At 51.3% G+C, this 60,153-nt stretch overlaps 2 protein-coding genes across 2 annotated transcripts; both read left to right on the forward strand.

Annotated features, from left to right (window-relative positions):
• Positions 1-2,435: 2,435 nt before the first annotated feature.
• Positions 2,436-13,799, forward strand: LOC116970323 (paired immunoglobulin-like type 2 receptor beta). Its single transcript, XM_033016992.1, has 5 exons — positions 2,436-2,549; positions 4,488-4,859; positions 6,181-6,414; positions 7,794-7,835; positions 13,702-13,799. The coding sequence occupies exons 1-5, from the start codon at positions 2,507-2,509 to the stop codon at positions 13,797-13,799; spliced, it is 789 nt and encodes a 262-aa protein (XP_032872883.1). The 5' UTR covers positions 2,436-2,506.
• An 18,440-nt stretch (positions 13,800-32,239) lies between these two features.
• LOC116970322 (paired immunoglobulin-like type 2 receptor beta) lies at positions 32,240-47,200 on the forward strand. Its single transcript, XM_033016991.1, has 3 exons — positions 32,240-32,349; positions 34,306-34,677; positions 46,932-47,200. The coding sequence occupies exons 1-3, from the start codon at positions 32,307-32,309 to the stop codon at positions 47,198-47,200; spliced, it is 684 nt and encodes a 227-aa protein (XP_032872882.1). The 5' UTR covers positions 32,240-32,306.
• Positions 47,201-60,153: the final 12,953 nt, after the last annotated feature.

The raw sequence follows: 60,153 nt of genomic DNA on the forward strand, positions 1-60,153 counted from the left end.
CCTGAGAAAAGAATGGAGACGAGGAAACACTGTTTCTTAGAACGGAGACGTGGAAACACTTTTTCTCACAGAGAGTTGTGAAACATATAAGATTATTAAGGATTTGGACACGCTAGAGGCAGGAAACATGTTCCCGATGTTGGGGGAAGTCCAGAACCAGGGGCGACACACAGTGTAAGAATAAGGAGTAAGCCATTTAGAACGGAGACGAGGAAACACTTTTTCTCACAGTGAGTTGTGAGTCTGTGGAATTCTCTGCCTCAGAGGGCGGTGGAGGCCGGTTCTCTGGATGCTTTCAAGAGAGAGCTAGATAGAGCTCTTCAAGATAGCGGAGTCAGGGGATATGGGGAGAAGGCAGGAACGGGGTACTGATTGGGGATGATCAGCCATGATCACATTGAATGGTGGTGCTGGCTTGAAGGGCCGAATGGCCTCTACTCCTGCACCTATTGTCTGTCTCTCTCTCCCTGTGTGTGTGTGTGTGTGTTTAGTTTAGAGATACAGTGCAGAAACCGGCCATTCACTGACACTAACATGCACACACAAGGGACAATTTACATTTTTGTACCATAGAGTGATACAGCTAGTGACAATTTACCATAGAGAGCTCTCGCTCTCTGTTTAGCCGGAGCTACAGCGGGGACACTGAGAATCCCAGAGGGGGCAGAGAAACTAGAGGTATGACGAGGTTCGGAATGATGAACGACAAACACTTTAATGTTTAACAAGGAACTGCAGATGCTGGAAAAATCGAAGGTAGACAAAAATGCTGGAGAAACTCAGCGGGTGAGGCAGCATCTATGGAGCGAAGGAATGGGCGACGTTTCGGGTTGAGACCCTTGTTCAGACTGATGTGGGGGTGAGAAGAAAGGAAGAGGCAGAGATAGTGGGCTGTGGGAGAGCTGGGGAGGTGATGGGAAGGAGGGAGAAAGCAGGGACTACCTGAAATTGGAGTATTGATTGAAATTGAATGCATAATTGTCAGGTGAAAAGTCGCGGTGGAGGTTCTTTGTTCTGCGTACACAAGGTATACAAACAGTGGCCACCTAAAGGGCACCGAGAAAGTTAACCTGTGCCAGGTGCCCCTTTGTCACCATCCCACCTCACCCCCCTCCCCCCCCCCCACTGGATACCCCTCTGTTCCCGGTGACCCAGGAAAAGGGGCGGTGGAGGGTCTGGAGGAGGGTCTCGACCCGAAACTTCACCCCCTCCCTCCTTCTCTCCAGAGATGCTGCCCGCCCCGCTGAGTTACTCCAGCACTTTGTGTGTTGTCCACCTGGGTGTCCTTGTACACCGGTCACTGAAAGTTGGCATGCAGGTACAGCAGGCAGTGAAGAAAGCTAATGGAATGGTGGCCTTCATAACAAGACTATTTCAGTATAGGAGTAAAGAGGTTCTTCTACAGTTGTACAGGGCTCTGGTGAGACCACATCTGGAGTATTGTGTACAGTTTTGGTTTCCTAATTTGAGGAAGGACATCCTTGTGATTGAGGCAGTGCAGCGTAGGTTCACCAGATTGATCCCTGGGATGGCGGGACTGTCATATGTGGAAAGATTGAAAAGACGGCTTGTATTCACTGGAGTTTTTTTGTTTTTTTTAAGATTTTATTTTATTAGAAGTAAGTAGTCATATGGCACCAAAGTGCCTAATATATATTTTCATAATACATTTTATGTACAACTTCCTTTTTTTTTTTTTGTTACATTGAAAAAAATTAGAATAAGAAAAAGAAGTTAGATAGTAAAGGATAGAAAGATGTGAAATATATAGTGTGTGAAAAAAGAAAACGAGTAAATGAAGAAAGTTGAGAGAGAAAATAGAGAAAAGAAAATAAAATAAAAAAGAAAAGGAGATCATTATTTATAATCTTAACCAACCCTCGTCCAGTCCTGAAACAGTTCTTTTACAATTGTGTTGCACCATATGATTCCAAAAACATATAAAATTATAAAAGGACTGGACAAGCTAGATGCAGGAAAAATGTTCCCAATGTTGGGCGAGTCCAGAACCTGGGGCCACACACAGTCTTAGAATAAAGGGTTGAGGTGAGACTGAGGTGAGCCTCATTTAAGACTGAGGTGAGAAAAAACTTTTTCACCCAGAGGGTTGTGAATTTGTGGAATTCCCTGCCACAGAGAGCAGTGGAGGCCAAGTCACTGGATGGATTTAAGAGAGAGTTAGATAGAGCTCTAGGGGCTGGTGGAGTCAAGGGATATGGGGAGAAGGCAGGCACGGGTTATGATTGTGGACGATCAGCCATGATCACAATGAATGGCGGTGCTGGCTCGAAGGGCCGAATGGCCTCCTCCTCTACGTATTTTCTATGTTTCTCAGGGTGCGGAGGGGAGCGGGAACTGGTGGGAGCGTTGCACAACCGGAGGCGAGGGAGGGAGGGGGAGGTGAATGAGCAAGAAAGAAAGCAGAAGAGGTGACTCAGTGGTCTAGCAAGGCACAACGTCCAGTGCAGTCGGCAGCTGCGGTGGTCAGAGACACAGAGGAGTCGCCATGACCATCACCCTCCACCTTCTACTGCTCCACCTTGCTGTGGGTGAGTCGATCTCAGCGTTACTCTCCCACTCAACTCCCCCCCCCCCTTAACGACCCACTCCCTCAATAACCAGCCCCTCCCCCCCCTCCCCCACCCCCCCCTACCCCTTCCCCCCCCCCCCCCCCCCCACACCCTCAACCAACTCTCCTGCCCCCTCTCCCCCCTCTTCAATAATCTCTGAAAAAGTGGCAGGAAACATGTTCCCGATGTTGGAGGAGTCCAGAACCAGGGGCCACACACACACACAGTTTAAGAATAAGGGGTCGACCATTTAGAACGGAGATGAGGAAACACATTTTCACACACAGAGAGTGGTGAGTCTGTGAAATTCTCTGCCTCAGAGGGCGGTGGAGGCAGGTTCTCTGAATGCTTTGAAGAGAGAGCTAGATAGGGCTCTTAAAGATAGCGGAGTCAGGGGATATGTGGAGAAGGCAGGAATGGGGTACTGATTGGGGATGATCAGCCGTGATCACATTGAACGGCAGTGCTGGCTCGAAGGGCCTATTGTCTATTAAATATAGAATATAGCTCCACTCCTTCCTGTTTGAGATCTATCAGAAGCGCAGCATCCACAGAGCCATCTCCATTATTAAGGACCCCCTATCACCCATCACACCACAGCTTCTCCATTCTGCCATCTGGGAAGAGGTACAGGGGCATCAGCTGTAGAACCAGCAGGATGCTACACAGCTTCTTCCCACAGGCAATAAGACTGGTTAACGGACTGTGTCCCCTCCCCATACATCATACACAAACACACCTAACCTCGCTCACACTTTGACAGCTAGATACCTGTCAAAGCAAAGCCACCGTCCGGTCTGAATGTCTGTTTTTAGTTCAATTTTAAAGTCTATTTTAGATAAGTTAATTTTAAAGTTGTATGTATTTATTCTGTTTATATTAACTGCACTGACAGGAACTGATGGAGAAACATTTTTTTGTTTCTTCTGTGTATGTGAGTACTCAGTGAAAATGACATTAGAGTAAATACTGAATACTAAATAACATCTCTGGAAAAGAGTTACAGACTGGGATAGAATATAATCCAGGATTTTTGGGAGGTTTATATGGAGAATAACATCCATGGGTATTTGGAAAGAACTGCAGACAGATGCTGGTTTAAACCGAAGATAAGACACAAAATGCTGGAGTAACTCAGCGGGACAGGCAGCGTCTCAGGAGAGAAGGAATGGGTGACGTTTCAGGTCAAGACCCTTCTTCAGTCTGGTTATAGATATGGGAAACGAGAGATATAGACGGTGATGTGGAGAGATAAAGAACAATGAATGAAAGATAAGCAACAAAAGTAATGATGATGTAGGAAACAGGCCGTTGTTGGCTGTTTGCTGGGTGAGAACGAGAAGCTGGTGCGACTTGGGTGGGGGAGACTGATGGCAGTCTTGACCCGAAACGTCACCCATTCCTTCTCTCCAGAGATGCTGCCTGTCCCGCTGAGTTACTCCAGCATTTTGTGTCTACGGTTTAAACCAGCATCTGCAGTTCCTTTCTACACGCGGTCACGGTGGTGCAGCGGTAGAGTTGCTGCCTTGCAACAAATGCAGCGCCGGAGACCCGTGTTCGATCCCGACTACGGGCGCTGTCTGTACGGAGTTTGCACGTTCTCCCCGTGACCTGCGTGGGTTTTCTCCGAGATCTTCGGTCTCCTCCCACACTCCAAAGACGTGCAGGTTTGTAGGTGAATTGGCTTGGTATAAAGTGTAAAAGTTGTCCCTAGTGTGTGTAGGATAGTGTTAGTGTGCGGGGATCGCTGGTCGGCACGGACCCGGAGGGCCGAAGGGCCTGTTTCCGCGCTGTATCTCTAAACTGGACTAAACTGAACTGCAGATGCTGATTTAAACAGAAGAAAGGCACAAAATGCTGGAGTAACTTAGATTCCCGTGTGACCTTTGCCCTTTACACCTTGCCCCCATCCCACAGCGTTGACCGACGGCGGCAATGGCTACCTGGTGGATCAGCCGGAACAGGTGAATGGAGTGGAAGGGGGGTCCGTCACCCTGCCCTGCTCCTTCTCGTACCCGGTCAACCTCAGGCCCCGAGGCTTTGACGTCTCTTGGAGGTTCGGGGAGTTTCACGGGCAGTTTATCTTCAACCGTTCGCAAGCCATCATTCACAGCCGCTACAAGGGCCGGATCACATTCGTGGGCTCCCCCATCCGAGACCACACCGCCTCCATCCGCTTGGACAACCTGAGAAGAAACGACTCGGGCAGGTACTTCTGTCGGGTCAAGATCCTCGGAGAACGTAACGATGTTTGCCAGAGCATTACGGGAACTCTTCTGTCAGTTGGAGGTGAGCAATTTAAATCTTTAGCCCTGAACTTGGCCTTGCACATAGAACAGGACAGCACGAGAACAGGCCCTTCGGCCCACGGTGAGTCTAGGACCAGAGGTCACAGCGGGACTGGGTCTGTACTCGCTAGAGTTTAGAAGGATGAGGGGTGAGGTTGCCAACTTTCTCACTCCCAAATTCCTTTGGGTGCTCCGGTTTCCTCCCACATCCAAAAGACCATCGGCCCGAGTGTGTGGGGAGGAACTGCAGATGCTGGTTTACATCGAAGATAGACACAAAATGATGGAGTAATTCAGCGGGACAGGCAGCATCTCCGGAGAGAAGGAATGGGTGACAAAGAATAGGCTCGCCCACTTTCCCCACTCCCAAATAAGGGACAAAAGGTCAAAATACGGGACAAATTCCCCCACGGCAATTCGTTGACTGACTCGGCCGTGGCTGGGTGAATGATGAGTTGGCCCGGGTGTTGGCTCGCACACATAGCCCAGCCGGCGGGCCAGCTGAGGAGTTTTGGCCCGGGGGGCCGCGCGCACAGTCCGGCGCTCCGTCCAACTCACGAACTGACGATCGGCCGTGAGAAGGAGGGTGGTGGTGGTGGTGTAGGCGGTCAGCGAAGGTCGGACAGCCGACACCACCACCACTGGCCGACGGGCGAGGCGCCGCTGCTGCTGCACTCTACGGGCTGCACTACATCGGGGACGGGTGAGGCGGGGTCCGACCCGACAGTCCCCTCGACCCGAGTAGTAGCGGTCAAATACGGGACAAGGGCAGTCCCGTACGGGACAAACCAATTTAACCCAAAGTTGGTAAGAAAGTGGGATAACATAGAATAGAGGGAACGGGCGATGAATGGTCAGCGTGGACAAGTGAAAGGCCTGGATAGAGTGGATGTGGAGAGGATGGTTCCACTAGTGGGAGAGTCTAGGACTAGAGGGCACAGCCTCAGAATAAAAGGACGTTCCTGTAGGAATAAGATGAGGAGGAATTTCTTTAGTCAGAGGGTGGTGATTCTTTGCCACAGACGGCTGTGGAGGCCACAAGTCAGTGGATATATTTAAGGCGGAGATAGATAGATTCTTGATTAGTGCGGATGTCAGGGGTTATGGGGAGAAGGCAGGAGAATGGGGTTAGGAGGGTGAGATAGATCGGCCATGATTGGATGGCGGAGTAGACTCGATGGGCTGAATGGCCTAATTCTGCTTCTATTACTAATGACTTTATGGGCAGTGGGCTTCAAACTATCGGGTGTTGGGTCAAGGGGGGGGGGAGGAGATGTTTGCAAGGGAGGGGCTCATTATTTCTCTGCTTCAATACCCCACAGAGAGGCCCAGCGTCCCGGTGACTGTCGAAAGCACCACCTCCACAGAGAGGCCCAACGTCACGGTGACTGTTGAACATACCACCCCCGGGGGAACTCCACCCTGGCTACCCTTCGGTGCAGGGGGCTGTGGCCTGGTGTTGCTGCTGCAGCTTATTTCTCGGACGGTGGTGTTGCTGCTGCTGCTTATCGCTGGGGTGGTCATCTGCATCCATCAGAGGGAGAGAAAGAGGAAAGGTGAGTGATGTTCTGGGAGGTCCATCACACTGGGAGGACCATCACTCTGGGAGTTCCATCACTCTGGGAGGTCCACCACACTGGGAGGTCCATCACACTGGGAGACCATCACTCTGGGAGGTCCATCACTCTGGGAGGTCCATCACTCTGGGAGGTCCCTCAGCTTGCAGCTCCAGGGACCCGGGTTCGATCCAGACTACGGGTGCTGTCTGTACGGAGTTTGCACGTTCTCCCCGTGACCTGCGTGGGTTTTCTCCGAGATCTTCGGTTTCCTCCCACACTCCAAAGTCGCACAGGTTTGTAGGCTAATTGGCTTTGGTATAAGTGTAAATTGTCCCTAGTGTGTGTGTGTGTGTGTAGGATAGTGTTAGTGTGCGGGTATCGCTGGTCGGCGCGGACACGTTGGGCCGAAGGGCCTGTTTCCGCACTGTATCTCTGAACTAAACTAAAGGCCTCACGCAAGAAGCAGCAGACACCATTGTGTGCAGACGCCAAGAAGTGTGTTCGGCTCCGGGTGGAACAACTTCTAATCTTGTGACGTTGACTGGATAAGAAGATCTCCGCAGATGGTGCAGTGGAGGTGGCATGCTATCCAGTCGGCAGAGAGACATCTCATCTTTCCAATCGAGCCGTTTACAGTGTACAGTTTAGAGAGACAGCATTGTTTACGAGAGAACTGCAGATGCTGGAAAAATCGAAGGTAGACAAAAAATGCTGGAGAAGCTCAGCGGGTGAGGCAGCATCTATGGAGCGAAGGAATAGGTGACGTTTCGGGTCGACACCCTTCTTCAACCTGACCACCCCCCCCACACATCAGTCTGAAGAAGGGTCTCGACCCGAAACATCACCAGAGGGCAGTTGGGCTTGTACACTCTGGGGTTTAGAAGGATGAGAGGATATCTTATTGAAACATATAAGATTGTTAAGGGTTTGTACACGCTAGAGGCGTGAAACATGTTCCCAATGTTGGGGGAGTCCAGAACCAGGGGCCACACAGTTTAAGAATAAGGGGTAAGCCATTAAAATGGAGACGAGGAAACAATTTTTCTCACAGAGTGGTGAGTCTGTGGAATTCTCTGCCTCAGAGGGCGGTGTGAGTCTGTATGAGTGTGTGTACGTGTTTGTGAGTGTGTGTCTTTGTTTGTGTGTATGAGTGTGTCTTTGTGTGAGTGTGTCTGTGTGAGTGTATGTGTGTGCACTCTGCTTGAAATGCTGTGAAATTGGATTTGCTGGCCTGCACTCTGCTTCACGTGCTGTGAGATTGGATTTGCAGGCCTGCACAATGATGACTTTTGAGGTAAATTCTCAGATTTTCTTTGTTAACATTTGACTGCTCAATCTCTCTACATTAAAATTGTCTTTTTTTAAAATATCAACAGCAAAGAATGTTCAAGAGGCAGTGAGCAGCGGAACACAACAAGAGAAACAAGAAAGAACTTAATAAATCTCATCTTTAACATTTAAATAGTTGTCATATTTTAAGTCATTCACATTTTAAACTTTAATAAATCCTTTTTCCACTTGCCATGCCTGCGTGTTCTTCATCACAATGGGAACCTAATAGGCAGGAATGGCTGCACCGTCGGAGAGCCACTAAGAGTGCATGGGGGGGAGGTTGAGGGGAGATGGACTGAATGTGTGGGGGGGAGGGGAATGGCAAGGAGCAGAGTGGGGGGAGTTGAAGGGTGGAGAGGTGACTGGCGAACTGCCACCACACCAGCTGTGAGTGACTGGACTGCCAGCCCACCAGCCATGAGTAAGGGAACTGCCATCCCATCAGCTGAAAGTGACTGAAGTGCCAGCCCGCCAGCCATGACTTAGTGAACTGCCAGCCCACCAGCCATGACTCACTGAACTGCAAGTCCAATAATCCATTCAGTCCACATTGTCCATACTGGCCCTCTGGAAACCAGTCCCTTCGACCCACAACACCCATACTAGTGCTCCAGAACCCCGCCCCCCTCCCCCCCCACTGGCCAGCAATATTTGAATTGGTGGAGAGGTGGAATATTGCGTTGGGGGACCAGCCCTCCCATGTGAAGTTGGGACCCAACGGGTCCCACTTAGTCTAGTATATATGGTAAACAACTGGGGTCCCAGCACCGAGCCTTGCGGCACTTCACTGGTCACTGCCTGCCAATCTGAAAAGGACCCGTTAATTCCTATTCGTTGCTTCAGTGGGCAGAAGGGCCTGTTTCAGTGCCATGTCTCAAGTCCAAAATAAAGGAGAAGAGACGGGCCCTTCAGCACCCGCAGTGCAGTGAGTGGACAGCAGAGGGCGGGCAGCGTCCGTAGTCGGGATTGAACCTGGGGTGGAGGAAGGAACTGCAGTCGCTGGTTTAAGTCGAAGATCGACGCAAAATGCTGGAGTAACTCAGCGGGTGAGGCATCGTCTATGGAGCGAAGGAATAGGTGACGTTTCGGAACGAGACCCTTCTTCAGACTGATGTGGAGGGGGGGGGGGGGCGGGAAGAAGAAAGGAAGAGGCGGAGACAGTGGGCTGTGGGGGAGCTGGGAAAGGGAGGGGAAGGAGGGAGAAAGCAGGGACTACCTGAAATTGGAGGTCAATGTTCATACCGCTGGGGTGTAAACTGCCCAAGCGGAATATGAGGTGCTGCTCCTCCAATATGCGGTGGGACTCACTCTGGCCATGGAGGAGGCCCAGGACAGAAAGGTGGGATTGGGAATGGGAATGGGAGGGGGAGTTGAAGTGCTGAGCCACCGGGAGATCAGGTTGGTTATTGCGGACCGAGCGGAAGTGTTGGGCGAAACGATGCGCTTGGTCTCACCGATGTAGAGCAGCCGACACCTAGACCAGCGATGATGATGCAATAGATGAGGTTGGAGGAGATGCAGGTGAACCTCTGCCTCACCTGGAACGACTGCTTGGGTCCTTGGATGGAGTCGAGGGGGGGGGGGGAGGTAAAGCGACAGGTGTGGCATTTCCTGCGGTTGCAAGGGGGAAAGTACCAGGGGAGGGGTTTGGGTGGGAAGGGACGAATTGGTGAGGTTTCGGGTCGAGACCCTTCTTCGGACTGAACGCGAGGGTCTCTGGCGCTGTGAGGTGGCGGCTCTACCCGCCGATCGACAGTGGTGGGCAAAGATCCTATAGCGAGCAAGATAGACCACTCGACCAACAAGACGTAGTGAGGCCATGGGCAGATTCACGGGGTAATCTTCAGCCCCATTTCCGTAACCGGCTTCCGTCTCCGCTACAAAGATCCCATAGCACGGGGAGAACGTGCAAACTCCGTGCAGACAGCGCCCGCAGTCGGGATCGAACCCGGGTCTCTGGCGCTGCGAGGCAGCAGCTCTACCCGCTGCGCCACCCTGACGTCGACCAACAAATCTGTCCAACTCCTGGTTTAATCCAGACAACTCCTCTGCCTGAAAACACTGCCAGAGGTTCATGCTGACAAGCTGCTGAATCAGTGACTGTGCTGAATAAAATGGTGTCTTCAGATCAACATGTCCTCTGTTACTCATCTCTCTCTACCCCCCCTCTCTCTCTCCCCCTCTTTTTTTCTCTTTCTCTCTCTCTCTTGCTCTCTTGGTCTCTCTCTTTCTCTTCTCTCCCTCCATCTCTCTCTCTGTGTCTGTTTCTCTTTTCAATTTCAATTCAATTTAAAACTTTATTGGCATGATAAAAATACATTGCTATATTGCCAAAGTATAAAACATGACATCCATATTTGAAATGCATCAGTATAAATACAAGTCTACAGTGCATGGATAGATATGTCCCTGTACATAAACTCACAATAGGCCTATAGCCCTTTATTGATGCTACACATTCTTGCAGCTGTAAGCAGTACAACACAATAGCAAGTTTAGCAATTCAATATTCATTTCTTAGTGTTAGTTAATGTCGATTAGTGTGTGCGTACATATGTGCATGTTGGTCATTCACCGTCTCTCAGGTTGGGGCATGCTGTTACGTATTGTGCACCAAGATGTGCTGTATTTCCTTCGCCAAGGATTATTCTTAGTTTTGATGTATCATCTAGTTCTTTAAAATCAGGGGTTGCCACACTGAGTTTGTCAAAGTATGCTTTCCTTGTTTTGTCAATTTTATTGCATTTTAGGAGGAAGTGCACCTCTGTTTCAACCTCATCTGTCAAACAGTGGCCGCATTTTCTGTTTTCTCTTGGTTGCCAGAATCTCTTCTGTCTTCCTTTTTCAACTGCCAAATAGTGGTCACTTAACCTGTATTTGGTGAGGGTCTGTCTCTGCTCTATGTCTCTAACAGTTGAGAGATAGTCTGCCAATTTATAATCTCTTTTTAGGGCACGGTAACATTCTAATCTGCTTTGGCTTTTGGTTTCTTTATCCCAATGTCCCAAGTACGTTTCTTTACATTGTTTGATAATTTGGTTCACTCTAACTGGTGATTGGGGGTCAGTATTGATCTGGGGCCGGTCAGGGTTTAACTGGATAGGGTTTAACTGAATAGGGGTAGTTAGTCTCAGTACCAACTGACACAGGGAACTCTTTTCTGGGTTCCCCTCTTGTGTTTGAAGGGCTTTAAACTGGAGGGTATCTGGGGGGCTAGATTTAAGGTGATTCCAAAAATTTAGGGCTCTGGATATTCATTATCAGTGGGTATCTGCCTAGTTCCACCCTACATGCATTTGTTGGTGTTTCCCTTTGGATACGGAGGATGTTCCGACAAAATTCCGCATGCATTGCCTCTGTTGTATGTTTTTCCCATTTACTATAACTATGGTGACTGAGCGGACCCCATACTTCGCTACCATAAAGCACAATAGGCTGGATTACACTGTCAAATATTTTAAACCAGATTTTAATTGGGATTTGGATGTTGTAGAATCTTCTCTCTCTCTCTCTTGCTCTTTTGGTCTCTTTCTCTTCTCTCTCTCTGTCTCTCTCTCTCTGTATATCTCTCTCTTTTGCTCTCTCTCTCTCTCTGTCTCTGTCTCTCTGTCTGAGAAAAGAATGGAGACGAGGAAACACTGTTTCTTAGAACGGAGACGTGGAAACACTTTTTCTCACAGAGTTGTGAAACATATAAGATTATTAAGGATTTGGACACGCTAGAGGCAGGAAACATGTTCCCGATGTTGGGGGAAGTCCAGAACCAGGGGCGACACACAGTGTAAGAATAAGGAGTAAGCCATTTAGAACGGAGACGAGGAAACACTTTTTCTCACAGTGAGTTGTGAGTCTGTGGAATTCTCTGCCTCAGAGGGCAGTGGAGGCCGGTTCTCTGGATGCTTTCAAGAGAGAGCTAGATAGGGCTCTTAAAGATAGCGGAGTCAGGGGATATGGGGAGAAGGCAGGAACGGGGTACTGATTGGGGATGATCAGCCATGATCACATTGAATGGTGGTGCTGGCTTGAAGGGCCGAATGGCCTCTACTCCTGCACCTATTGTCTGTCTCTCTCTCCCTGTGTGTGTGTGTGTGTGTTTAGTTTAGAGATACAGTGCAGAAACCGGCCATTCACTGACACTAACATGCACACACAAGGGACAATTTACATTTTTGTACCATACAGTGATACAGCTAGTGACAATTTACCATAGAGAGCTCTCGCTCTCTGTTTAGCCGGAGCTACAGCGGGGACACTGAGAATCCCAGAGGGGGCAGAGAAACTAGAGGTATGACGAGGTTCGGAACGATGAACGACAAACACTTTAATGTTTAACAAGGAACTGCAGATGCTGGAAAAATCGAAGGTAGACAAAAATGCTGGAGAAACTCAGCGGGTGAGGCAGCATCTATGGAGCGAAGGAATGGGTGACGTTTCGGGTCGAGACCCTTGTTCAGACTGATGTGGGGGTGGTGGAGGGAAGAAAGGAAGAGGCGGAGACAGTGGGCTGTGGAAGAGCTGGGGAGGTGATGGGAAGGAGGGAGAAAGTAGGGACTACCTGAAATTGGAGTATTGATTGAAATTGAATGCATAATTGTCAGGTGAAAAGTCGCGGTGGAGGTTCTTTGTTCTGCGTACACAAGGTATACAAACAGTGGCCACCTAAAGGGCACCGAGAAAGTTAACCTGTGCCAGGTGCTCCTTTGTCACCGTCCCACCCCACCCCCCTCCCCCCCCCCACTGGATACCCCTCTGTTCCCAGTGACCCAGGAAAAGGGGCGGTGGAGGGTCTGGAGGAGGGTCTCGACCCGAAACTTCACCCCCTCCCTCCTTCTCTCCAGAGATGCTGCCCGCCCCGCTGAGTTACTCCAGCACTTTGTGTGTTGTCCACCTGGGTGTCCTTGTACACCGGTCACTGAAAGTTGGCGTGCAGGTACAGCAGGCAGTGAAGAAAGCTAATGGAATGGTGGCCTTCATAACAAGAGGATTTCAGTATAGGAGTAAAGAGGTTCTTCTACAGTTGTACAGGGCTCTGGTGAGACCACATCTGGAGTATTGTGTACAGTTTTGGTTTCCTAATTTGAGGAAGGACATCCTTGTGATTGAGGCAGTGCAGCGTAGGTTCACCAGATTGATCCCTGGGATGGCGGGACTGTCATATGTGGAAAGATTGAAAAGACTAGGCTTGTATTCACTGGAGTTTTTTTGTTTTTTTTAAGATTTTATTTTATTAGAAGTAAGTAGTCATATGGCACCAAAGTGCCTAATATATATTTTCATAATACATTTTATGTACAACTTCCTTTTTTTTTTTTTTGTTACATTGAAAAAAATTAGAATAAGAAAAAGAAGTTAGATAGTAAAGGATAGAAAGATGTGAAATATATAGTGTGTGAAAAAAGAAAACGAGTAAATGAAGAAAGTTGAGAGAGAAAATAGAGAAAAGAAAATAAAATAAAAAAGAAAAGGAGATCATTATTTATAATCTTAACCAACCCTCGTCCAGTCCTGAAACAGTTCTTTTACAATTGTGTTGCACCATATGATTCCAAAAAACATATAAAATTATAAAAGGACTGGACAAGCTAGATGCAGGAAAAATGTTCCCAATGTTGGGCGAGTCCAGAACCTGGGGCCACACACAGTCTTAGAATAAAGGGTTGAGGTGAGACTGAGGTGAGCCTCATTTAAGACTGAGGTGAGAAAAAACTTTTTCACCCAGAGGGTTGTGAATTTGTGGAATTCCCTGCCACAGAGAGCAGTGGAGGCCAAGTCACTGGATGGATTTAAGAGAGAGTTAGATAGAGCTCTAGGGGCTGGTGGAGTCAAGGGATATGGGGAGAAGGCAGGCACGGGTTATTGATTGTGGACGATCAGCCATGATCACAATGAATGGCGGTGCTGGCTCGAAGGGCCGAATGGCCTCCTCCTCTACGTATTTTCTATGTTTCTCAGGGTGCGGAGGGGAGCGGGAACTGGTGGGAGCGATGCACAACCGGAGGCGAGGGAGGGAGGGGGAGGTGAATGAGCAAGAAAGAAAGCAGAAGAGGTGACTCAGTGGTCTAGCAAGGCACAACGTCCAGTGCAGTCGGCAGCTGCGGTGGTCAGAGACACAGAGGAGTCGCCATGACCTTCACCCTCCACCTTCTACTGCTCCACCTTGCTGTGGGTGAGTCGATCTCAGCGTTACTCTCCCACTCAACTCCCCCCCCCCTTAACGACCCACTCCCTCAATAACCAGCCTCTCCCCCCCTCCCCAATCCCCCCCTACCTTCCCTCCCTCCCCCCCCCCCCCACCCTCAACCAACTCTCCTGCCCCCTCTCCCCCCTCTTCAATAATCTCTGAAAAAGTGGCAGGAAACATGTTCCCGATGTTGGGGGAGTCCAGAACCAGGGGCCACACACACACAGTTTAAGAATAAGGGGTCGACCATTTAGAACGGAGATGAGGAAACACATTTTCACACACAGAGTGGTGAGTCTGTGAAATTCTCTGCCTCAGAGGGCGGTGGAGGCAGGTTCTCTGAATGCTTTGAAGAGAGAGCTAGATAGGGCTCTTAAAGATAGCGGAGTCAGGGGATATGTGGAGAAGGCAGGAATGGGGTACTGATTGGGGATGATCAGCCGTGATCACATTGAACGGCAGTGCTGGCTCGAAGGGCCTATTGTCTATTAAATATAGAATATAGCTCCACTCCTTCCTGTTTGAGATCTATCAGAAGCGCAGCATCCACAGAGCCATCTCCATTATTAAGGACCCCCTATCACCCATCACACCACAGCTTCTCCATTCTGCCATCTGGGAAGAGGTACAGGGGCATCAGCTGTAGAACCAGCAGGATGCTACACAGCTTCTTCCCACAGGCAATAAGACTGGTTAACGGACTGTGTCCCCTCCCCATACATCATACACAAACACACCTAACCTCGCTCACACTTTGACAGCTAGATACCTGTCAAAGCAAAGCCACCGTCCGGTCTGAATGTCTGTTTTTAGTTCAATTTTAAAGTCTATTTTAGATAAGTTAATTTTAAAGTTGTATGTATTTATTCTGTTTATATTAACTGCACTGACAGGAACTGATGGAGAAACATTTTTTTGTTTCTTCTGTGTATGTGAGTACTCAGTGAAAATGACATTAGAGTAAATACTGAATACTAAATAACATCTCTGGAAAAGAGTTAGACTGGGATAGAATATAATCCAGGATTTTTGGGAGGTTTATATGGGGAATAACATCCATGGGTATTTGGAAGGAACTGCAGGCAGATGCTGGTTTAAACCGAAGATAGACACAAAACGCTGGAGTAACTCAGCGGGACAGGCAGCGTCTCTGGAGAGAAGGAATGGGCGACGTTTCGGGTGGAGACCCTTCTTCAGTCTGGTTATAGATATGGGAAACGAGATATATAGACGGTGATGTGGAGAGATAAAGAACAATGAATGAAAGATAAGCAACAAAAGTAATGATGATGTATGAAACAGGCCGTTGTTGGCTGTTTGCTGGGTGAGAACAAGAAGCTGGTGCGACTTGGGTGGGGGAGACTGATGGCAGTCTTAACCCGAAACGTCACCCACTCCTCTCCAGAGATGCTGCCTGTCCCGCTGAGTTACTCCAGCATTTTGTGTCTACGGTTTAAACCAGCATCTGCAGTTCCTTCCTACACGCGGTCACGGTGGTGCAGCGGTAGAGTTGCTGCCTTGCAGCGAATGCAGCGCCGGAGACCCGTGTTCGATCCTGACTACGGGCGCTGTCTGCACGGAGTTTGCACGTTCTCCCTGTGACCTGCGTGGGTTTTCTCCGAGATCTTCGGTCTCCTCCCACACTCCAAAGATGTGCAGGTTTGTAGGTTAATTGGCTTGGTATAAATGTAAAAATTGTCCCTAGTGTGTAGGATAGTGTTAGTGGTGCGGGGATCGCTGGTCGGCACGGACCCGGTGGGCCGAAGGGCCTGTTTCCGCGCTGTATCTCTAAACTGGACTAAACTGAACTGCAGATGCTGGTTTAAACAGAAGAAAGGCACAAAATGCTGGAGTAACTTAGATTCCCGTGTGACCTTTGCCCTTTACATCTTGCCCCCATCCCACAGCGTTGACCGACGGCGACAATGGCTACCGGGCGGATCAGCCGCGACAGGTGAATGGAGTGGAAGGGGGGTCCGTCACCCTGCCCTGCAACTTCTCGTACCCGGACCACCGCAGGCCCCGAGGCTTTGACGTCTTTTGGAGGTTCGGGAACTTTCACGGGCTGTTTATCTTCAACCGTTCGCAAGCCTTCACTCACAGCCGCTACAAGGGCCGGATCACATTCGTGGGCTCCCCCATCCGAGACCACACCGCCTCCATCCGCTTGGACAACCTGAGAAGAAACGACTCAGGCAGCTACTTCTGCCGGGTCAAGATCCTCGGAGATGGTAACGATTTTTGGCAGAGCATTACGGGAACTTTTCTGTCATTTGGAGGTGAGCAATTTAAATCTTTAGCCCTGAACTTGGCCTTGCACATAGAACAGGACAGCACGAGAACAGGCCCTTCGGCCCACGGTGAGTCTAGGACCAGAGGTCACAGCGGGACTGGGTCTGTATTCGCTAGAGTTTAGAAAGACGAGGGGTGAGGTTGCCAACTTTCTCACTCCCAAATTCCTTTGGGTGCTCCGGTTTCCTCCCACATCCAAAAGACCATCGGCCCGAGTGTGTGGGGAGGAACTGCAGATGCTGGTTTTCATCGAAGATAGACACAAAATGTTGGAGTAATTCAGTGGGGCAGGCAGCATCTCCGGAGAGAAGGAATGGGTGACAAAGAATAGGCTCGCCCATTTTCCCCACTCCCAAATAAGGGACAAAAGGTCAAAATACGGGACAAATTCCCCCAGGGCAATTCGTTGACTGACTCGGCCGTGGCTGGGTGAATGATGAGTTGGCCCCGGGTGTTGGCTCGCAAACATAGCCCAGCCGGCGGGCCAGCTGAGGAGTTTTGGCCCGGGGGGCCGCGCGCACAGTCTGGCGCTCCGTCCAACTCATGAACTGACGATCGGCCGTGAGAAGGAGGGTGGTGGTGGTGTAGGCGGTCAGCGAAGGTCGGACAGCCGACACCACCACCACTGGCCGACGGGGCCACGGGCGAGGCGCCACTGCTGCTGCACTCCACGGGCTGCACTACGTCGTGGACGGGTGAGGCGGGGTCCGACCCGACAGTCCCCTCGACCCGAGTAGTAGCGGTCAAATACGGGACAAGGGCAGTCCCGTACGGGACAAACCAATTTAGCCCAAAGTTGGTAAGAAAGTGGGATAACATAGAATAGAGGGAACGGGCGATGAATGGTCAGCGTGGACAAGTGAAAGGCCTGGATAGAGTGGATGTGGAGAGGATGTTTCCACTAGTGGGAGAGTCTAGGACTAGAGGGCACAGCCTCAGAATAAAAGGACGTTCCTGTAGGAATAAGATGAGGAGGAATTTCTTTAGTCAGAGGGTGGTGATTCTTTGCCACAGACGGCTGTGGAGGCCACAAGTCAGTGGATATTTTTAAGACGGAGGTAGATAGATTCTTGATTAGTGCGGGTGTCAGGGGTTATGGGGAGAAGGCAGGAGAATGGGGTTAGGAGGGAGAGATAGATCAGCCATGATTGAATGGCAGAGCAGACTCAATGGGCCGAATGGCCTAATTCTGACCCTATCCACTTACGACTTTATGGGCAGTGGGCTTTAAACTATCGGGTGGTGGGTCAAGGGGGGGAGGAGATGTTTGCAAGAGAGGGACTCATTATATCTCTGCTTCAATACCCCACAGAGAGGCCCAACGTCACGGTGACTGTCGAAAGCACCTCCTCCACAGAGAGGCCCAACGTCACGGTGACTGTCGAAAGCACCTCCTCCACAGAGAGGCCCAACGTCACGGTGACTGTTGAACATACCACCCCCGGGGGAACTCCACCCTGGCTACCCTTCGGTGCAGGGGGCTGTGGCCTGGTGTTGCTGCTGCAGCTTATTTCTCGGTCGGTGGTGTTGCTGCTGCTGCTTATCGCTGGGGTGGGCATCTGCATCCGTCAGAGGGAGAGAAAGAGGAAAGGTGAGTGATGTTCTGGGAGGTCCATCACACTGGGAGGTCCATCACACTGGGAGGTCCACCACACTGGGAGGTCCATCACTCTGGGAGGTCCATCACTCTGGGAGGTCCATCACACTGGGAGGTCCACCACACTGGGAGGTACATCACACTGGGAGGTCCATCACTCTGGGAAGTCCATCACACTGGGAGGTACATCACACTGGGAGGTCCATCACTCTGGGAGGTCCACCACACTGGGAGGTCCATCACACTGGGAGGTCCATCACTCTGGGAGGTCCATCACTCTGGGAGGTCCCTCAGCTTGCAGCTCCAGGGACCCGGGTTCGATCCCGACTACGGGTGCTGTCTGTACGGAGTTTGCACGTTCTCCCCGTGACCTGCGTGGGTTTTCTCCGAGATCTTCGGTTTCCTCCCACGCTCCAAAGTCGCACAGGTTTGGCTTGGTAAATGTAAAAATTGTCCCTAGTGTGTGTGTGTGTGTGTAGGATAGTGTTAGTGTGCGGGTATCGCTGGTCGGCACGGACTCGTTGGGCCGAAGGGCCTGTTTCCGCGCTGTATCTCTGAACTAAACTAAAGGCCTCACACAAGAAGCGGCAGACACCATTGTGTGCAGACGCCAAGAAGTGTGTTCGGCTCCGGGTGGAACAACTTCTAATCTTGTGACGTTGACTGGATAAGATCTCCGCAGATGGTGCAGTGGAGGTGGCATGCTATCCAGTCGGCAGAGAGACATCTCATCTTTCCAATCGAGCCGTTTACAGTGTACAGTTTAGAGAGACAGCATTGTTTACGAGAGAACTGCAGACGCTGGAAAAATCGAAGGTAGACAAAAAAATGCTGGAGAAACTCAGCGGGTGAGGCAGCATCTATGGAGCGAAGGAATAGGTGACGTTTCGGGTCGACACCCTTCTTCAGCCTGACCACCCCCCCCACACATCAGTCTGAAGAAGGGTCTCGACCCGAAACATCACCAGAGGGCAGCTGGGCTTGTACACTCTGGAGTTTAGAAGGATGAGAGGGTATCTTATTGAAACATATAAGATTATTAAGGGTTTGGACACGCTAGAGGCGTGAAACATGTTCCCAATGTTGGGGGAGTCCAGAACCAGGGGCCACACAGTTTAAGAATAAGGGGTAAGCCATTAAAATGGAGACGAGGAAACACTTTTTCTCAGAGTGGTGAGTCTGTGGAATTCTCTGCCTCAGAGGGCAGTGTGAGTCTGTATGAGTGTGTGTACGTGTTTGTGAGTGTGTGTGTCTTTGTTTGTGTGTATGAGTGTGTGTATGTGTGTGTGTGAGTGTGTCTGTGTCTGTGTGAGTGTATGTGTGTGCACTCTGCTTGAAATGCTGTGAAATTGGATTTGCTGGCCTGCACTCTGCTTCACGTGCTGTGAGGTTGGATTTGCAGGCCTGCACAATGATGACTTTTGAGGTAAATTCTCAGATTTTCTTTGTTAAATTTTGACTGCTCAATCTCTCTACATTAAAATTGTCTTTTTTTAAAAATATCAACAGCAAAGAATGTTCAAGAGGCAGTGAGCAGCGGAACACAACAAGAGACACAACAAGAAAGAACTTAATAAATCTCATCTTTAACATTTAAATAGTTGTCATATTTTAAGAGTCATTCACATTTTAAACTTTAATAAATCCTTTTTCCACTTGCCATGCCTGCGTGTTCTTCATCACAATGGGAACCTAATAGGCAGGAATCGACGCAAAATGCTGGAGTAACTCAGCGGGTGAGGCATCGTCTATGGAGCGAAGGAATAGGTGACGTTTCAGGTCGAGACCCTTCTTCAGACGGATGTGGTGGTGGGGGCGGCGGGACAAAGAAAGGAAGAGGCGGAGACAGTGGGCTGTGGGGGAGCTGGGGAGGGGAGGGGAAGGAGGGAGAAAGCAGGGACTACCTGAAATTGGAGAAGTCAATGTTCATACCGCTGGGGTGTAAACTGCCCAAGCGGAATATGAGGTGGTGCTGCTCCAATATGCGGTGGGACTCACTCTGGCCATGGAGGAGGCCCAGGACAGAAAGGTGGGATTGGGCATGGGAATTGGAGGGGGAGTTGAAGTGCTGAGCCACCGGGAGATCAGGTTGGTTATTGCGGACCGAGCGGAGGTGTTGGGCGAAACGATGCGCTTGGTCTCACCGATGTAGAGCAGCCGACACCTAGACCAGCGATGATGATGCAATAGATGAGGTTGGAGGAGATGCAGGTGAACCTCTGCCTCACCTGGAACGACTGCTTGGGTCCTTGGATGGAGTCGAGGGGGGGGAGGTAAAGCGACAGGTGTGGCATTTCCTGCGGTTGCAAGGGGGAAAGTACCAGGGGAGGGGTTTGGGTGGGAAGGGACGAATTGGTGAGGTTTCGGGTCGAGACCCTTCTTCGGACTGAACGCGAGGGTCTCTGCCGCTGTGAGGTTGCGGGTCTGCCCGCCGATCGGCAGTGGTGGGCAAAGATCCTATAGCGAGCAAGATAGACCACTCGACCAACAAGACGTAGTGGGGCCATGGGCAGATTCACGGGGTAATCTTCAGCCCCATTTCCGTAACCGGCTTCCGTCTCGGGGCACTCGGGGAGAACGTGCAAACTCCGTGCAGACAGCGCCCGCAGTCGGGATCGAACCCGGGTCTCTGGTGCTGCGAGGCAGCAGCTCTACCCGCTGCGTCACCCTGACGTCGACCAACAAATCTGTCCAACTCCTGGTTTAATCCAGACAACTCCTCTGCCTGAAAACACTGCCAGAGGTTCATGCTGACAAGCTGCTCAATCAGTGACTGTGCTGAATAAAATGGTGTCTTCAGATCAACATGTCCTCTGTTACTCATCTCTCTCTACCCCCCACTCTCTCTCCCCTCTTTTTTTTCTCTTTCTCTCTCTCTCTCTCTTTTGGTCTCTCCGTCTCTCTCTCTCTCTCTCTCTCTCTCTCTCTCTCTCTCTCTCTCTCTCTCTCTGTGTCTGAGAAAAGAACAGAGATGTGGAAACTCTTTTTCTCACAGAGAGCTGTGAGTCTGTGGAATTCTCTGCCTCAGAGGGCGGTGGAGGCAGGTTCTCTGGATGCTTTCAAGAGAGAGCTAGATAGGGCTCTTAAAGATAGCGGAGTCAGGGGGTTATGGGGAGAAGGCAGGAACGGGGTACTGATTGGGGATGATCAGCCGTGATCACATTGAATGGTGGTGCTGGCTTGAAGGGCCGAATGGCCTCTACTCCTGCACCTATTGTCTGTCTCTCTCTCCCTGTGTGTGTGTGTGTGTGTGTGTGTTTAGTTTAGAGATACAGTGCAGAAACCGGCCATTCACTGACACTAACATACACACACAAGGGACAATTTACATTTTTGTACCATAGAGTGATACAGCTAGTGACAATTTACCATAGAGAGCTCTCGCTCTCTGTTTAGCCGGAGCTACAGCGGGGACACTGAGAATCCCAGAGGGGGCAGAGAAACTAGAGGTATGACGAGGTTCGGAACGATGAACGACAAACACTTTAATGTTTAACAAGGAACTGCAGATGCTGGAAAAATCGAAGGTAGACAAAAATGCTGGAGAAACTCAGCGGGTGAGGCAGCATCTATGGAGCGAAGGAATGGGTGACGTTTCGGGTTGAGACCCTTGTTCAGACTGATGTGGGGGTGGTGGAGGGAAGAAAGGAAGAGGCGGAGACAGTGGGCTGTGGGAGAGCTGGGGAGGTGATGGGAAGGAGGGAGAAAGCAGGGACTACCTGAAATTGGAGTATTGATTGAAATTGAATGCATAATTGTCAGGTGAAAAGTCGCGGTGGAGGTTCTTTGTTCTGCGTACACAAGGTATACAAACAGTGGCCACCTAAAGGGCACCGAGAAAGTTAACCTGTGCCAGGTGCTCCTTTGCCACCATCCCACCCCCCCCCCCCCCCCCCCCCCCCACTGGGTACCCCTCTGTTCCCGGTGACCCAGGAAAAGGGGCGCATCAGTCTGGAGGAGGGTCTCGACCCGAAACGTCACCCCATCCCTCCTTTTCTCCAGAGATGCTGCCCGCCCCGCTGAGTTACTCCAGCACTTTGTGTGTTGTCCACCTGGGTGTCCTTGTACACCGGTCACTGAAAGTTGGCGTGCAGGTACAGCAGGCAGTGAAGAAAGCTAATGGAATGGTGGCCTTCATAACAAGACTATTTCAGTATAGGAGTAAAGAGGTTATTCTACAGTTGTATAGGGCTCTGGTGGGACCACATCTGGAGTATTGTGTACAGTTCTGGTTTCCTAATTTGAGGAAGGACATCCTTGTGATTGAGGCCGTGCAGCGTAGGTTCACCAGATTGATCCCCGGGATGGCGGGACTGTCATATGAGGCAAGATTGAAAAGACTAGACTTGTATTCACTGGAGTTTAGAAGGATGAGGGGGCATCTTATAGAAACATATAAAATTATAAAAGGACTGGCCAAGCTAGATGCAGGAAAAATGTTCCCAATGTTGGGCGAGTCCAGAACCTGGGGCCACACACAGTCTTAGAAAAAAGGGGGGAGGCCATTTAAGACTGAGGTGAGAAAAAACTTGTTCACCCAGAGAGTTGTGAATTTGTGGAATTCCCTGCCACAGAGGGCAGTGGAGGCCAAATCACTGGATGGATTTAAGAGAGAGTTAGATAGAGCTCTAGGGGCTAGTGGAGTCAAGGGATATGGGGAGAAGGCAGGCACGGGTTATTGATTGGGGACGATCAGCCATGATCACAATGAATGGCGGTCTGGCTTGAAGGGCCGAATGGCCTCCTCCTGTACCTATTTTCTATGTTTCTCAGGGTGCGGAGGGGAGGGGAGGGGGGTGGGAACTGGTGGGAGCGTTGCTCACACGGAGGCGAGGGAGGGAGGGGGAGGTGAATGAGGAAGAAAGAAAGCAGAAGAGGTGACTCAGTGGTCTGGCAAGGCACAACGTCCAGTGCAGTCGGCAGCTGCGGTGGTCAGAGACACAGAGGAGTCGCCATGACCATCACCCTCCACCTTCTACTGCTCCACCTTGCTGTGGGTGAGTCGATCTCAGCGTTACTCTCCCACTCAACTCCCCCCCCCCTTAACGACCCACTCCCTCAATAACCAGCCTCCCCCCCTCCCCAATCCCCCCCTACCCCTTCCCTCCCCCCCCCACACCCTCAACCAACTCTCCTGCCCCCTCTCCCCCCTCTTCAATAATCTCTGAAAAAGTGGCAGGAAACATGTTCCCGATGTTGGGGGAGTCCAGAACCAGGGGCCACACACACACACACAGTTTAAGAATAAGGGGTCGACCATTTAGAACGGAGATGAGGAAACACATTTTCACACAGAGAGTGGTGAGTCTGTGGAATTCTCTGCCTCAGAGGGCGGTGGAGGCAGGTTCTCTGGATGCTTTGAAGAGAGAGCTAGATAGGGCTCTTAAAGATAGCGGAGTCAGGGGATATGCGGAGAAGGCAGGAACGGGGTACTGATTGGGGATGATCAGCCATGATCACATTGAATGGCGGTGCTGGCTCGAAGGGCCTATTGTCTATTAAATATAGAATATAGCTCCACTCCTTCCTGTTTGAGATCTATCAGAAGCGCAGCATCCACAGAGCCATCTCCATTATTAAGGACCCCCTATCACCCATCACACCACAGCTTCTCCATTCTGCCATCTGGGAAGAGGTACAGGGGCATCAGCTGTAGAACCAGCAGGATGCTACACAGCTTCTTCCCACAGGCAATAAGACTGGTTAACGGACTGTGTCCCCTCCCCATACATCATACACAAACACACCTAACCTCGCTCACACTTTGACAGCTAGATACCTGTCAAAGCAAAGCCACCGTCCGGTCTGAATGTCTGTTTTTAGTTCAATTTTAAAGTCTATTTTAGATAAGTTAATTTTAAAGTTGTATGTATTTATTCTGTTTATATTAACTGCACTGACAGGAACTGATGGAGAAGCAGTTTTTTTGTTTCTTCTGTGTATGTAAGTACTCAGTGAAAATGACATTAGAGTAAATACTGAATACTGAATAACATCTCTGGAAAAGAGTTAGACTGGGATAGAATATAATCCAGGATTTTTGGGAGGTTTATATGGGGAATAACATCCATGGGTATTTGGAAGGAACTGCAGACAGATGCTGGTTTAAACCGAAGATAGACACAAAATGCTGGAGTAACTCAGCGGGACAGGCAGCGTTTCTGGAGAGAAGGAATGGGCGACGTTTCGGGTGGAGACCCTTCTTCAGACTGGTTATAGATATGGGAAACGAGAGATATAGACGGTGATATGGAGAGATAAAGAACAATGAATGAAAGATAAGCAACAAAAGTAATGATGATGTAGGAAACAGGCCGTTGTTGGCTGTTTGCTGGGTGAGAACGAGAAGCTGGTGCGACTTGGGTGGGGGAGACTGATGGCAGTCTTCACCCGAAACGTCACCCATTCCTTCTCTCCAGAAATGCTGCCTGTCCCGCTGAGTTACTCCAGCATTTTGTGTCTACGGTTTAAACCAGCATCTGCAGTTCCTTCCTACACGTGATCACGGTGGCGCAGCGATAGAGTCGCTGCCTTGCAGCGCCGGAGACCCGTGTTCGATCCCGACTACGGGCGCTGTCTGTACGGAGTTTGCACGTTCTCCCCGTGACCTGCGTGGGTTTTCTCCGAGATCTTCGGTCTCCTCCCACGCTCCAAAGACGTGCAGGCTTGTAGGTGAATTGGCTTGGTATAAAGTGTAAAAATTGTCCCTAGTGTGTGTAGGATAGTGTTAGTGTGCGGGGATCGCTGGTCGGCACGGACCCGGTGGGCCGAAGGGCCTGTTTCCGCGCTGTATCTCTAAACTAGACTAAACTGAACTGCAGGCGTTCCCAGCCTGAGGGAGGAGCGGCGCCCAGTTGGGGCGGCCCAGCCTGAGGAAGGAGCGGCGCCCAGTCGGGGCGGCCTGGCGCGAGGGAGGAGCGGCGGCCTGGCGCGAGGCTGAGACGGTGGCAGTACTCACGTGAGGGCGATCCGGCTCGGGGCTGGAACGATGCTCCGGGGGCTGGGACGGCAGTTCTGGTGGCGGTGGCCTGAGACCGGGGGTTCGGCCGCGGGCCAGCGGCTGCGTCAGCAGGTCTGGTGAGCGGCAGCTTCGACTACCCCGGGCCGCGGTGTTTGAGCCGCAGGACAGGTTTTAACATCGCCCGGGGGGTATCGCCTCAGCGCAGAAGGAGAAGAGGAGGGAAGAGACTGCAGCCCTAAGACTTTTGCCTCCATCACAGTGAGGAGATGTTGGGTGGACTCACTGTGGTGGATGTTAATATGTGTTTATTGTTGTTTTTTATTGTATTGTATTATATGTAATGACTGCTTAAATTTCGTTCAGACTTCGGTCTGGATGACAAATAAAAGGAATTCAAGGCAATTCAATTCAGATGCTGGTTTAAACAGAAGAAAGGCACAAAATGCTGGAGTAACTTAGATTCCCGTGTGACCTTTGCCCTTTACACCTTGCCCCCATCCCACAGCGTTGACCGACGGCGGCAATGGCTTCTGGGTGGATCAGCCGGAACAGGTGAACGGAGTGGATGGGGGGTCCGTCACCCTGCCCTGCTCCTTCTCGTACCCGGACCACCTCAAGCCCCGAGGCTTTGACGTCTTTTGGAGGTTCGGGGAGTTTCACGGGCCGTTTATCTTCACCCGTATGCAAGCCTTCACTCACAGCCGCTACAAGGGCCGGATCACATTGCTGGGCTCCCCCATCCTAGACCACACCGCCTCCATCCGCTTGGACAACCTGAGGAGAAACGACTCGGGCAGGTACTTCTGCCGGCTCAAGATCCTCGGAGATGGTAACGATGTTTGGCAGAGCTTTAAGGGAACTCTTCTGTCAGTTGGAGGTGAGTAATTTAAATCTTTAGCCCTGAACTTGGCCTTGCACATAGAACAGGACAGCACGAGAACAGGCCATTCGGCCCACGGTGAGTCTAGGACCAGAGGTCACAGCGGGACTGGGCCTGTACTCGCTAGAGTTTAGAAAGACGAGGGGTGAGGTTGCCAACTTCCTCACTCCCAAATTCCTTTGGGTGCTCCGGTTTCCTCCCACATCCAAAAGACCAGTTGGTTTGTAGGTTAATCGGCCCGAGTGTGTGGGGAGGAACTGCAGATGCTGGTTTACATCGAAGATAGACACAAAATGTTGGAGTAACTCAGTGGGACAGGCAGCATCTCCGGAGAGAAGGAATGGGTGACAAAGAATAGGCTCGCCAACTTTCCACACTCCCAAATAAGGGACAAAAGGTCAAAATACGGGACAAATTCCCCCAGGGCAATTCGTTGACTGACTCGGCCGTGGCTGGGTGAATGATGAGTTGGCCCGGTTGTTGGCTCGCACACATAGCCCAGCCGGCGGGCCAGCTGAGGAGTTTTGGCCCGGGGGCCGTGCGCACAGTCCGGCGCCCCGTCCAACTCACGAACTGACGATCGGCCGTGAGAAGGAGGGGTGGTGGTGGTGTCGGCGGTCAGCGAAGGTCGGACAGCCGACACCACCACCACTGGCCGACGGGGCCACGGGCGAGGCGCTGCTGCTGCTGCACTCCACGGGCTGCACTACGTCGGGGACGGGTGAGGCGGGGTCCGACCCGACAGTCCCCTTGACCCGAGTAGTAGCGGTCAAATACGGGACAAGGGCAGTCCCGTACGGGACAAACCAATTTAACCCAAAGTTGGTAAGAAAGTGGGATAACATAGAATAGAGGGAACGGGCGATGAATGGTCAGCGTGGACAAGTGAAAGGCCTGGATAGAGTGGATGTGGAGAGGATGTTTCCACTAGTGGGAGAGTCTAGGACTAGAGGGCACAGCCTCAGAATAAAAGGACGTTCCTGTAGGAATAAGATGAGGAGGAATTTCTTTAGTCTGAGGGTGGTGATTCTTTGCCACAGACGGCTGTGGAGGCCACAAGTCAGTGGATATTTTTAAGACGGAGATAGATAGATTCTTGATTGGTGCGGGTGTCAGGGGTTATGGGGAGAAGGCAGGAGAATGGGGTTAGGAGGGAGAGATAGATCAGCCGTGATTGGATGGCAGAGCAGACTCAATGGGCCGAATGGCCTAATTCTGACCCTATCCACTTACGACTTTATGGGCAGTGGGCTTTAAACTATCGGGTGTTGGGTCAAGGGGGGCAGGAGATGTTTGCAAGAGAGGGGCTCATTATATCTCTGCTTCAAGCCCCCACAGAGAGGCCCAACGTCACGGTGACTGTCGAAAGCACCACCCCCACAGAGAGGCCCAACGTCACGGTGACTGTTGAACATACCACCCCCGGGGGAACTCCACCCTGGCTACCCTTCGGTACAGGGGGCTGTGGCCTGGTGTTGCTGCTGCAGCTTATTTCTCGGACGGTGGTGTTGCTGCTGCTGCTTATCGCTGGGGTGGTCATCTGCATCCATCAGAGGGAGAGAAAGAGGAAAGGTGAGTGATGTTCTGGGAGGTCCATCACACTGGGAGGTCCATCACACTGGGAGGTCCATCACACTGGGAGGTCCACCACACTGGGAGGTCCATCACTCTGGGAGGTACACCACACTGGGAGGTCCATCACTCTGGGAGGTCCATCACTCTGGGAGGTCCATCACACTGGGAGGTCCACCACATTGGGAGGTCCATCACTCTGGAAGTCCATCACACTGGGAGGTCCACCACATTGGGAGGTCCATCACACTGGGAGGTCCATCAATCTGGGAGGTCCATCACTCTGGGAGGACCATCACTCTGGGTGGGCCATCACTCTGGGAGGTCCATCACTCTGCGAGGTCCATCACTCTGGGTGGTCCATCACACTGGGAGGTCCCTCAGCTTGCAGCTCCAGGGACCCGGGTTCGATCCCGACTACGGGTGCTGTCTGTACGGAGTTTGCACGTTCTCCCCGTGACCTGCATGGATTTTCTCCGAGAACTTCGGTTTCCTCCCACACTCCAAAGTCGCACAGGTTTGTAGGCTAATTGGCTTTGGTATAAGTGTAAATTGTCCCTAGTGTGTGTGTGTGTGTAGGATAGTGTTAGTGTGCGGGTATCGCTGGTCGGCTCGGACTCGTTGGGCCGAAGGGCCTGTTTCCGCACTGTATCTCTGAACTAAACTAAAGGCCTCACGCAAGAAGCGGCAGACACCATTGTGTGCAGACGCCAAGAAGTGTGTTCGGCTCCGGGTGGAACAACTTCTAATCTTGTGACGTTGACTGGATAAGATCTCCGCAGATGGTGCAGTGGAGGTGGCATGCTATCCAGTCGGCAGAGAGACATCTCATCTTTCCAATCGAGCCGTTTACAGTGTACAGTTTAGAGAGACAGCATTGTTTACGAGAGAACTGCAGACGCTGGAAAAATCGAAGGTAGATAAAAAATGCTGGAGAAACTCAGCGGGTGAGGCAGCATCTATGGAGCAAAGGAATAGGTGACGTTTCGGATCGACACCCTTCTTCAACCTGACCACCCCCCCCACACATCAGTCTGAAGAAGGGTCTCGACCCGAAACATCACCAGAGGGCAGCTGGGCTTGTACACTCTGGAGTTTAGAAGGATGAGAGGGTATCTTATTGAAACATATAAGATTATTAAGGGTTTGGACATGCTAGAGGCGTGAAACATGTTCCCCGTGTTGGGGGAGTCCAGAACCAGGGGCCACACAGTTTAAGAATAAGGGGTAAGCCATTAAAATGGAGACGAGGAAACACTTTTTCTCAGAGTGGTGAGTCTGTGGAATTCTCTGCCTCAGAGGGCAGTGTGAGTCTGTATGAGTGTGTGTACGTGTTTGTGAGTGTGTGTGTCTTTGTTTGTGTGTATGAGTGTGTCTTTGTGTGAGTGTGTCTGTGTCTGTGTGAGTGTATGTGTGTGCACTCTGCTTGAAATGCTGTGAAATTGGATTTGCTGGCCTGCAATCCGCTTCACGTGCTGTGAGATTGGATTTGCAGGCCTGCACAATGATGACTTTTGAGGTAAATTCTCAGATTTTCTTTGTTAACATTTGACTGCTCAATCTCTCTACATTAAAATTGTCTTTTTTTAAAATATCAACAGCAAAGAATGTTCAAGAGGCAGTGAGCAGCGGAACACAACAAGAGACACAACAAGAAAGAACTTAATAAATCTCATCTTTAACATTTAAATAGTTGTCATATTTTAAACTTTAATAAATCCTTTTTCCACTTGCCATGCCTGCGTGTTCTTCATCACAATGGGAACCTAATAGGCAGGAATGGCTGTGCCGTCGGAGAGCCACTAAGAGTGCATGGGGGGGAGGTTGAGGGAGATGGACTGAATGCGTGGGGGGGAGGGGAATGGCAAGGAGCAGAGTGGGGTGGGGGGGGTTGAAGGGAGGAGAGGTGACTGACGAACTGCCACCACACCAGCTGTGAGTGACTGGACTGCCAGCCCACCAGCCATGAGTAAGGGAACTGCCATCCCATCAGCTGAAAGCGACTGAAGTGCCAGCCCACCAGCCATGACTTAGTGAACTGCCAGCACACCAGCCATGACTCACTGAACTGCAAGTCCAATAATCCATTCAGTCCACATTGTCCATACTGGCCCTCTGGAAACCAGTCCCTTCGACCCACAACACCCATACTAGTGCTCCAGAACCCCCCCCTCCCCACTGGCCAGCAATATTTGAATTGGTGGAGAGGTGGAATATTGCGTTGGGGGACCAGCCCTCCCATGTGAAGTTGGGACCCAACAGGTCCCACTTAGTCTAGTATATATGGTAAACAACTGGGGTCCCAGCACCGAGCCTTGCGGCACTTCACTGGTCACTGCCTGTCATTCTGAAAAGGACCCATTAATTCCTATTCGTTGCTTCAGTGGGCAGAAGGGCCTGTTTCAGTGCCATGTCTCAAGTCCAAAATAAAGGAGAAGAGACGGGCCCTTCAGCACCCGCAGTGCAGTGAGTGGACAGCAGAGGGCGGGCAGCGCCCGTAGTCGGGATTGAACCTGGGGTGGAGGAAGGAACTGCAGTCGCTGGTTTAAGTCGAAGATCGACGCAAAATGCTGGAGTAACTCAGCGGGTGAGGCATCGTCTATGGAGCGAAGGAATAGGTGACGTTTCAGGTCGAGACCCTTCTTCAGACTGATGTGGGGGGGGGGGGCGGGAAGAAGAAAGGAAGAGGCGGAGACAGTGGGCTGTGGGGGAGCTGGGGAGGGGAGGGGAAGGATGGAGAAAGCAGGGACTACCTGAAATTGGAGAATTCAATGTTCATACCGCTGGGGTGCAGACAGCCCATGCGGAATATGAGGTGCTGCTCCTCCAATTTGTGGTGGGACTCACTCTGGCCATGGAGGAGGCCCGGGACAGAAAGGTCGGATTGGGAATGGGAATGGGAGGGGGAGTTGAAGTGCTGAGCCACCGGGAGATCAGGTTGGTTATTGCGGACCGAGCGGAGGTGTTGGGCGAAACGATGCGCTTGGTCTCACCGATGTAGAGCAGCCGACACCTAGACCAGCGATGATGATGCAATAGATGAGGTTGGAGGAGATGCAGGTGAACCTCTGCCTCACCTGGAACGACTGCTTGGGTCCTTGGATGGAGTCGAGGGGGGGGAGGTAAAGCGACAAGGTGGAGGCCGGTTCTCTGGAAGCTTTCAGGAGAGAGCTAGATAGGGCTCTTAAAGATAGCGGAGTCAGGGGGAGATGGGGAGAAGGCAGGAACGGGGTATTGATTGGGGATGATCAGCCATGATCACATTGAATGGCGGTGCTGGCTTGAAGGGCCGAATGGCCTACACCTGCACCTATTGTCTGTCTCTCTCTCCCTGTGTGTGTGTGTGTGTGTGTGTGTGTGTGTTTAGTTTAGAGATACAGTGCAGAAACCGGCCATTCACTGGCACTAACATGCACACACAGGGGACAATTTACATTTTTGTACCATACAGTGATACAGCTAGTGACAATTTACCATAGAGAGCTCTCGCTCTCTGTTTAGCCGGAGCTACAGCGGGGACACTGAGAATCCCAGAGGGGGCAGAGAAACTAGAGGTATGACGAGGTTCGGAACGATGAACTACAAACACTTTAATGTTTAACAAGGAACTGCAGATGCTGGAAAAATCGAAGGTAGACAAAAATGCTGGAGAAACTCAGCGGGTGAGGCAGCATCTATGGAGCGAAGGAATGGGCGACGTTTCGGGTTGAGACCCTTGTTCAGACTGATGTGGGGGTGAGAAGAAAGGAAGAGGCGGAGACAGTGGGCTGTGGGAGAGCTGGGGAGATGATGGGAAGGAGGGAGAAAGCAGGGACTACCTGAAATTGGAGTATTGATTGAAATTGAATGCTTAATTGCCAGGTGAAATGTCGCGGTGGAGGTTCTTTGTTCTGCGTACACAAGGTATACAAACAGTGGCCACCTAAAGGGCACCGAGAAAAATAACCTGTGCCAGGTGCTCCTTTGCCACCGTCCCACCCCACCCACCCCCCCCCCCCCCACGCTGGGTACCCCTCTGTTCCCGGTGACCCAGGAAAAGGGGCGCATCAGTCTGGAGGAGGGTCTCGACCCGAAACGTCACCCCATCCCTCCTTCTCTCCAGAGATGCTGCCCGCCCCGCTGAGTTACTCCAGCACTTTGTGTGTTGTCCACCTGGGTGTCCTTGTACACCGGTCACTGAAAGTTGGCGTGCAGGTACAGCAGGCAGTGAAGAAAGCTAATGGAATGGTGGCCTTCATAACAAGACTATTTCAGTATAGGAGTAAAGAGGTTATTCTACAGTTGTATAGGGCTCTGGTGAGACCACATCTGGAGTATTGTGTACAGTTTTGGTTTCCTAATTTGAGGAAGGACATCCTTGTGATCGAGGCAGTGCAGCGTAGGTTCACCAGATTGATCCCTGGGATGGGGGGACTGTCATATGAGGCAAGATTGAAAAGACTAGGCTTGTATTCACTGGAGTTTAGAAGGTTGAGGGGGGTCTTACAGAAACATATAAAATTATAAAAGGACTGGACAAGCTAGATGCAGGAAAAATGTTCCCAATGTTGGGCGAGTCCAGAACCTGGGGCCACACACAGTCTTAGAATAAAGGATTGAGGTGAGACTGAGGTGAGCCTCATTTAAGACTGAGGTGAGAAAAAACTTTTCCACCCAGAGAGTTGTGAATTTGTGGAATTCCCTGCCACAGAGGGCAGTGGAGGCCAAGTCACTGGATGGATTTAAGAGAGAGTTAGATAGAGCTCTAGGGGCTAGTGGAGTCAAGGGATATGGGGAGAAGGCAGGCACGGGTTATTGATTGGGGACGATCAGCCATGATCACAATGAATGGCGGCCTGGCTCGAAGGGCCGAATGGCCTCCTCCTGTACCTATTTTCTATGTTTCTCAGGGTGCGGAGGGGAGGGGAGGGGGCGGGGTGGGAAATGGTGGGAGCGTTGCACAACCGGAGGCGAGGGAGGGAGGGGGAGGTGAATGAGGAAGAAAGAAAGCAGAAGAGGTGACTCAGTGGTCTGGCAAGGCACAACGTCCAGTGCGGTCGGCAGCTGCGGTGGTCAGAGACACAGAGGAGTCGCCATGACCATCACCCTCCACCTTCTACTGCTCCACCTTGCTGTGGGTGAGTCGATCTCAGCGTTACTCTCCCACTCAACTCCCCCCCCCCCCCCTTAACGACCCACTCCCTCAATAACCAGCCTCCCCCCCAACTACCCACTCCCCCCCTACCCCTTCCCTCCCCCCTCCCCCCACACCCTCAACCACCTCTCCTGCCCCCTCTCCCCCCCACACCCTCAACCAACTCTCCTGCCCCCTCTCCCCCCTCTTCAATAATCTCTGAAAAAGTGGCAGGAAACATGTTCCCGATGTTGGGGGAGTCCAGAACCAGGGGCCACACACACACACAGTTTAAGAATAAGGGGTTGGCCATTTAGAACGGAGATGAGGAAACACATTTTCACACAGAGAGTGGTGAGTCTGTGGAATTCTCTGCCTCAGAGGGCGGTGGAGGCAGGTTCTCTGGATGCTTTCAAGAGAGAGCTAGATAGGGCTCTTAAAGATAGCGGATTCAGGGGAGAAGGCAGGAACGGGGTACTGATTGGGGATGATCAGCCATGACCACATTGAATGGCGGTGCTGGCTCGAAGGGCCTATTGTCTATTAAATATAGAATATAGCTCCACTCCCTTTCCTGTTTGAGATCTATCAGAAGCGCAGCATCCACAGAGCCATCTCCATTATTAAGGACCCCCTATCACCCATCACACCACAGCTTCTCCATTCTGCCATCTGGGAAGAGGTACAGGGGCATCAGCTGTAGAACCAGAAGGATGCTACACAGCTTCTTCCCACAGGCAATAAGACTGGTTAACGGACTGTGTCCCCTCCCCATACATCATACACAAACACACCTAACCTCGCTCACACTTTGACAGCTAGATACCTGTCAAAGCAAAGCCACTGAATGTCTGTTTTTAGTTCAATTTTAAAGTCTATTTTAGATAAGTTAATTTTAAAGTTGTATGTATTTATTCTGTTTATATTAACTGCACTGACAGGAACTGATGGAGAAACATTTTTTCGTTTCTTCTGTGTATGTAAGTACTCAGTGAAAATGACATTATAGTAAATACTGAATACTAAATAACATCTCTGGAAAAGAGTTACAGACTGGGATAGAATATAATCCAGGATTTTTGGGAGGTTTATATGGGGAATAACATCCATGGGTATTTGGAAGGAACTGCAGACAGATGCTGGTTTAAACCGAAGATAGACACAAAATGCTGGAGTAACTCAGCGGGACAGGCAGCGTCTCTGGAGAGAAGGAATGGGCGACGTTTCGGGTGGAGACCCTTCTTCAGACTGGTTATAGATATGGGAAACGAGAGATATAGACGGTGATGTGGAGAGATAAAGAACAATGAATGAAAGATAAGCAACAAAAGTAATGATGATGTAGGAAACAAGCCGTTGTTGGCTGTTTGCTGGGTGAGAACGAGAAGCTGGTGCGACTTGGGTGGGGGAGACTGATGGCAGTCTTAACCCGAAACGTCACCCACTCCTTCTCTCCAGAGATGCTGCCTGTCCCGCTGAGTTACTCCAGCATTTTGTGTCTACGGTTTAAACCAGCATCTGCAGTTCCTTCCTACATGTGGTCACGGTGGCGCAGCGGTAGAGTTGCTGCCTTGCAGCGAATGCAGCGCCGGAGACCCGTGTTCGATCCCGACTACGGGCGCTGTCTGTACGGAGTTTGCACGTTCTCCCCGTGACCTGCGTGGGTTTTCTCCGAGATCTTCGGTCTCCTCCCACACTCCAAAGATGTGCAGGTTTGTAGGTTAATTGGCTTGGTATAAAGTGTAAAAATTGTCCCTAGTGTGTAGGATAGTGTTAGTGTGCGGGGATCGCTGGTCGGCACGGACACGGAGGGCCGAAGGGCCTGTTTCTGCGCTGTATCTCTAAACTGGACTAAACTGAACTGCAGATGCTGGTTTAAACAGAAGAAAGGCACAAAATGCTGGAGTAACTTAGATTCCCGTGTGACCTTTGCCCTTTACACCTTGCCCCCATCCCACAGCGTTGACCGACGGCGGCAATGGCTTCTGGGTGGATCAGCCGCGACAGGTGAACGGAGTGGAAGGGGGGTCCGTCACCCTGCCCTGCAACCTCTCGTACCCGGACAACCGCAGGCCCCGAGGCTTTGACGTCTTTTGGAGGTTCGGGGAGTTTCACGGGCAGTTTATCTTCAACCGTTTGCGAGCCTTCACTTACAGCCACTACAAGGGCCGGATCACATTCGTGGGCTTCCCCATCCGAGACCACACCGCCTCCATCCGCTTGGACAACCTGAGAAGAAACGACTCGGGCAGGTACTTCTGCCGGCTCATGATCCTCGGAGATGTTAACGATGTTTGGCAGAGCTTTAAGGGAACTCTTCTGTCAGTTGGAGGTGAGCAATTTAAATCTTTAGCCCTGAACTTGGCCTTGCACATAGAACAGGACAGCACGAGAACAGGCCCTTCGGCCCACGGTGAGTCTAGGACCAGAGGTCACAGCGGGACTGGGTCTGTATTCGCTAGAGTTTAGAAAGACGAGGGGTGAGGTTGCCAACTTCCTCACTCCCAAATTCCTTTGGGTGCTCCGGTTTCCTCCCACATCCAAAAGACCATTGGCCTGAGTGTGTGGGGAGGAACTGCAGATGCTGGTTTACATCGAAGATAGACACAAAATGATGGAGTAATTCAGCGGGACAGGCAGCATCTCCGGAGAGAAGGAATGGGTGACAAAGAATAGGCTCGCCCACTTTCCCCACTCCCAAATAAGGGACAAAAGGTCAAAATACGGGACAAATTCCCCCAGGGCAATTCGTTGACTGACTCGGCCGTGGCTGGGTGAATGATGAGTTGGCCCGGGTGTTGGCTCGCGCACATAGCCCAGCCTGCGGGCCAGCTGAGGAGTTTTGGCCCGGGGGGCCGCGCGCACAGTCCGGCGCTCCGTCCAACTCACGAACTGACGATCGGCCGTGAGAAGGAGGGTGGTGGTGGTGTAGGCGGTCAGCGAAGGTCGGACAGCCGACACCACCACCACTGGCCGACGGGCGAGGCGCTGCTGCTGCTGCACTCCACGGGCTGCACTACATCGGGGACGGGTGAGGCGGGGTCCGACCCGACAGTCCCCTCGACCCGAGTAGTAGCGGTCAAATACGGGACAAGGGCAGTCCCGTACGGGACAAACCAATTTAACCCAAAGTTGGTAAGAAAGTGGGATAACATAGAATAGAGGGAACGGGCGATGAATGGTCAGCGTGGACAAGTGAAAGGCCTGGATAGAGTGGATGTGGAGAGGATGTTTCCACTAGTGGGAGAGTCTAGGACTAGAGGGCACAGCCTCAGAATAAAAGGACGTTCCTGTAGGAATAAGATGAGGAGGAATTTCTTTAGTCTGAGGGTGGTGATTCTTTGCCACAGACGGCTGTGGAGGCCACAAGTCAGTGGATATATTTAAGGCGGAGATAGATAGATTCTTGATTAGTGCGGGTGTCAGGGGTTATGGGGAGAAGGCAGGAGAATGGGGTTAGGAGGGAGAGATAGATCAGCCGTGATTGGATGGCGGAGTAGACTCGATGGGCTGAATGGCCGAATTCTGCTTCTATTACTAATGACTTTATGGGCAGTGGGCTTCAAACTATCGGGTGTTGGGTCAAGGGGGGGGGGAGGAGATGTTTGCAAGAGAGGGGCTCATTATATCTCTGCTTCAAGCCCCCACAGAGAGGCCCAACGTCACGGTGACTGTTGAACATACCACCCCCACAGAGAGGCCCAACGTCACGGTGACTGTCGAAAGCACCACCCCCACAGAGAGGCCCAACGTCACGGTGACTGTTGAACATACCACCCCCGGGGGAACTCCACCCTGGCTACCCTTCGGTACAGGGGGCTGTGGCCTGGTGTTGCTGCTGCAGCTTATTTCTCGGACGGTGGTGTTGCTGCTGCTGCTTATCGCTGGGGTGGTCATCTGCATCCATCAGAGGGAGAGAAAGAGGAAAGGTGAGTGATGTTCTGGGAGGTCCATCACACTGGGAGGTCCACCACACTGGGAGGTCCACCACACTGGGAGGTCCATCACACTGGGAGGTACATCACTCTTGGAGGTCCATCACACTGGGAGGTCCGCCACACTGGGAGGTCCATCACACTGGGAGGTCCACCACACTGGGAGGTCCATCACACTGGGAGATCCATCACTCTGGGTGGACCATCACACTGGGAGGTCCATCACACTGGGAGGTCCATCACTCTGCGAGGTCCATCACTCTGGGAGGTCCATCACACTGGGAGGTCCCTCAGCTTGCAGCTCCAGGGACCCGGGTTCGATCCCGACTACGGGTGCTGTCTGTACGGAGTTTGCACGTTCTCCCCGTGACCTGCGTGGGTTTTCTCCGAGGTCTTCGGTTTCCTCCCACGCTCCAAAGTCGCACAGGTTTGTAGGCTAATTGGCTTTGGTATAAGTGTAAATTGTCCCTAGTGTGTGTGTGTGTGTGTAGGATAGTGTTAGTGTGCGGGTATCGCTGGTCGGCACGGACTCGTTGGGCCGAAGGGCCTGTTACCGCGCTGTATCTCTGAACTAAACTAAAGGCCTCACGCAAGAAGCGGCAGACACCATTGTGTGCAGACGCCAAGAAGTGTGTTCGGCTCCGGGTGGAACAACTTCTAATCTTGTGACGTTGACTGGATAAGAAGATCTCCGCAGATGGTGCAGTGGAGGTGGCATGCTATCCAGTCGGCAGAGAGACATCTCATCTTTCCAATCGAGCCGTTTACAGTGTACAGTTTAGAGAGACAGCATTGTTTACGAGAGAACTGCAGATGCTGGAAAAATCGAAGGTAGACAAAAAATGCTGGAGAAGCTCAGCGGGTGAGGCAGCATCTATGGAGCGAAGGAATAGGTGACGTTTCGGGTCGACACCCTTCTTCAACCTGACCACCCCCCCCACACATCAGTCTGAAGAAGGGTCTCGACCCGAAACATCACCAGAGGGCAGTTGGGCTTGTACACTCTGGGGTTTAGAAGGATGAGAGGATATCTTATTGAAACATATAAGATTGTTAAGGGTTTGTACACGCTAGAGGCGTGAAACATGTTCCCAATGTTGGGGGAGTCCAGAACCAGGGGCCACACAGTTTAAGAATAAGGGGTAAGCCATTAAAATGGAGACGAGGAAACAATTTTTCTCACAGAGTGGTGAGTCTGTGGAATTCTCTGCCTCAGAGGGCGGTGTGAGTCTGTATGAGTGTGTGTACGTGTTTGTGAGTGTGTGTCTTTGTTTGTGTGTATGAGTGTGTCTTTGTGTGAGTGTGTCTGTGTGAGTGTATGTGTGTGCACTCTGCTTGAAATGCTGTGAAATTGGATTTGCTGGCCTGCACTCTGCTTCACGTGCTGTGAGATTGGATTTGCAGGCCTGCACAATGATGACTTTTGAGGTAAATTCTCAGATTTTCTTTGTTAACATTTGACTGCTCAATCTCTCTACATTAAAATTGTCTTTTTTTAAAATATCAACAGCAAAGAATGTTCAAGAGGCAGTGAGCAGCGGAACACAACAAGAGAAACAAGAAAGAACTTAATAAATCTCATCTTTAACATTTAAATAGTTGTCATATTTTAAGTCATTCACATTTTAAACTTTAATAAATCCTTTTTCCACTTGCCATGCCTGCGTGTTCTTCATCACAATGGGAACCTAATAGGCAGGAATGGCTGCACCGTCGGAGAGCCACTAAGAGTGCATGGGGGGGAGGTTGAGGGGAGATGGACTGAATGTGTGGGGGGGAGGGGAATGGCAAGGAGCAGAGTGGGGGGAGTTGAAGGGTGGAGAGGTGACTGGCGAACTGCCACCACACCAGCTGTGAGTGACTGGACTGCCAGCCCACCAGCCATGAGTAAGGGAACTGCCATCCCATCAGCTGAAAGTGACTGAAGTGCCAGCCCGCCAGCCATGACTTAGTGAACTGCCAGCCCACCAGCCATGACTCACTGAACTGCAAGTCCAATAATCCATTCAGTCCACATTGTCCATACTGGCCCTCTGGAAACCAGTCCCTTCGACCCACAACACCCATACTAGTGCTCCAGAACCCCGCCCCCCTCCCCCCCCACTGGCCAGCAATATTTGAATTGGTGGAGAGGTGGAATATTGCGTTGGGGGACCAGCCCTCCCATGTGAAGTTGGGACCCAACGGGTCCCACTTAGTCTAGTATATATGGTAAACAACTGGGGTCCCAGCACCGAGCCTTGCGGCACTTCACTGGTCACTGCCTGCCAATCTGAAAAGGACCCGTTAATTCCTATTCGTTGCTTCAGTGGGCAGAAGGGCCTGTTTCAGTGCCATGTCTCAAGTCCAAAATAAAGGAGAAGAGACGGGCCCTTCAGCACCCGCAGTGCAGTGAGTGGACAGCAGAGGGCGGGCAGCGCCCGTAGTCGGGATTGAACCTGGGGTGGAGGAAGGAACTGCAGTCGCTGGTTTAAGTCGAAGATCGACGCAAAATGCTGGAGTAACTCAGCGGGTGAGGCATCGTCTATGGAGCGAAGGAATAGGTGACGTTTCGGGTCAAGACCCTTCTTCAGACTGATGTGGAGGGGGGGGGGGGGGGAAGAAGAAAGGAAGAGGCGGAGACAGTGGGCTGTGGGGGAGCTGGGAAAGGGAGGGGAAGGAGGGAGAAAGCAGGGACTACCTGAAATTGGAGGTCAATGTTCATACCGCTGGGGTGTAAACTGCCCAAGCGGAATATGAGGTGCTGCTCCTCCAATATGCGGTGGGACTCACTCTGGCCATGGAGGAGGCCCAGGACAGAAAGGTGGGATTGGGAATGGAAATGGGAGGGGGAGTTGAAGTGTTGAGCCACCGGGAGATCAGGTTGGTTATTGCGGACCGAGCGGAAGTGTTGGGCGAAACGATGCGCTTGGTCTCACCGATGTAGAGCAGCCGACACCTAGACCAGCGATGATGATGCAATAGATGAGGTTGGAGGAGATGCAGGTGAACCTCTGCCTCACCTGGAACGACTGCTTGGGTCCTTGGATGGAGTCGAGGGGGGGGGGGGGAGGTAAAGCGACAGGTGTGGCATTTCCTGCGGTTGCAAGGGGGAAAGTACCAGGGGAGGGGTTTGGGTGGGAAGGGACGAATTGGTGAGGTTTCGGGTAGAGACCCTTCTTCGGACTGAACGCGAGGGTCTCTGGCACTATGAGGTGGCGGCTCTGCTCGCCGATCGGCAGTGGTGGGCAAAGATCCTATAGCGAGCAAGATAGACCACTCGACCAACAAGACGTAGTGGGTCCATGGGCAGATTCACGGGGCAATCTTCAGCCCCATTTCCGTAACCGGCTTCCGTCTCCGCTACAAAGATCCCATGGCACGGGGAGAACGTGCAAACTCCGTGCAGACAGCGCCCGCAGTCGGGATCGAACCCGGGTCTCTGGCGCTGCGAGGCAGCAGCTCTACCCGCTGCGCCACCCTGACGTCGACCAACAAATCTGTCCAACTCCTGGTTTAATCCAGACAACTCCTCTGCCTGAAAACACTGCCAGAGGTTCATGCTGACAAGCTGCTCAATCAGTGACTGTGCTGAATAAAATGGTGTCTTCAGATCAACATGTCCTCTGTTACTCATCTCTCTCTACCCCCCCTCTCTCTCTCCCCCTCTTTTTTTCTCTTTCTCTCTTTCTCTCTTGCTCTCTTGCTCTCTCTCTTTCTCTTCTCTCCCTCCATCTCTCTCTCTGTGTCTGTTTCTCTTTTCAATTTCAATTCAATTTAAAACTTTATTGGCATGATAAAAATACATTGCTATATTGCCAAAGTATAAAACATGACATCCATATTTGAAATGCATCAGTATAAATACAAGTCTACAGTGCATGGATAGATATGTCCCTGTACATAAACTCACAATAGGCCTATAGCCCTTTATTGATGCTACACATTCTTGCAGCTGTAAGCAGTACAACACAATAGCAAGTTTAGCAATTCAATATTCATTTCTTAGTGTTAGTTAATGTCGATTAGTGTGTGCGTACATATGTGCATGTTGGTCATTCACCGTCTCTCAGGTTGGGGCATGCTGTTACGTATTGTGCACCAAGATGTGCTGTATTTCCTTCGCCAAGGATTATTCTTAGTTTTGATGTATCATCTAGTTCTTTAAAATCAGGGGTTGCCACACTGAGTTTGTCAAAGTATGCTTTCCTTGTTTTGTCAATTTTATTGCATTTTAGGAGGAAGTGCACCTCTGTTTCAACCTCATCTGTCAAACAGTGGCCGCATTTTCTGTTTTCTCTTGGTTGCCAGAATCTCTTCTGTCTTCCTTTTTCAACTGCCAAATAGTGGTCACTTAACCTGTATTTGGCGAGGGTCTGTCTCTGCTTTATGTCTCTAACAGTTGAGAGATAGTCGGCCAATTTATTGTCTCGTTTTAGGGCACGGTAACATTCTAATCTGCTTTGGCTTTTGGTTTCTTTATCCCAATGTTCCAAGTACGTTTCTTTACATTGATAATTTGGTTCACTCTAACTGGTGATTGGGGGTCAGTATTGATCTGGGGCCGGTCAGGGTTTAACTGGATAGGGTTTAACTGAATAGGGGTAGTTAGTCTCAGTACCAACTGACACAGGGAACTCTTTTCTGGGTTCCCCTCTTGTGTTTGAAGGGCTTTAAACTGGAGGGTATCTGGGGGGCTAGATTTAAGGTGATTCCAAAAATTTAGGGCTCTGGATATTTATTATCAGTGGGTATCTGCCTAGTTCCGCCCTACATGCGTTTGTTGGTGTTTTCCTTTGGATACGGAGGATGTTCCGACAAAATTCCGCATGCAGGGCCTCCGTTGTATGTTTTTCCCATTTACTATAACTATGGTGACTGAGTGGACCCCATACTTCACTACCATAAAGCCCAATAGGCTAGATTACACTGTCAAATATTTTAAACCAGATTTTAATTGGGATTTGGATGTTGTAGAATCTTCTCTCTCTTTCTCTTCTCTCTCTCTCTCTGTATATCTCTCTCTTTCTTTTGCTCTCTCTCTGTCTCTGTCTCTGTCTGAGAAAAAAACGGAGATGAGGAAACACTTTTTCTTAGTATTGAGACGAGGAAACACTGTTTCTTAGAACGGAGATGTGGAAACACTTTTTCTCACAGAGTGCTGTGAGTCTGTGGAATTCTCTGCCTCAGAGGGCGGTGGAGGCAGGTTCTCTGGATGCTTTCAAGAGAGAGCTAGATAGGGCTGTTAAAGATAGCGGAGCCAGGGGGATATGGGGAGAAGGCAGGAACGGGGTACTGATTGGGGATGATCAGCCATGATCACATTGAATGGTGGTGCTGGCTTGAAGGGCCGAATGGCCTCTACTCCTGCACCTATTGTCTGTCTCTCTCTCCCTGTGTGTGTGTGTGTGTGTGTGTGTGTGTGTGTGTTTAGTTTAGAGATACAGTGCAGAAACCGGCCATTCACTGGCACTAACATGCACACACAAGGGACAATTTACATTTTTGTACCATAGAGTGATACAGCTAGTGACAATTTACCATAGAGAGCTCTCGCTCTCTGTTTAGCCGGAGCTACAGCGCGGACACTGAGAATCCCAGAGGGGGCAGAGAAACTAGAGGTATGACGAGGTTCGGAACGATGAACGACAAACACTTTAATGTTTAACAAGGAACTGCAGATGCTGGAAAAATCGAAGTTAGACAAAAATGCTGGAGAAACTCAGCGGGTGAGGCAGCATCTATGGAGCAAAGGAATGGGTGACGTTTCGGGTTGAGACCCTTGTTGACTGATGTGGGGGTGAGAAGAAAGGAAGAGGCGGAGACAGTGGGCTGTGGGAGAGCTGGGGAGGTGATGGGAAGGAGGGAGAAAGCAGGGACTACCTGAAATTGGAGTATTGATTGAAATTGAATGCTTAATTGCCAGGTGAAATGTCGCGGTGGAGGTTCTTTGTTCTGCGTACACAAGGTATACAAACAGTGGCCACCTAAAGGGCACCGAGAAAAATAACCTGTGCCAGGTGATCCTTTGCCACCGTCCCCCCCCCCCCCCCCCCCCCCCCCCCCACGCTGGGTACCCCTCTGTTCCCGGTGACCCAGGAAAAGGGGCGCATCAGTCTGGAGGAGGGTCTCGACCCGAAACGTCACCCCATCCCTCCTTCTCTCCAGAGATGCTGCCCGCCCCGCTGCGTTACTCCAGCACTTTGTGTGTTGTCCACCTGGGTGTCCTTGTACACCGGTCACTGAAAGTTGGCGTGCAGGTACAGCAGGCAGTGAAGAAAGCTAATGGAATGGTGGCCTTCATAACAAGACTATTTCAGTATAGGAGTAAAGAGGTTATTCTACAGTTGTATAGGGCTCTGGTGAGACCACATCTGGAGTATTGTGTACAGTTTTGGTTTCCTAATTTGAGGAAGGACATCCTTGTGATCGAGGCAGTGCAGCGTAGGTTCACCAGATTGATCCCTGGGATGGCGGGACTGTCATATGAGGCAAGATTGAAAAGACTAGGCTTGTATTCACTGGAGTTTAGAAGGTTGAGGGGGGTCTTACAGAAACATATAAAATTATAAAAGGACTGGACAAGCTAGATGCAGGAAAAATGTTCCCAATGTTGGGCGAGTCCAGAACCTGGGGCCATACAGTCTTAGAATAAAGGGTTGAGGTGAGACTGAGGTGAGCCTCATTTAAGACTGAGGTGAGAAAAAACTTTTCCACCCAGAGTTGTGAATTTGTGGAATTCCCTGCCACAGAGGGCAGTGGAGGCCAAGTCACTGGATGGATTTAAGAGAGAGTTAGATAGAGCTCTAGGGGCTAGTGGAGTCAAGGGATATGGGGAGAAGGCAGGCATGGGTTATTGATTGTGGACGATCAGCCATGATCACAATGAATGGCGGTCTGGCTCGAAGGGCAGAATGGCCTCCTCCTGTACCTATTTTCTATGTTTCTCAGGGTACGGAGGGGAGGGGAGGGGGGCGGGAACTGGTGGGAGCGTTGCACAACCGGAGGCGAGGGAGGGAGGGGGAGGTGAATGAGCAAGAAAGAAAGCAGAAGAGGTGACTCAGTGGTCTGGCAAGGCACAACGTCCAGTGCAGTCGGCAGCTGCGGTGGTCAGAGACACAGAGGAGTCGCCATGACCATCACCCTCCACCTTCTACTGCTCCACCTTGCTGTGGGTGAGTCGATCTCAGCGTTACTCTCCCACTCAACTCCCCCCCCCTTTAACGACCCACTCCCTCAATAACCAGCCTCTCCCCCTCCCCAATCCCCCCCTACCCCTTCCCTCCCCCCCCCCCCACACCCTCAACCAGCTCTCCTGCCCCCTCTCCCCCCTCTTCAATAATCTCTGAAAAAGTGGCAGGAAACATGTTCCCGATGTTGGAGGAGTCCAGAACCAGGGGCCACACACACAGTTTAAGAATAAGGGGTCGACCATTTAGAACGGAGATGAGGAAACACATTTTCACACACAGAGTGGTGAGTCTGTCGAATTCTCTGCCTCAGAGGGCGGTGGAGGCAGGTTCTCTGAATGCTTTGAAGAGAGAGCTAGATAGGGCTCTTAAAGATAGCGGAGTCAGGGGATATGTGGAGAAGGCAGGAACGGGATACTGATTGGGGATGATCAGCCGTGATCACATTGAACTGGCAGGTGCTGGCTCGAAGGGCCTATTGTCTATTAAATATAGAATATAGCTCCACTCCCTTTCCTGTTTGAGGTCTATCAGAAGTGCAGCATCCACAGAGCCATCTCCATTATTAAGGACCCCCTATCACCCATCACACCACAGCTTCTCCATTCTGCCATCTGGGAAGAGGTACAGGAGCATCAGCTGTAGAACCAGCAGGATGCTACACAGCTTCTTCCCACAGGCAATAAGACTGGTTAACGGACTGTGTCCCCTCCCCATACATCATACACAAACACACCTAACCTCGCTCACACTTTGACAGCTAGATACCTGTCAAAGCAAAGCCACCGTCCGGTCTGAATGTCTGTTTTTAGTTCAATTTTAAAGTCTATTTTAGATAAGTTAATTTTAAAGTTGTATGTATTTATTCTGTTTATATTAACTGCACTGACAGGAACTGATGGAGAAACATTTTTTCGTTTCTTCTGTGTATGTAAGTACTCAGTGAAAATGACATTAGAGTAAATACTGAATACTAAATAACATCTCTGGAAAAGAGTTAGACTGGGATAGAATATAATCCAGGATTTTTGGGAGGTTTATATGGGGAATAACATCCATGGGTATTTGGAAGGAACTGCAGACAGATGCTGGTTTAAACCGAAGATAGACACAAAATGCTGGAGTAACTCAGCGGGACAGGCAGCGTCTCTGGAGAGAAGGAATGGGCGATGTTTCGGGTGGAGACCCTTCTTCAGACTGGTTATAGATATGGGAAACGAGAGATATAGACGGTGATGTGGAGAGATAAAGAACAATGAATGAAAGATAAGCAACAAAAGTAATGATGATGTAGGAAACAGGCCGTTGTTGGCTGTTTGCTGGGTGAGAACGAGAAGCTGGTGCGACTTGGGTGGGGGAGACTGATGGCAGTCTTAACCCGAAACGTCACCCACTCCTTCTCTCCAGAGATGCTGCCTGTCCCGCTGAGTTACTCCAGCATTTTGTGTCTACGGTTTAAACCAGCATCTGCAGTTCCTTCCTACATGTGGTCACGGTGGCGCAGCGGTAGAGTCGTTGCCTTGCAGCGAATGCAGCGCCGGAGACCCGTGTTCGATCCCGACTACGGGCGCTGTCTGTACGGAGTTTGCACGTTCTCCCCGTGACCTGCGTGGGTTTTCTCCGAGATCTTTGGTTTCCTCCCACACTCCAAAGATGTACAGGTTTGTAGGTTAATTGGCTTGGTATAAAGTGTAAAAATTGTCCCTAGTGTGTGTAGGATAGTGTTAATGTGCGGGGATCGTTGGTCGGCACGGACCCGGTCGGCCGAAGGGCCTGTTTCCGCGCTGTATCTCTAAACTGGACTAAACTGAACTGCAGATGCTGATTTAAACAGAAGGAAGGCACAAAATGCTGGAGTAACTTAGATTCCCGTGTGACCTTTGCCCTTTACACCTTGCCCCCATCCCACAGCGTTGAACGACGGCGACAATAAATACCTGGTGGATCAACCGGAACAGGTGAATGGAGTGGAAGGGGGGTCCGTCACCTTGCCCTGCAACTTCTCGTACCCGGCCAACCTCAGGCCCCGAGGCTTTGACGTCTTTTGGAGGTTCGGGAACTATCACGGGCCGATTATCTTCGACCGTACGCGAGCCTTCACTCACAGCCACTACAAGGGCCGGATCACATTGCTGGGCTTCCCCATCCTAGACCACACCGCCTCCATCCGCTTGGACAACCTGAGAAGAAACGACTCGGGCAGCTACTTCTGCCGGGTCAAGATCCTCGGAGATGGTAACGATGTTTGGCAGAGCATTATGGGAACTCTTCTGTCATTTGGAGGTGAGCAATTTAAATCTTTAGCCCTGAACTTGGCCTTGCACATAGAACAGGACAGCACGAGAACAGGCCCTTCGGCCCACGGTGAGTCTAGGACCAGAGGTCACAGCAGGACTGGGCCTGTACTCGCTAGAGTTTAGAAGGACGAGGGGTGAGGTTGCCAACTTTCTCACTCCCAAATTCCTTTGGGTGCTCCGGTTTCCTCCCACATCCAAAAGACCAGTGGGTTTGTAGGTTAATCGGCCCGAGTGTGTGGGGAGGAACTGCAGATGCTGGTTTACATCGAAGATAGACACAAAATGATGGAGTAATTCAGTGGGACAGGCAGCATCTCCGGAGAGAAGGAATGGGTGACAAAGAATAGGCTCACCCACTTTCCCCACTCCCTAATAAGGGACAAAAGGTCAAAATACGGGACAAATTCCCCCACGGCAATTCGTTGACTGACTGGGCCGTGGCTGGGTGAATGATGAGTTGGCCCCGGGTGTTGGCTCGCACACATAGCCCAGCCGGCGGGCCAGCTGAGGAGTTTTGGCCCGGGGGGCCGCGCGCACAGTCCGGCGCTCCGTCCAACTCATGAACTGACGATCGGCCGTGAGAAGGAGGGTGGTGGTGGTGTCGGCGGTCAGCGAAGGTTGGACAGCCGACACCACCACCACTGGCCGACGGGGCCACGGGCGAGGCGCTGCTGCTGCTGCACTCCACGGGCTGCACTACATCGGGGACGGGTGAGGCGGGGTCCGACCCGACAGTCCCCTCGACCCGAGTAGTAGCGGTCAAATACGGGACAAGGGCAGTCCCGTACGGGACAAACCAATTTAGCCCAAAGTTGGTAAGAAAGTGGGATAACATAGAAGGAATTTCTTTAGTCAGAGGGTGGTGAATCTGTGGGATTCTTTGCCACAGACGACTGTGGAGGCCACAAGTCAGTGGGTATATTTAAGATGGAAATAGAAAGATTCTTGATTAGTGCGGGTGCCAAGGGTAATGGGGAGAAGGCAGAATGGGGTTAGGAGGGAGAGATAGATCAGCCATGATTGAATGGCAGAGCAGACTCAATGGGCCGAATGGCCTAATTCTGACCCTATCCACTTACAACTTTATGGGCAGTGGGCTTTAAACTATCGGGTGTTGGGTCAAGGGGGGGCAGGAGATGTTTGCAAGAGAGGGGCTCATTATTTCTCTGCTTCAAGCCCCCACAGAGAGGCCCAGCGTCACGGTGACTGTCGAAAGCACCTCCTCCACAGAGAGGCCCAGCGTCACGGTGACTGTTGAACGTACCACCCCCACAGAGAGGCCCAACGTCACGGTGACTGTTGAACATACCACCCCCGGGGGAACTCCACCCTGGCTACCCTTCGGTGCAGGGGGCTGTGGCCTGGTGTTGCTGCTGCAGCTTATTTCTCGGACGGTGGTGTTGCTGCTGCTGCTTATCGCTGGGGTGCTCATCTGCATCCGTCAGAGGGAGTGAAAGAGGAAAGGTGAGTGATGTTCTGGGAGGTCCATCACACTGGGAGGTCCATCACTCTGGGAGGTCCACCACACTGGGAGGTCCATCACTCTGGGAGGTACATCACTCTTGGAGGTCCATCACTCTGGGAGGTCCATCACACTGGGAGGTCCATCACACTGGGAGGTCCATCACACTGGGAGGTCCACCACACTGGGAGGTCCATCACTCTGGGAGGTCCATCACACTGGGAGGTCCATCACACTGGGAGGTCCATCACACTGGGAGGTACATCACTCTTGGAGGTCCATCACACTGGGAGGTCCATCACTCTTGGAGGTCCATCACACTGGGAGGTCCGCCACACTGGGAGGTCCATCACACTGGGAGGTCCACCACACTGGGAGGTCCATCACACTGGGAGATCCATCACTCTGGGTGGACCATCACACTGGGAGGTCCATCACACTGGGAGGTCCATCACTCTGGGAGGTCCATCACTCTGGGAGGACCATCACTCTGGGAGGTCCCTCAGCTTGCAGCTCCAGGGACCTGGGTTAGATCCCGACTACGGGTGCTGTCTGTACGGAGTTTGCACGTTCTCCCCGTGACCTGCGTGGGTTTTCTCCGAGATCTTTGGTTTCCTCCCACGCTCCAAAGTCGCACAGTTTTGTAGGCTAATTGGCTTGGTAAATGTAAAAATTGTCCCTAGTGTGTGTGTGTGTGTGTGTAGGATAGTGTTAGTGTGCGGGTATCGCTGGTCGGCGCGGACTCGTTGGGCCGAAGGGCCTGTTTCCGCGCTGTATCTCTGAACTAAACTAAAGGCCTCACACAAGAAGCCCCAGACACCATTGTGTGCAGACGCCAAGAAGTGTGTTCGGCTCCGGGTGGAACAACTTCTAATCTTGTGACGTTGACTGGATAAGATCTCCGCAGATGGTGCAGTGGAGGTGGCATGCTATCCAGTCGGCAGAGAGACATCTCATCTTTCCAATCGAGCCGTTTACAGTGTACAGTTTAGAGAGACAGCATTGTTTACGAGAGAACTGCAGACGCTGGAAAAATCGAAGGTAGACAAAAAATGCTGGAGAAACTCAGCGGGTGAGGCAGCATCTATGGAGCCAAGGAATAGGTGACGTTTCGGGTCGACACCCTTCTTCAACCTGACCACCCCCCCCACACATCAGTCTGAAGAAGGGTCTCGACCCGAAACATCACCAGAGGGCAGCTGGGCTTGTACACTCTGGAGTTTAGAAGGATGAGAGGGTATCTTATTGAAACATATAAGATTATTAAGGGTTTGGACACGCTAGAGGCGTGAAACATGTTCCCCGTGTTGGGGGAGTCCAGAACCAGGGGCCACACAGTTTAAGAATAAGGGGTAAGCCATTAAAATGGAGACGAGGAAACACTTTTTCTCACAGAGTGGTGAGTCTGTGGAATTCTCTGCCTCAGAGGGCAGTGTGAGTCTGTATGAGTGTGTGTACGTGTTTGTGAGTGTGTGTGTCTTTGTTTGTGTGTATGAGTGTGTATGTGTGTGAGTGTGTCTGTGTCTGTGTGAGTGTATGTGTGTGCACTCTGCTTGAAATGCTGTGAAATTGGATTTGCTGGCCTGCACTCTGCTTCACGTGCTGTGAGATTGGATTTGCAGGCCTGCACAATGATGACTTTTGAGGTAAATTCTCAGATTTTCTTTGTTAACATTTGACTGCTCAATCTCTCTACATTAAAATTGTCTTTTTTTTAAATATCAACAGCAAAGAATGTTCAAGAGGCAGTGAGCAGCGGAACACAAGAGACACAACAAGAAAGAACTTAATAAATCTCATCTTTAACATTTAAATAGTTGTCATATTTTAAGTCATTCACATTTTAAACTTTAATAAATCCTTTTTCCACTTGCCATGCCTGCGTGTTCTTCATCACAATGGGAACCTAATAGGCAGGAATGGCTGTGCCGTCGGAGAGCCACTAAGAGTGCATGGGGGGAGGTTGAGGGAGATGGACTGAATGCGTGGGGGGGGAGGGGAATGGCAAGGAGCAGAGTGGGGGGGGGGGTTGAAGGGAGGAGAGGTGACTGACGAACTGCCACCACACCAGCTGTGAGTGACTGGACTGCCAGCCCACCAGCCATGAGTAAGGGAACTGCCATCCCATCAGCTGAAAGTGACTGAAGTGCCAGCCCACCAGCCATGACTTAGTGTACTGCCAGCCCACCAGCCATGACTCACTGAACTGCAAGACCAATAATCCATTCAGTCCACATTGTCCATACTGGCCCTCTGGAAACCAGTCCCATTCGACCCACAACACCCATACTAGTGCTCCAGAACCCCCACCCCCCCCACACACTGGCCAGCAATATTTGAATTGGTGGAGAGGTGGAATATTGCGTTGGGGGACCAGCCCTCCCATGTGAAGTTGGGACCCAACGGGTCCCACTTAGTCTAGTATATATGGTAAACAACTGGGGTCCCAGCACCGAGCCTTGCGGCACTTCACTGGTCACTGCCTGTCATTCTGAAAAGGACCCGTTAATTCCTACTCGTTGCTTCAGTGGGCAGAAGGGCCTGTTTCAACGCCGTGTCTCAAGTCCAAAATAAAGGAGAAGAGACGGGCCCTTCAGCACCCGCAGTGCAGTGAGTGGACAGCAGAGGGCGTCCAGCGCCCGTAGTCGGGATTGAACCTGGGGTGGAGGAAGGAACTGCAGTCGCTGGTTTAAGTCGAAGATCGACGCAAAATGCTGGAGTAACTCAGCGGGTGAGGCATCGTCTATGGAGCGAAGGAATAGGTGACGTTTCAGGTCGAGACCCTTCTTCAGACTGATGTGGAGGTGGTGGGGGGGGCGGGAAGAAGAAAGGAAGAGGCGGAGACAGTGGGCTGTGGGGGAGCTGGGAAGGGGAGGGGAAGGAGGGAGAAAGCAGGGACTACCTGAAATTGGAGAATTCAATGTTCATACCGCTGGGGTGTAGACTGCCCAAGCGGAATATGAGGTGCTGTTCCTCCAATTTGCGGTGGGACTCACTCTGGCCATGGAGGAGGCCCGGGACAGAAAGGTGGGATTGGGAATGGGAATGGGAGGGGGAGTTGAAGTGCTGAGCCACCGGGAGATCAGGTTGGTTATTTGCGGACCGAGCGGAGGTGTTGGGCGAAACGATACGCTTGGTCTCACCGATGTAGAGCAGCCGACACCTAGACCAGCGATGATGATGCAATAGATGAGGTTGGAGGAGATGCAGGTGAACCTCTGCCTCACCTGGAACGACTGCTTGGGTCCTTGGATGGAGTCGAGGGGGGGGGGGAGGTAAAGCGACAGGTGTGGCATTTCCTGCGGTTGCAAGGGGGAAAGTACCAGGGGAGGGGTTTGGGTGGGAAGGGACGAATTGGTGAGGTTTCGGGTTCGAGACCCTTCTTCGGACTGAACGCGAGGGTCTCTGGCGCTGTGAGGTGGCGGCTCTGCCCGCCGATCGACAGTGGTGGGCAAAGATCCTATAGCGAGCAAGATAGACCACTCGACCAACAAGACGTAGTGGGTCCATGGGCAGATTCACGGGGTAATCTTTGGCCCCATTTCCGTAACCGGCTTCCGTCTCCGCTACAAAGATCCCATGGCACGGGGAGAACGTGCAAACTCCGTGCAGACAGCGCCCGCAGTCGGGATCGAACCCGGGTCTCTGGCGCTGCGAGGCAGCAGCTCTACCCGCTGCGCCACCCTGACGTCGACCGACAAATCTGTCCAACTCCTGGTTTAATCCAGACAACTCCTCTGCCTGAAAACACTGCCAGAGGTTCATGCTGACAAGCTGCTCAATCAGTGACTGTGCTGAATAAAATGGTGTCTTCAGATCAACATGTCCTCTGTTACTCATCTCTCTCTACCCCCCACTCTCTCTCCCCTCTTTTTTTTCTCTTTCTCTCTCTCTCTCTCTTTTGGTCTCTCCGTCTCTCTCTCCATCTCTCTCTCTCTTTCTCTGTCTCTGTATCTCTCTCTCTCTCTGTGTCTGAGAAAAGAACGGAGATGTGGAAACTCTTTTTCTCACAGAGAGCTGTGAGTCTGTGGAATTCTCTGCCTCAGAGGGCGGTGGAGGCAGGTTCTCTGGATGCTTTCAAGAGAGAGCTAGATAGGGCTCTTAAAGATAGCGGAGTCAGGGGGTTATGGGGAGAAGGCAGGAACGGGGCACTGATTGGGGATGATCAGCCATGATCACATTGAATGGCGGTGCTGGCTCGAAGGGCCGAATGGCCTACTCCTGCACCTATTGTCTGTCTCTCTCTCCCTGTGTGTGTGTGTGTGTGTGTGTGTGTTTAGTTTAGAGATACAGTGCAGAAACCGGCCATTCACTGACACTAACATGCACACACAAGGGACAATTTACATTTTTGTACCATAGAGTGATACAGCTAGTGACAATTTACCATAGAGAGCTCTCGCTCTCTGTTTAGCCGGAGCTACAGCGGGGACACTGAGAATCCCAGAGGGGGCAGAGAAACTAGAGGTATGACGAGGTTCGGAACGATGAACGACAAACACTTTAATGTTTAACAAGGAACTGCAGATGCTGGAAAAATCGAAGGTAGACAAAAATGCTGGAGAAACTCAGCGGGTGAGGCAGCATCTATGGAGCGAAGGAATGGGCGACGTTTCGGGTCGAGACCCTTGTTCAGACTGATGTGGGGGGAAGAAAGGAAGAGGCGGAGACAGTGGGCTGTGGGAGAGCTGGGGAGGTGATGGGAAGGAGGGAGAAAGCAGGGACTACCTGAAATTGGAGTATTGATTGAAATTGAATGCTTAATTGCCAGGTGAAAAGTCGCGGTGGAGGTTCTTTGTTCTGCGTACACAAGGTATACAAACAGTGGCCACCTAAAGGGCACCGAGAAAGTTAACCTGTGCCAGGTGCTCCTTTGTCACCGTCCCACCCCACCCCCCCCCCCTCCCCCCACTGGGTACCCCTCTGTTCCCGGTGACCCAGGAAAAGGGGCGCATCAGTCTGGAGGAGGGTCTCGACCCGAAACGTCACCCCCTCCCTCCTTCTCTCCAGAGATGCTGCCCGCCCCGCTGAGTTACTCCAGCACTTTGTGTGTTGTCCACCTGGGTGTCCTTGTACACCGGTCACTGAAAGTTGGCGTGCAGGTACAGCAGGCAGTGAAGAAAGCTAATGGAATGGTGGCCTTCATAACAAGAGGATTTCAGTATAGGAGTAAAGAGGTTCTTCTACAGTTGTACAGGGCTCTGGTGAGACCACATCTGGAGTATTGTGTACAGTTTTGGTTTCCTAATTTGAGGAAGGACATCCTTGTGATTGAGGCAGTGCAGCGTAGGTTCACCAGATTGATCCCTGGGATGGCGGGACTGTCATATGAGGCAAGATTGAAAAGACTAGGCTTGTATTCACTGGAGTTTAGAAGGATGAGGGGGGGGTCTTACAGAAACATATAAAATTATAAAAGGACTGGACAAGCTAGATGCAGGAAAAATGTTCCCAATGTTGGGCGAGTCCAGAACCTGGGGCCACACACAGTCTTAGAATAAAGGGTTGAGGTGAGACTGAGGTGAGCCTCATTTAAGACTGAGGTGAGAAAAAACTTTTCCACCCAGAGAGTTGTGAATTTGTGGAATTCCCTGCCACAGAGGGCAGTGGAGGCCAAGTCACTGGATGGATTTAAGAGAGAGTTAGATAGAGCTCTAGGGGCTAGTGGAGTCAAGGGATATGGGGAGAAGGCAGGCACGGGTTATTGATTGTGGACGATCAGCCATGATCACAATGAATGGCGGTGCTGGCTCGAAGGGCCGAATGGCCTCCTCCTGTACCTATTTTCTATGTTTCTCAGGGTGCGGAGGGGAGGGGAGGGGGGTGGGAACTGGTGGGAGCGTTGCACAACCGGAGGCGAGGGAGGGAGGGGGAGGTGAATGAGGAAGAAAGAAAGCAGAAGAGGTGACTCAGTGGTCTGGCAAGGCACAACGTCCAGTGCAGTCGGCAGCTGCGGTGGTCAGAGACACAGAGGAGTCGCCATGACCATCACCCTCCACCTTCTACTGCTCCACCTTGCTGTGGGTGAGTCGATCTCAGCGTTACTCTCCCACTCAACTCCCCCCCCCCCCTTAACGACCCACTCCCTCAATAACCAGCCTCTCTCCCCCCAACTACCCAATCCCCCCCTACCCCTTCCCTCCCCCCCCCACAACCTCAACCAGCTCTCCTGCCCCCTCTCCCCCCTCTTCAATAATCTCTGAAAAAGTGGCAGGAAACATGTTCCCGATGTTGGGGGAGTCCAGAACCAGGGGCCACACACACACACAGTTTAAGAATAAGGGGTCGACCATTTAGAACGGAGATGAGGAAACACATTTTCACACACAGAGTGGTGAGTCTGTGAAATTCTCTGCCTCAGAGGGCGGTGGAGGCAGGTTCTCTGAATGCTTTGAAGAGAGAGCTAGATAGGGCTCTTAAAGATAGCGGAGTCAGGGGAGAAGGCAGGAACGGGGTACTGATTTGGGGATGATCAGCCATGACCACATTGAATGGCGGTGCTGGCTCGAAGGGCCTATTGTCTATTAAATATAGAATATAGCTCCAGTCCCTTTCCTGTTTGAGATCTATCAGAAGCGCAGCATCCACAGAGCCATCTCCATTATTAAGGACCCCCTATCACCCATCACACCACAGCTTCTCCATTCTGCCATCTGGGAAGAGGTACAGGGGCATCAGCTGTAGAACCAGCAGGATGCTCCACAGCTTCTTCCCACAGGCAATAAGACTGGTTAACGGACTGTGTCCCCTCCCCATACATCATACACAAACACACCTAACCTCGCTCACACTTTGACAGCTAGATACCTGTCAAAGCAAAGCCACCGTCCGGTCTGAATGTCTGTTTTTAGTTCAATTTTAAAGTCTATTTTAGATAAGTTAATTTTAAAGTTGTATGTATTTATTCTGTTTATATTAACTGCACTGACAGGAACTGATGGAGAAACATTTTTTTGTTTCTTCTGTGTATGTAAGTACTCAGTGAAAATGACATTAGAGTAAATACTGAATACTAAATAACATCTCTGGAAAAGAGTTACAGACTGGGATAGAATATAATCCAGGATTTTTGGGAGGTTTATATGGAGAATAACATCCATGGGTATTTGGAAGGAACTGCAGACAGATGCTGGTTTAAACCGAAGATAGACACAAAATGCTGGAGTAACTCAGCGGGACAGGCAGCGTCTCTGGAGAGAAGGAATGGGCGACGTTTCGGGTGGAGACCCTTCTTCAGTCTGGTTATAGATATGGGAAACGAGAGATATAGACGGTGATATGGAGAGATAAAGAACAATGAATGAAAGATAAGCAACAAAAGTAATGATGATGTAGGAAACAGGCCGTTGTTGGCTGTTTGCTGGGTGAGAACGAGAAGCTGGTGCGACTTGGGTCGGGGAGACTGATGGCAGTCTTGACCCGAAACGTCACCCACTCCTTCTCTCCAGAGATGCTGCCTGTCCCGCTGAGTTACTCCAGCATTTTGTGTCTACGGTTTAAACCAGCATCTGCAGTTCCTTCCTACATGTGGTCACGGTGGCGCAGCGGTAGAGTCGCTGCCTTGCAGCGAATGCAGCGCCGGAGTCCCGTGTTCGATCCCGACTACGGGCGCTGTCTGTACGGAGTTTGCACGTTCTCCCCGTGACCTGCGTGGGTTTTCTCCGAGATCTTCGGTCTCCTCCCACACTCCAAAGACGTACAGGCTTGTAGGTGAATTGGCTTGGTACAAAGTGTAAAAGTTGTCCCTAGTGTGTGTAGGATAGTGTTAGTGGTGCGGGGATCGCTGGTCGGCACGGACCCGGTGGGCCGAAGGGCCTGTTTCCGCGCTGTATCTCTAAACTGGACTAAACTGAACTGCAGATGCTGGTTTAAACAGAAGAAAGGCACAAACTGCTGGAGTAACTTAGATTCCCGTGTGACCTTTGCCCTTTACACCTTGCCCCCATCCCACAGCGTTGACCGACGGCGGCAATGTCTACCGGGTGTATCAGCCGCAACGGGTGAACGGAGTGGAAGGGGGGTTCGTCACCCTGCCCTGCAACTTCTCGTACCCGGCCAACCTCAGGCCCCGAGGCTTTGACGTCTTTTGGAGGTTCGGAAACTTTCATGGTCCGTTTATCTTCAACCGTACGCGAGCCTTCACTCACAGCCGCTACAAGGGCCGGATCACATTGCTGGGCTCCCCCATCCGAGACCACACCGCCTCCATCCGCTTGGACAACCTGAGAAGAAACGACTCGGGCGGGTACTTCTGCCGGCTCAAGATCCTCGGAGATAGTAACGATGTTTGGCAGAGCATTAAGGGAACTCTTCTGTCAGTTGGAGGTGAGCAATTTAAATCTTTAGCCCTGAACTTGGCCTTGCACATAGAACAGGACAGCACGAGAACAGGCCCTTCGGCCCACGGTGAGTCTAGGACCAGAGGTCACAGCGGGACTGGGTCTGTATTCGCTAGAGTTTAGAAAGATGAGGGGTGAGGTTGCCTACTTTATCACTCCCAAATTCCTTTGGGTGCTCCGGTTTCCTCCCACATCCAAAAGACCAGTTGGTTTGTAGGTTAATCGGCCCGAGTGTGTGGGGAGGAACTGCAGATGCTGGTTTTCATCGTAGACACAAAATGTTGGAGTAATTCAGCGGGACAGGCAGCATCTCCGGAGAGAAGGAATGGGTGACAAAGAATAGGCTCACCCACTTTCCCCACTCCCAAATAAGGGACAAAAGGTCAAAATACGGGACAAATTCCCCCACGGTAATTTTCGTTGACTGACTCGGCCGTGGCTGGGTGAATGATGAGTCGTCCCGGGTGCTGGACTGCACACCAAGTCCAGCTGGCAGGCCAGCTGAGGGGTTTTGGCCCGGGGGCCGCGCGCACAGTCCGGCGCCCCGTCCAACTCATGAACCGATGATTGGCCATGTGAAGGAGGGTGGTGGTGGTGTCGGCAGTAAGCGAAGTTCCGGGCGAGGCGCTGCTGCTGCTACACTCCATGGGCTGCACTACATCGGGACGGGTGAGGCGGGGCCGGACACAGCGCTCCGACCCGACAGTCCCCTCAACCCGAGCAGTGGCAGTCCAATACAGGACAAGGGTGGTCCCATACGGGATAAACCAATTTAGCCCAAAATACGTGATGTCCCAGCTAATACGGGACAGTTGGCGACCCTAATGAGGTGGGACCTCATTGAAACTTACTGAATAGTGAAAGGCCCGGATAGAGTGGATGTGGAGAGGATGTTTCCACTAGTGGGAGAGTCTAGGACCAGAGGGCACAGCCTCAGAATTAAAGGACGTTCCTTTAGGAAGGAGATGAGGAGGAATTTCTTTAGTCAGAGGGTGGTGAATCTGTGGAATTCTTTGCCACAGAAGGCTGTGGAGGCCACAAGTCAGTGGATATTTTTAAGGCAGAGATAGATTCTTGATTAGTGCGGGTGTCAGGGGTTATGGGGAGAAGGCAGGAGAATGGGGTTGGGAGGGAGAGATAGATCAGCCGCGATTGGATGGCGGAGTAGACTTGATGGGCCGAATGGCCTAATTCTGCTTCTATCACTAATGACATTATGGGCAGTGGGCTTTAAACTATCGGGTGGTGGGTCGGGGGGGGGGGGGGGGATGTTTGCAAGAGAGGGGCTCATTATTTCTCTGCTTCATGCCCCCACAGAGAGGCCCAGCGTCCCGGTGACTGTCAAAAGCACCACCTCCACAGAGAGGCCCAGCATCACTCCAACCTGGCTACCATTCGTTGCAGGGGGCTGTGGCCTGGTGTTGCTGCTGCTGCTTATTGCTGGGGTGGTCATCTGCATCTTTCAGAGGAAGAGGAGGAAAGGTGAGTGATGTTCTGGGAGGTCCATCACTCTGGGAGGTCCCTCAACCTGGGAGGTCCATCGCTCTGGGAGGTCCATCGCTCTGGGAGGTCCATCGCTCTGGGAGGTCCATCGCTCTGGGAGTTCCCTCAACCTGAGAGGTCCATCGCACTGGGAGGTCCATCGCTCTGGGAGGTCCCTCAGCTTGCAGCGTTCGATCCCGACTACGGGTGCTGTCTGTACGGAGTTTGCACGTTCTCCCCGTGATCTGCGTGGGTTTTCTCCGAGATCTTCGGTTTCATCCCACACTCCAAAGACGCGCAGCGTTGTAAGTTAATTGGCTTGGCACAAATGTAAAAATTGTCCCTAGTGTGTGTAGGATGGTGTTAATGTGCGGGGATCGCTGGTCGGCGCGGACCCGGTGGGCCGAAGGGCCTGTTTCCGCGCTGTATCTCTAAACTAAACTACACAGTTCACGCAAGAAGCGGCAGACGCCATTTTGTGCAGAAGCCCAGAAGTGTGTTCGGCTCAGGCTGGAACAACTTCTGATCTTGTGATGTTGACTCGATAAGATCTCCGCAGATGATGCAGTGGTGGTGGTGACTTAGCGTGTATTTATAACGCCAATGTTGGAAAACAACGCTATTCTGGGTAAGGCAAGGGGAAGTGTTGGAGTTAGCGTTACGCAAGTGATGACCTCAGAAGGACACAGTTTCCCGTCAGTCTGAAGAAGGGTCTCGACCCGAAACGTCACCCATTCCCTTCACTCCATAGATGCTGCCTCACCCGCTGAGTTTCTCCAGCATTTTTTGTCTACCTTCCGCCAGACGTCAGTTTAGTTTATTGTCACGTGTACCGAGGTACAGTGAAAAGCTCTAACCAGTCGATAGAGAGAGTCGGCAGATTACAATCGAGCCGCTTACAGTGTGTAGTTTAGACATGCAGCATTGTTCAAGAAAGAACTGCAGATGCTGGAAAAATCAAAGGTAGACAAAAATGCTGGAGAAACTCAGTGGGTGAGGCAGCATCTATGGAGCGAAGGAATAGGTGACGTTTCGGGTCAAGACCCTTCTTCAGACTGACCCCCCCCCCACATCAGTCTGAAGAAGGGTCTCCAAAGACATACAGGCTTGTCGGTCAATTGGTTAGGTATAAGTGTAAATTGTCCCTGGTGTGTGTGGGATGGTTTTTGTGTGCGGGGATCGCTGGTTGGTGTGAACCTAAACCTACCCGATCTCCCGGTGGCTCAACACTTCAACTCCCCCTCCCATTCCCACACTGACCTTTCTGTCCTGGGCCTCCTCCACTGTCAGAGTGGGGCCCAACGCACAAATTGGAGGAACAGCACCTCATATTTCATATTTCACTTTGAGCAGGGAGGTTCTACTGCAGTTGTACAGGGTCCTGGTGAGACCACACCTGGAGTATTGCGTACAGCTTTGGTCTCCTAATCTGAGGAAAGACATTCTTGCCACAGAGGGAGTACAGAGAAGGTTCACCAGACTGATTCCTGGGATGTCAGGACTTTCATATGAAGAAAGACTGGATAGTCTCGGCTTGTACTCGCTAGAATTTAGAAGATTGAGGGGGGGACCTTATAGAAACGTACAAAATTCTTAAGGGGTTGGACAGGCTAGATGCAGGAAGATTATTCCCGATGTTGGGGAAGTCCAGAACAAGGAGTCACAGTTTAAGGATAAGATTCAGATTCAATTTTAATTGTCATTGTCAGTGTACAGTACAGAGACAACGAAATGCATTTAGCATCTCCCTGGAAGAGCGACATAGCAAAAGATAAGGGGGAAATCTTTTAGGACCGAGATGAGGAAAATATTTTTCACACAGAGAGTGGTGAATCTGTGGAATTCTCTTCCACAGAAGGTAGTTGAGGCCACAGTTCATTGGCTAGATTTAAGAGGGAGTTAGATGTGGCCCTTGTGGCTAAAGGGATCAGGGGGTATGGAGAGAAGGCAGGTACAGGATACTGAGTTGGATGATCAGCCATGATCATATTGAATGGCGGTGCAGGCTCGAAGGGCCGAATGGCCTCCTCCTGCACCTAATTTCTATGTGTCTATTTTGCTTGGGCAGCTTACACCCCAGTGGTGTGAACATTGACTTCTCTAACTCCAGATAGCCCTTGCTTTCAAGAGACAAGAGACTATTTATTGTCACATGCACCAATTGGTATAATGAAATTTGTGGTCACCATACAGCCATACGAATTAAAATAAAGAGCACAGAACACGATAGTCTTTAACACAGACATCCCCACAGAGCGGGATCTGTGAGGAAGGCACCAAAGTTCAGTCATCCTCCCCTTTGACGTATCTTGCTGTCCACCCGTGGTCAGGGCCCTCTCGCCGGGACGATGGAACTCCGACGTCAGATCGGGTGAACAACCTCAGCGGCCTGGCCCTCCGAATCGGCCACCTCCCACCGGAGACCACGGCTCCCGCAGGCCGCAGGGCGGAGATTCACGCGGGTGGCCCCCGGCGAGAGGCCCCAGGACTCCACGATGTTGAAGTCAGCGTTGGCAGCTCCGCGAACCACAGCTCCGCGATGTCGAAGCAGCGGGCCCAGCACTCCCGAGCTCCAGGTGAGGCATCGCCCGCTTCGCGATGTATCCAGCGCTGCGCCGCCGCCGCTGCTGAAGCTCCGGTCCTGGTCCCCGGCAGGAAAGGCCGCGCCAATCCAGTTGTAGGCAGCGAGGAGGGGGAGCGAGGACGCGACTCAGAGAATAGTCGCACCCTTGCCAGGAACTGACTGGGAAACGGTTCCCCCCCTTACAGACTGTAGGCACAGGCTGCCATCATGCGGCGCCCGTAGCTTTCCCTCTCTCTCCAACCCGTTCCCCCTTCCCAGTTCTCCGACCAGTCTGATCTTGATCTTGTTTTGTGGGCATCTAAAATTGGGGACAACACAACCATTTGGAGGGAGGGATGGGATGATGGCGGTGGGGGGGGAAAGAGTTCTCGCTGTCCAACAGGGGTAGAGGCGAAAAATGCCACCGCCGTGTGAGAAAAAAGTGGACTGTGTGTAAGTTGTAAGCTGCTTTAATCCGGGGCGGGGGGGGTGGGTGAAGTCATTGTGACCAAAAGATCCAAAAGCATCTTGCTATGGGGGAGAGAGGAGAGAGAGGAAGGG

Source organism: Amblyraja radiata, unplaced genomic scaffold (genome assembly GCF_010909765.2).
Source record: "Amblyraja radiata isolate CabotCenter1 unplaced genomic scaffold, sAmbRad1.1.pri scaffold_748_ctg1, whole genome shotgun sequence".
Lineage (NCBI taxonomy): Eukaryota > Metazoa > Chordata > Chondrichthyes > Rajiformes > Rajidae > Amblyraja > Amblyraja radiata.

Bases quoted from the DNA above. Each gene is read 5' to 3' on its own strand.
- LOC116970323 (XM_033016992.1), top strand. From the start codon at position 2,507: ATGACCATCACCCTCCACCTTCTACTGCTCCACCTTGCTGTGG. The intron at 6,415-7,793 runs GTGAGTGATGTT...AAATATCAACAG, and splicing joins GAGGGAGAGAAAGAGGAAAG to CAAAGAATGTTCAAGAGGCA. The intron at 7,836-13,701 runs AGAAACAAGAAA...TATGTTTCTCAG, and splicing joins GAGCAGCGGAACACAACAAG to GGTGCGGAGGGGAGCGGGAA.
- LOC116970322 (XM_033016991.1), top strand. From the start codon at position 32,307: ATGACCATCACCCTCCACCTTCTACTGCTCCACCTTGCTGTGG. The intron at 32,350-34,305 runs GTGAGTCGATCT...CCCATCCCACAG, and splicing joins ACTGCTCCACCTTGCTGTGG to CGTTGACCGACGGCGGCAAT. The intron at 34,678-46,931 runs GTGAGCAATTTA...AAGCCCCCACAG, and splicing joins AACTCTTCTGTCAGTTGGAG to AGAGGCCCAGCGTCACGGTG.